The 66,567-nt window shown below is 45.5% G+C and overlaps 1 protein-coding gene across 4 annotated transcripts; it reads left to right on the top strand.

Annotated features, from left to right (window-relative positions):
* The first annotated feature begins 6,985 nt into the window (after positions 1-6,985).
* Positions 6,986-57,151, top strand: LOC147626075 (uncharacterized). 4 transcript variants are annotated; one of them, XM_086817634.1, is made up of 11 exons: positions 6,986-7,360; positions 8,183-8,266; positions 8,413-8,598; positions 51,154-51,239; positions 54,685-54,773; positions 54,887-54,990; positions 55,078-55,192; positions 55,275-55,350; positions 55,510-55,624; positions 55,722-56,253; positions 56,421-57,151. In XM_086817634.1, the coding sequence occupies exons 1-11, from the start codon at positions 7,042-7,044 to the stop codon at positions 56,800-56,802; spliced, it is 2,088 nt and encodes a 695-aa protein (XP_086673760.1). In that variant the 5' UTR covers positions 6,986-7,041; the 3' UTR covers positions 56,803-57,151. The 4 variants fall into 4 exon arrangements, with proteins under 4 accessions (XP_086673760.1, XP_086673761.1, XP_086673762.1 ...); XM_086817635.1 differs by having other exon boundaries at positions 6,987-7,360; positions 8,192-8,266; XM_086817636.1 differs by having other exon boundaries at positions 6,987-7,360; positions 8,413-8,571.
* Positions 57,152-66,567: the final 9,416 nt, after the last annotated feature.

Genomic DNA, 66,567 nt, shown 5'->3' with positions numbered 1-66,567 from the left:
GGCTTTCTACATTTCAGCCATTCGGCTTGAGCATTCAACCTTCGGCTTTAGGCTTTTAGCAATCAACTTTACAGGGCCTGGCATTTAGCCATTCAGCCTTTGACTTTAGACTTTTAGCAATTAGCTTACAATGCTTAGCATTCAACATTTAGCTTACAGTCATCAAGGTTTAGCATTTGATTGCGGCTTCCACGTCAACTTCTCTTTCAGTCTTTAGCTCTCCACATTCAGCAGTTGGCTGGGTTTACATTCTTGACCAAGTTTACTTCCTTGTCCAGGTTTACTGGTTGGGTTTACCCATTAGCAGTCACCTTTCCACTTTGGCACTCTGCTTTTGGAATCCAGATTTCGAACTTCTACTTCGGCATTCAACGTTTGGCTTTCAATTTCCATCAAACAACTGATTCAGTCAACCGATTAAACGCCCGTCTACCAATTTAGATTCTATCTGTTAGCTGGTTCAATGTTTGTTCATCAACTAGTTCCATGTTCATCAGTCAACTGATTCTGACTTGACAACTCTGCCTTTATCTTTTGACCTGTTTTGCTGATTCCAAGTCAGTCTTCGACCTGCTGATTCCACGTCAACCTCCGACTTGCTGACTTGTTGATTCTATGTTAGCTTTCGACTTGCTACTAATTCCACATCAGCCTCCATCCTGCTACTACTGCCATGTTAGATTCCGACCCACTAACATGTTGATTCCACGTTAGCTTTTGACCTTCTAACACCACGTTAGCCTCCGACCTACTAATTCCTCACCAGCAAATTTTGAACCACATCCGCCAACTCTGCCTACAGCTTCCAACCTATAGATTGGTGATTTGGTGAGTTTGCATATGCATTGCACATATGTTTGAGGTAAGCTAAGTCACTTGAAGCTACTTCTTGTGTCATATCTTCAGTTTGCACATTCCTCTACTATGTAAAATGTCAGGAAACACTAGTGATCTATTTGGCATGCTGTCCCCATTGATGATAAGTTGGATGACACCAACTATCCCATGTGGGCATACATCATGAGGCATGTAATGGTGGCAAAGAACTTGTGGGTGTATGTATATGGTGCTGATTTAAGGCCTGTTGGCCCTGCATCTACTGTCAGCATGTCCAGTGTATCCACTGCCAAAACCTGTGAGTCTGATTCCAGTGGCATTGCTCCGCTTACACCCTTTCCTTCTAGAGCAGAACAACTCAGATGGGATGCTAAAGATGCACAAGCGCATGCCTTGATTGCTCTTTCTTGCCAAATGGTAAGTCATTCCTCACATCCGTTCATGTACGTCTGCTAAAGGTGCATGGGATATCCTTGCCTCTCTGTATCCACAATAAAGCTTAAGTTGCCTATCTTCAAAAAAATCTTGATTTGGAGCATCTGACTGAGGTGAAATCTATGGATGCATTTTTGACCCATGTCAAGGATCTGAGAGAGCAGCTGATCAATATTGATGAGGTTATTCTTAACAATTCTCTTGTCTCTTCAGTTCTCAATGGCATGCTTGAATCCTACCAGGGATTTGCGACCACTCTTCGCCTTGTGTGACAAGGAGGAATACATAATTGTACACGTTTGATAAGTTGGTAGCTTACTGGAAGAGTAGTCTCGTTCTAATCGAAAAAATATGCTTGCTTCCAATTAGGCTTTTGCTACCTCCCACTATAGCAAAGGAAAATCTGGGACTCCTTCTCATGCTAAACCTCAGGGTATGGCACCAGTCCATTCAGATTCTTCTAAGCTGCCAGAAGGGGAGAAATCTGAGAAGAAGAGATGTAACTATTGTCGGAAACCTGGTCATAACATTGAGGATTGTTGGAAGCAAAAAAAGAGTGAGGATAAAAAGAAGTAGCAAGATCTTACTGCCACTATAGCTGATAGTGTAGAGGAAGCTAATTTTGCACATGATGGCTACGCATTAACAGTCACATGCAATGATTTACCTCCTTGGCCTTTAGTAGATCTTGATTGGTATCTTCCATTTGAATCAAGATTGTTAGTTGTTTCTATCCTGACATTGATCCTGGTGATGATCAGTCCCTTAGCTGACTATGATTTATAGCAATTGTTCACCAAAGTTCTCTATGCATTTGAGGGGGCACAAGCTGTGCATTGATGTTGGTGATGTATGTGGTTACTTATGAATTTGACCCCTCAGTTGTGCTATGTCTTGGAGAAATACCTGTATATACAGTGATGTTTTACTTACTGAGATGTATTACTTATGTTGAACCAACTCCTTGTTTGAGTTGCCTCACCTTTGCAACTCATTGACATGGATGCGAACGGAGTCCAGACTGTTATATTGTCTTCAAATTGGTTGTCTTGTCACTATGCATAATTCAGGGTTTCTTTGCATCAATCTATGTGGGATTACACATTCCTTTGAGGTTGCTTTATACTCTCATGGTCTGGTTGGATGTATGCCCTTCTTCACCCAATTGACAAATTTTTATATCAACATTTTTTGTCGGGTTTACTAAAACAGTCCATTTGCATTGCTGATTAAAGCTTGTCAGCTTGTCCATTAACACATGTTATTTTTCAGATGTAATGGCATTCAGTGGGCCTTGACAACTTATACATTGTTGTTGGTCACAGTGCTCACATCCTCCACTTATGGTTGACTCAGTTGAGCCTATTTTGGCTCTAAATCAATCTTCTGCTAGCTGACAATTAGTCAGATTGTGCAGCCCAACTTTCCCTTATTGCTCCAGGTCACCCATACTTTATCAGGATGCCATGGATGATGCATTAATTAAGGAGAAATCAAGCCATCGTGATTCCCTATAAACAATAGTTGAGACATGCGTTGCCTCTAGACATGCCTCTTATTATGCTAACATCGTCATCATTTCTTCCACATTAAGTGAGGAGTTATTTTCTCCTTTTTCTGCTTTAAAAGATGATAATAGGGTTACAGCTTATGACTCAGCCTTCTGCTGCTCTACTGATATTGAGTAGGTTATGATTTGCTTATGCTAACAACATGCATTTATAGCCAGTTTATACCAATTGAGGGGGGCCTCCAGCTATCTTATAAACGCTTTTTCACGCTGTCCCTTATCATCAGTAAACTATCGGATGTCTTATTATGTATGCAGTGTCACAATTGAGCAAATTTCAATATTGCCCCAACACTTGGCATTGGCAAATGAGCAATGAAACATTAGGTCTTCTTTATGCTTGTTGGCCTAGTAGGCATGATGTTCTAACACTAAGGTGTCGAATAGTGGTCACTGTTTTTTATAGTAGCCACTTGATGTTATGGAACTGAATACAATAGCATTCACACAACTATTAAGAAATGTGTACGGCTCCGCCATCTATTGGCAGCTCTTGATATTATACAGACGTCTTCTACCACCATTTTCCCTAGCAGTCAAAATGGATATGCAGTCACATGGATTCTGGAATTTTATGCATGGACATAGCACATTCAAGTGCATTTCATAATGTCAATAAGAGGCTCCATGCAGGAGAGATGGCCTTGATTTTATGCACGGACAACACATTCAGGTGCATTTCATAATGTCAGGAAGAGGCTCCATGCAAGAGAGATTGCCTTGATTTATGTGCCTACACATGACAATGTGGAAGATGGGTTTGCCCAGTTTTTGCTACACTCTTTACACATTCACACCATTCACTTCAGGGGGTTTGTTAGCCTAGAAGTCCCTAGTGTGAAGAGGCTACACATGGGCACTTTTTCCCTTGTGCTGGGGCAAGGGTTTTTTCCCCTATGTGAACACACTCTTGTGTGTTAGCCACATCAGCCCTAGGAGTAGGGCTATTTGTACTCTTGTACTCCATTCATTCCTTATCATCATTTTCGAGTACTTTCTAGCATCGAGCTTTGTCTCTCTCACTCTTTGAGCTTCTCTGTCATATCACTGTGTGTGCGTGTGTTTGTGTCATATCACTGTGTGTGCGTGTGTGTCTGTGTGAGAGTGCAGAGCATTCTCTCCCTCATCCAACACAATGTAAAATACAAGACCTTGCACAATGCATGTGCAAGGGACCTAACATCAACATTGCTACAAATAGTTTCTTATGAGGCATTTTTGAAGGGGCAACACCTAGGAGAGGGGCCAAGTGTTCGAAAGCTAGAGAGTAAGCATTCTAGGAGAACCTCACACTCATTTTAGCCAATAGTTTTTCATTGACCTTACTAAATGAAGTGGCACGAGAAATGAATGTGTCCAAGAACCAAGCAATTACTGTTGGCCAAATGAGGACTACTAAAAGGAAACGACCTAAGTCACTCTCCAAACCTGTGCATCAAGATGATTCTCATAGGCTAGGGTTTAAAAATGTGAGCCAACCAATTTGAAGACAATGCTCAGTGGCAGCCATGGGTGGTGCAGTGGAAGCATTGCAAAGGGTGCAATGCATCAATAAGGTCAATGTCCACCAAACTGTGTGGGCCATTTGAAGGATGAATCTAGGGAGCACTATTATAAGTGCCAAGGCTACAACCACTAAAGTAGGGCAAGTGTAGTATGCCAATTGATCCAAAGTGCTGGAGAGGTAAAAGGGAGTTCTTGCACCATCGTTTTATGGATGCATGAGCACACAAGCATGAGTGTTCCAATAGATGGTTTGGTTTTTCCTGACTAGTGTACACCATACTTGGAGACCATCAAAAGCTTCTATTGTGGAATTACAACAAGTGGCACCTGTGAAGTGGGTGGTGGCAAAAGGGACAAATATTGATGTAGAGGAGCTCACAAACTTACGGGTTGTTGGCTTTGTTTTTGAGACAAAGCAGTGCAACATGCCACTGCCAAGGCCAATTGTTGGGGGCGAGTCTGACCCAAAGAGATATGAACGGCCCTAAATGCGAGAGGGCGAGAAGGTGGTTGTTAGAAGGGCAGTGACAAATGAAATGCAGAAATGTCTCAACACAGTGGTAGTACATAGTCACTATCTCTGTGTTCCATGCATGTACATGTGAGGATTTTGTTAGAAGATCAGCTTGCATGGAGAAGTACATGCCTTGTAAACACATATACTACATTTTTAAGCAGTCCTTGGGAGTGGACCAAGAGAAACCTAGCTTCATCACTCACGAGGTAGCTCTAACAATGAACGAACTCAGCGAGGCATTCTCAACCTTGTTATGAGGGGTTTGTTATGTCATTGCGAGAGTTTAGAATCTTCATTTTGGGGATTTTGTGTACGTGGCAAGGGAGGAATGCCATGTTTCAATCTACGAGGCATATTGTATTTTGGTTTCATGCCTACTTACTTTCTATATGCTTCAGTTGACACTCTATCTTTTTCTAGTTCTTGCACATTATGCTTGCCCCTTCGAATACTGTTTGGACCTTGTTTTTCTTGATCATTTTCACATGTTCCTCGGCATTTATGGAATTTCAATGTGCTCTTATCTTGGTCACTTTTGTGAAATATGGCAGGGGTTTAATTGTAGTCCTTTAACGTTTGGAAAATAACAAAAAACACAAGAGTACAACATTGTATTGAGACTTCCGTTATTTGGTGCAATAGTGCATGGGTTGTAGGTGAATAATCAAACATTTTATACCATTGTTTTAACGGTAAGTTAAAAAACATAGAACTGCCTTAGCAAAATTTGTTTGTAAACTTGTGCTTCTGACGCATGTTAATGATGCCTCCTCACATACCACACACTCTCCTTGTATGATTGCTTCTATGAAATATGGCAAAAGTTTAATTGCGGTGGTCTAATGTGGTTATGTTTTGTGAAATAATAGGGCCATTTGATTATGTTTTGTGAAATAATAGGGCCATTTGATTATGTTTGCTAGCCCTTGTTCGGGCATTGCTTTATGTGTGGTCTATGGGAATTCTATCAAAGTTGAGAGTGGTGACATGTGGTGTTTCATGTGAAACGTCTCCAAATTGTCATTCAATCTATTGGAGTTTCTGTGCTTACAAGTATTTCAGGGTGTTTTCCAAGGGAATACCCTTGCCAACATCAACTATTAGAGCAGTTTGTTATAAATTGGGGGTCTAATGGGGAAGCTTGACTCGTAGCTCGGGGGTTTCTTCATGGAGAATGGTGATCCCCCTCGCTTGGCAAGCTTAAGATACATTGCCAACTTCTTTGGTAGGTTGTTAGGATCAATTTTCACCTCTTTGGGTTTAGTGGGTAGGCTCGAGTATCATATGGATTTCTTCACCCTTTGAGAAGAGGTGCACCACCTCTCACCCTTAAGCTTATGTGGTTTTTTGAATTGACTTCATGCTCGAGGACATATCACTCCAAACATGCATTTACCAAAACAAGCAAAGAGTGGTTACATCTCTATGTTCAGGCCCTGATTTTGTAAGCGGACTTTGCTCTATAACATATCAACAAATATAGGAAAATGCTTTACAAGAATATGTGGAAAAGGTTGCTCAAGCTGATACCAAGAAGCTCCGCAGATTCAGGGTTTCGCTTGGTGTACATGAGATGGAGTTGAGCTCGAGGGGGAGTGTTGAGATATCGAGCTCATCTAGTGAGGCGGTGGACCACATCACACACCACGCCACATGACACCTTTCTCGTCTTTCCCATTTGAGAGCGAAAACATTTCCTCGCACCGTGTGTAAAGGAGTTGACTATGAAGACATTTCATAAAGCCTCCCATGTCTAAAAGCGTCTTCTACACCCATGTTAATTGGGCCTTTCCAACTTCCAAGGAACTAGGCCAAGCTTTCCCAACTATGCCAAAATCGGCACAACATGATTTTTCCTTCTCAAACTTGACCATTGCGTCAACATCATCGAAATATAAACGCATTTACATGCAATGTTTTTTTCCAAAGTTTGGCGAGAATCACCCGTTTTTATACCGTTTACATGCATTTTTTGCTTTGCAACTTGCTCGGCCTAGTTAATAGGGCCGTGGGAAAACGTTGTAAGAGCCATGAGCTTGCCTTGGTTGCAGAATGTGACACCGTCCATATACTCACAAACTTTTGTCCGCTGTACGAGTGTGAAAACACTCTGAAAAACACACAGGGTGGATCTTTCTTCTAACTGGTGTTGGCTGCAGCAAGCTCAGATCGCATCATGGTCTCCCAAATCCACGCAGTGCTATCACCGCCATTGTCATTCTCATTGAACGCAGGCCTTCTGAATCGAAGAAGACCTAATGAAGCTTTTCTGTGTTCCCGCATGCTTTCTTCTCCACCGCGAGAGGTAGGCAGACTTAATAGAGCCTTTGTGTCCACGCAAGACGGGCATGCTCTCTTGGATGAAGAAGGCATGGCATTCAACGTTGAGCCTGCCTACTTCTCTTGGATTGCTCACAGGCCTATGGAACCAAACGATCTTGGCGGATGGTCTGACATTGTTGGTTTTAGTTCTTCAGAGAGTCCCTCTCTCAAAGGTACATTCTTCTCACTGCTTTCATTTCGCATACAGGCTAGGTTTTTTCTGTCCAGCGTGACACGGTCAGGGTTCTCTTGAATAGTAGGGGGCTTTCTGCGCAAAACATTTGCACAGCATGGGTTTTGTGTGTGGTCCTGTTCAGCGAGATCTGATTGAAAATTCTGAGAGGCGAAATAGCAAGGGTTTCCTGTCCAAATTGTTGTTATGATTTCTTGCGAGAAGGTTTGAAATGACACGGCTTAGGGTTTTCTTCCTCATAATTAAGAAATGACATACCTACACTGTTACAAATGCATGTAGTTGCAACTTGCACATCCTATACTGTATGTACCAAAGGTTCAACTGACACAGCTAGGTGAGACATGACACGTCATGGTTGTGGGCCGTTTGATGACGGATACAAACCGTACAATCAGGTTGGTTAAATACAGCCACACTGCAGCTACCTGCTTATTCCATGGGCTGGAGTTGGCAACTCTACACCTGTGATGAAAGGTGGAGTGGGTTGGGCACTCTCTCTACACACACATTTGAGAGCCTCATGAAAATTTGGCATGTAAAACCTTTTGGTGTAAAGCTGACTCGTCAGCATCATCTTCACCTTGACAATGCTGCCTTTCGTCCATCCCCTGGTGGAAAATGGGTTGCTTCTGCCACAGCTCCCCATTTTCCAGCACGGGGCAGCCATTCCCTAGTAATTCTGCTACATAGCCTGAAATCTGCTTAGGTAATGCTCAGAAGTCTCTACAAAATGACATACTTTAGTTCAGGGCTTACTTGCAAGGAAAAGATAGCATAAAATTTGGTTAATTGACTACAGGTTTTGCAGGTTACGTGCATTTAGGAGCTGGGCTACTTCTGATTAGCCTCCTGCTGGTGTCGCTCAAAGCTTTTCCCAAACCAGGTCAAAGATCAATGTCTTTTCTTTGCATTGAGATTGTTGTCACTGCTTGTTACTCTTGTCTGAATGTGCTTATATTTTGAACTTAATTGAGCATTTACTAACACTACTTATGTCCACTTAAGCTTGATTTACTGTACTCTTTGAAGGTGGCTTGGCGTTGTTGATTAAAGGAGAGCAATATAGCAAATCCCTTGCTCCAAAAGAAGAGTTGACAAGGCAGAGGCTTGCGCCGATTACCATCAAAGAAGATGATATTAAGGGGATTGCCAACGCCAAGGCTGTAAGCAGGGGCACGAACAGAAAAGGTGATCACCTTCATCCACCGAAGAAAGGTGTGACAATAATTGATTGTATAGATTATGCATTTCAAGGGATGTCTGTGTAGATCAATTGGGAATTTGTAGATCAATTGGGAATTTGTAGTTGTGCTGTCTTTATTAGAGCTTGCTAAGAGCTTGTTAGTGTTTTTAAGAGCTTGTAAGTCAATTTGAGAGCTTATTAGTCTTTTTTAGAGCAGCCAAAGATGGCAAGAAAACCATCATGCCATGAGTATATAGTGTTTGTGTCTGATAAATGGGCAGTTATCATTGCCTATCTGTTTTGAAATGCATGCTAACCGGAGATTTTGACGCGAAGATTTAGCACCTATGATGCAGTGCAGATCATTCAACCCCAAGGCCCAGGCTGGGCAGCCTCTGTTTGGGATGGGCTGTCCTGGGTGTTGGACAGGTGGACAGCAGTGGGCAGGCGCCCACTTGTGGACGAGTGGGTGGATGGATGCTTGAATATGAATATGTCCATATTTGGACATGGCAGCCTGGTTGGGCAGGTTGGTGTTAGAAGTCATCTCCTGTCTATATATATACACCAAGGCCTCTGTTGTGGGTGTGCCCGCCCTTATTAGGTGTTTTGTCATTTTTCCCCACTCTCTGTATTTTTCCCCCATTTTTCCCTATTTTTCTTATGGCATGGGAGGCAGTCTTGTAGTGGCAAGAGGACCTAGAACTTGGCCGACTGCATGTGTGGAGACACTGGAGGTGGCCGAGACTGCTCTGCACAGGTCGTGGACCTCCTTGATGCTGGCCGACCCCCCCTGCTGGCCGACTGTGCATTTCAGCAGTCGTGGGGTTTTTGTGTCCTGTCGGCTGTCCTACAGCAGGCCGACTGCTGTTGGGGGGCCATATAAAATGGTCCCCAGCCCCCTTGTCACCATTGTATCATTTCCGGGATTCTTTTGTGTATATAGAGCAGAGTTACACGCCTCTACCTCTATATCTCTTGTGCTGTTATTTTCTGCATTGCGTTTTGCTCGTGTTCCCAGATCTGGTCATCATCTCCATTGCGTATTTTGACATGGTATCAGAGCCTAGGCTCTAGATAGTTCTTGGGATTTGTGTGAGCAAGAGGGGGACTATTGTGTTGCTAATTGGTGGACTGTTCGGGACTGTTTGGGAAGAGGAGAAGCAAGAGGACGGCGGGCTGATTTGCTGGACAGCCACTTGCAGGTGTTAGTTCTTCTTTGTTCCCACCCACCCACCCTTTTTCAGAGTACATCCCCGCAATGGTAGATCTATTAGAGATGGCCGAGAGGCATGTGAAGATTCCGACACTCCCCACGTTCCCGGTGGACCGTCAGTTGGACGGGATCAACTACGGCATATGGAAGGTAATGATGGAATCTGTTCTGGAGTCTTATGACCTCGTTGATTTCGTCGTCGTTGGGGTTTCACGGCCGGAAGTAGAGGAAGGGGAGTTACCGTCGATCTGAAAGGACCAGGAGGCACAGGCACAGATGTGGGATCGTGTCAATGCCAGGGTCCGTTCGTTTATCTTTCTCAACTGCACACCGTAGGTAATCAATCATGTAAAGCATATGACGCTGGCCAGAGGTATATGGTAGCATTTGGCCTCTCTTTACAACAGGGTATTGCCCATGAAGAGGATTTCCTTGGAAGTACAGATGCGGGTTATGAGCCCTGCAAAGTCGTTGACGATGCGGGAGCATATTAACAAGCTACAGGCTCTTCAGGAGGAAGTTCTTCAGGCTGCGAAGGAGATATCGTTAGAGGACATGGCCATAACGTTGTTGTCACACTTGCCCTCTGAGCACTCAGCATTTTACTCGTCTCTGATTACCAGGCTCAGCACCATCACGTGGGAGGAGCTTGTGCCCATGGTCTTGGACCAGGAGGAACGATTCACGAATCCTCCTCAGGGTGGAGGTTCGGAGGCCTTAACTGGCCAATGGTCGAAAGGGAGTAACACGGGCGAAGGGAAGGCTTCATCGGATAAGTCTTCTGAGAAGAAGTTCGTTACTGACCGCGAGAAACTAAAGGCAGAGAGGACCTGTAATGATTGTGGCGAGAAAGGTCACTATTGGAGGCAGTGTTCCAAGCGGAAGACCGAGAAGGGTGAAGATTCCTCAGTAGCAATCATGAAGACTTCGGCTTTTGTGCACCTGGAGGTGATGGACACCGATGTTTCATTTTCTTCAGGTAGGGAGGAGATTGGAGGATTCTCCGCAACAGATACTTGGGAGTGGATTCTAGACAGTGGTGCTTCCAGGCACATGACTCCTTCTCGGTCAGATTTATAGGATCTCTCCAAGTGTTCTGGTCACATTCTTACTGGGGATACATCCACTATCCCAGTTCACAGTGAGGACAGGATGTAGATAGTTCCCGATGGCAGAGGAGGGAAGCGTTCCTCCAAGGTGTTGTATGTTTTGTCACTTGGTTTTCATCTGTTGTTAGTGCACCAGGTTTGCAAGACTGCGTACGGGTGGAGTTTGATGAGCATTTTGTTGCTCTCCGGGACAAAGCAACAGGCCAGGTAGTTTGGGAAGACGGAGTGGAGAATGGAGTTTACGAGCTTTCAGCACTCTCTCTCCCAGGTCCTCAGGTTTGTGATAAGTGGCACTCTGGTAATGGCCACTTAAGTGTGGATACGCTGTAGGTGCAGGCTTTCCAGGACCAGATGGTGGATAGCTTGCCAGTAGATGGTAGCAGTTGGCAGGAACTTTTCAGTACTGATGTTGGTGGTTCTTGTGTTCGTCAGTTAGAGGAAACTGAACAGGTAACTTATGCGCTGATGTCTCGTAGTATTCGGGACAAAGAACCTCCTGTAGTTGAGGATGTTCTTTCCACGGGGACCTTTGGGAAAAGTACTGATGTTGGTGGTTCTTGTGTTCGTCAGTTAGAGGAAACTGAACAGGTACCTTATGCGCTGATGTCTCGTAGTATTCGGGACAAAGAACCTCCTGTAGTTGAGGATGTTCTTTCCACGGGGACCTTTGGGAAAGCGAGGCAGGTGGCAGTTGATTACTTGCAAAAGGAGGTGCATTCTCCAGGCTTTGTGGTTCTGGATTCAAAGGGGGTGGTTGACAGGTTTCAGAAGGCCTTGCGTGGTCTTCAGTAGGTTTCCAAGACTAGGCTGTGCACCGTAACAAGTGTTGATCCTTGTGAGCAGTGTGATGCCTCTTTGACTCAGAAGCAGAATGGTTCATTGATCTAGTTGATGGACACCAGATTGGACGGGAGCTTCCTGATGAGGCAGTTGAGCTCATGGATGCAGATGACTCTTTGGGAGACAGGATTGCGTACCTTGTGGTTTCTGCGACATGCGAAGGATCATGGACTCTTTTACACAGGAGGGGGATTGATGGATGGAGTCCTACTCCACGGTTGGAGTGACTCAGTTTGGGGAGGAGATCCGGACATGAGGAGATCTACTTCAGGCCTAGGAGTAGTTTTTTGGAGCAGTAAGAGGCAGTCATCTTTTGCCTTGTCGACGACAGAGGCAGAGTACCGGGCTGCTTGTGATGCTGCTTGTGAGGTGGTGAGGCTACAGAGGTTGCATTGCAGGATTGGGCTTCCACTGGAGGAACCCATGGTCATCCAGAGGCACTTTGTTCTTGAACAGATCGTTGCTGGTGACATCTTGCTAGAGGTCTGTTCGACGGAGGATAGTATGGTGGACCTCTTCACGAAGTCGCCATCTCAGGATTTGCTTAGGTGGCACCCCAGCTCCCTGTGGTTGGTTTCACAGCCAGGAGCTGAGAGGGGGTGTTAGAAGTCATCTCCCGTCTATATATATACACCAGGGCCTCTGTTGTGGGTGTGCCCGCCCTTATTAGGTGTTTTCTCATTTTTCCCCCTCTCCGTATTTTTCCCCCATTTTTTTTTCCTATTTTTCTGTGGCATGGGAGGCAGTCTTGTAGTGGCAGGAGGACCTAGAACTTGGCCGACTGCATCTGTGGAGACACTGGAGGTGGGCGACTGCTCTGCACAGGTCGTGGACCTCCTTGATGCTGGCCGACCCCCCCTGCTGGTCGACTGCATTTCAGTAGTCGTGGGGTTTTTGTGTTGTGTCGGCTGCCCTACAGCAGGCCGACTGCTATTGGGGGGCCATATAAAATGGCCCCCAGCCCCCTTGTCACCATTGTTTCATTTCTGGGATTCTTTTGTGTATATAGAGCAGAGTTACACGCCTCTACCCCGCACTTGGATGCTACATGAACATACTATACAGACAAGTTCAAGGACCTAAGGTCGGATATTGTCCTTGTTCGACAGCGAAAAGTGGTGTAAATGGGCTAGAAAGTGCCTTTGTTATATCGTAGTTGGGTCAAAAGATCGAACCTAAAAAGTGAGCCTAAAGGAGTCTTTCTCCAGGCCAAAAATAGGGAAAAAGTGCAATCGTTTGCAAATAAGTTTGCCCACCAAAAATATTCAACATCTATAAATAGCCCACTTGTTCATATATCCCTTTCTTGAAATTGGAGCTTTCCTTCACCTAAGCCAACCTTTTCCTAGTCCCGATTCCTGAAGCAGTCAAGAGGCGCAGATTTCGGCCCCAAACTTGAGCAGCAATTTTCTTCTTCCATGCCAACGTTTGCTTGTGTAGATCGAGGTTCTCATGCAACTTGGGTCGCTAGGGAGATTTGGTCTTGAGTAGAGATTAGGTTTTCTCTTTATTTTTCAGCCTTGAGTCATTTGACATGCTTGTACACAGAGAATTTGCTCTATTTTGTAATAGAATTTTAGTAGTTGTTAGTTTTTAGTGTGTGCTTGTGTTCTTGTTAAGTCATCTCGTATGCTGAGAATCTCTGTTCAAACCTACTCTCAACCAATAGCCTTACATTTGGTATCAGAGTCTAGGAGTCGTGCAAAATTTTATTTTTCAAGATTCTGCTTTTGTTGGTTGCTTGATTAGGTGAAGTTATCTTTTAGGTATCTTTAGGTAATATCCATTTTTCAGCATTCTTTAATCATGCTTACGGAGGTGCAGATGGAGGTGTTGGCTGTTGGGGTAAAGGCGTTATGCCCACCCTTATAGTGTGTACAAGCCCATAAGTTATAGTACATAGTACACTTAGTACTTTTAATGTACTAAGTGCACTATGTATACTAGTGCAATATACATGTGTGATAGGGGAGTCACACACTCATGCTTTTTGGTGAGTTGACTTATCCCCACAACTCTCTCTCTCTCTCTCCCTTGCTTCTCTGTGTATGTCTCTCACATGAACATAACCCTAATTCTGTTTTCTCCCCATCAACTGGTATCAGAGCACTGGTTTAGGGTTTGTTCTCGAGTGTTGAATCACTGGCCAGATAGTGCCTGTGTGTGAAGAGGCCAGAAACGACCAGCAATTTGGGCGCAGCCTGTGTGTGAAGAGGCGTAGCCACCCAGTCAGCGCAGCAGCAGCCAGCGCACCTACAGGTAGTTGGGCGTTCAACTGGGTACTAGGCGGATGAGTCCTTGTCCGCTAATTCCCCTGTCCGCTAATTCCTCTGCAGCAGGGGCCTCTGCAGACTCCGTAGTAGCCCAAGTAGCGGTGCTGGAGGAGCCTGAAACGTCGGGCGTCACTTCGAAGACTACCAGCTGCGTTGTTTTCCTCAAGCCTTCGCTCTCTACAGACCCAAGCAGCCGTGCGCCACGACAATAGCAAAGTAGCCAAGTCCAGTGGCAACACTAGGCTTCTTGCCTCTTGCGCTACACAGTCTGGTAGATCGGAGCGGAGCGGTGGCACTCGCTATATTGGTGGCAAGAAGCCCATTCAATGCTGATCGCTGCCCAAACTGCAGCGCTAACCAGCCGTAGTGAAGCTTCCACATGAGCCCAGCCATCCGTACATCACCAGCAAGAATTGCCCCCCTCTCCTGCAACAGCCTCTGCTATCAAAATTCAGCTTGCAAATTGAAGAAAAATCAGAAATTTCAAGGTATTTTCCTCAATTTCTTTTTGGGATTTGCAATTGAGCAAGTACAATCAACAATTGAGCAGGTACAAGTGTCGAATTGCTCAATTTTGAGCAAAATTGGCAAAATTGGGTGACATTGGTCACAATCAGGATCAATTTGTAGGAAATTGGTCACAATCAGGATCAATTTGCAGGAAATTGGATGTCGAAATTTGGGGCTTTTGATGTAATCGTGCAATTAAGCACTCATACATGCTGTATGATGTGAGAAATCGCACATTTGGGCAAAATTGCAGCAAATTGCAGCAAATCGCAGTGCAAATCAAGGGGCTTTTGTGCCGATTGAGTTGATTTGCATGCAGGCAATCGCATTTGATGCTGTGGATAATGTGCTGATGCCTTACAAGCACTCAATGTGCCTGTAAATCAAGGGGCTTTCATGTATTTGATGTATATGTGGCTAGGGGGAAGCATAGTGAACACTCTGGATGCCTTCATGTGCGTCAATGTACCATGTATGATCAGCAATTGATCTCAAATCAAGGGGCTTTTCAAGTTTGTATGCTTGTTGAGCTTGGCAAAGCAGCAGGCAAGACATTTATGCCTTGAATCCTCAAAAATCAGCTTGCAGTCAAGGGGCTTTTGCCCAATTTCTGTTCGGGACTGTTGTATGCAGTATACAGGACTGTAAAAGTCTGATTTTCACTCATTTGGACAGCCAGGAGAGCATTTATTGCTACTGTACTTGCTGGTACAGATTTGGCACAGCATTGTGCATGTTTTGGCATGGCTGTACACTGTTTTGAGTGACCAAAAGGTTCAATTTCAGCTGCTGTACTTGCCGGTACAGGTTTGGTACATTACAGGTGAGCACTTAGTACTGCTGTACAGTACTTTTGAAGGGCAAAAGAGCACATTTAAGGTGCTGTCCAAAATCTGCAGCAACCAGATTTTGGTGATTCCATCACATAAAGTGGGAGAAAAGTTGCATTCGTGCTTCCGCAGTGGGAGATAAACCTTGGGAGAAAAACTGTGAGCACTTTGTGTGCTTTTGGTGCAGTGATTGCACATTTTGCAGGGAGTCAGGCATTTACAGGTTGCATTTTGCTATGGCAACCACAGGTGAGAGCTCTTCATTGCTTCACATCAAGAAGCTTGAAGGCTCGCATAATTATGATATTTGGCAAACCCAGTGCTACAATGTGTTGCTCTAGAAAAAGCAGCACAAGCCTATCAAAGAAAGGGGTGTGATGCCCGCTTCTCTTACTGCTGAAGAGTGGGAAGATATGGATGAGCTGGCAAGATCTACTATCATGTTGTCTGTGTCAGACTCTTTACTTTTCAGCATTCGTGAAGAGAAGACAGCTTGGGGAATGTGGCAGAGATTGCAGGACTTGTATGCCCAACAAAGTGCCTCAAGCAAAGTGTATTGGTTGAAGAAACTCATAGGTCTTCAAATGAAGGAAGGGGCGTCTATGACAGCCCATTTAAATGAGTTTAATGGTATTGTCAGCCAGGTCATTAATCAAAAGTTGGCAATGGACGATGAGTTCAAAGCCACTTTTTTGTTATGCACTTTGCCAGAGAGTTGGGACACATTTAGGACAGCCACTAGCAATTCGCATGCTATGCTGTCATATGCAGATGTTGAGGGTGCTCTTCTTCAAGAAGAGATGAACAGGAAAAACAACTGTTGGAAAGTCCAATGCAATGAATGCACGTGGGAGATCCCAGCAAAGGGGAAAAAGCCAAGAACGGGGAAGGAGCAAGTCTCGCTCCAAAAAGGATTTGGAATGCCATTATTGTGGCAAGAAGGGACACATCAAAAAGCAATGCTACAAATGGAAAAATGATCAAAAGGAAAAGGGAAAAGGCAAAGACAAAGAGAAGGATGAAGCCAAAGATGTAAAGCCAAAGGGCAAAAGTGGAGTCAAGATCGAAGAAATCAATGTGTCACATGCAGGTGGCAGTGAGGATGAGGTCCTATTTACTTCTTCACTTGATGCCCATTCACTTCTTACAGGTGGTCATGGTATGCACTCATGGATCATTGATTCAGGTGCCTCCTTTCATGTCACAGGTTGCAGAGACTTGTTTGTCAGGTACACTGCTGGCAATGAAGGAGTGGTTTATTTGGGTGATAACCATGCATGCAAAATTCTTGGCAGAGGTGATGTGAGGCTTGTATTTTCAGATGGCTCACAGCTTATGCTCCATGATGTCAGGCATGTGCCTGAGATCAAGAAGAACCTGCTTTCTACTGGACAGCTTGATGATGCTGATTATGTTACCACATTTGGTAGTGGAAAGTGGAAGATTAGTAAGGGCTCACTGGTTGTTGCCAGAGGCTCTAAGGTGGACACTCTCTACTTTATGCATGCAGGTGTTTGTCACCATGCTAATGTAAATGCAACCGAGCTGCCGGAAATTTCTATGTGGCATAGCCGGTTGGGACACATGAGTGTCAAGGGAATGGAGCAATTGTCTCGTTTGGGTTACTTGCCTTCTCTAAAGTTTTCAAGTTTTCAGTTTTGTGAGCATTGTATATATGGTAGGCAACTACAGTGCCCCCACAAGAAAGCTCTTGGACAGAAAGATGCTCAGTTAGAGCTTGTGCATACAGATGTATGTGAGATGCCTCAGCTTTCTTTGGGAGGGGCAAAATATTTTGTGTCTTTTATAGATGATGCCACACGCAAGGAGTGGGTTTATCCTCTTCGTTTGAAGAGTGATACATTCTCAGTGTTTGAGAAGTTTGTTGCTCTTGTTGAGAATCAAACTGGCAAAACACTGAAGGCTTTGCGTTCCGACAATGGTGGAGAGTACATGTCCAAACAGTTTCAAGACTTTTGTGATGCTAAAGGCATCAAGAGGGAGCTCTCTACTCCTTATGATCCTCCACAAAACGGGACAGCAGAGAGGATGAACAGGACCATTCAGGAGAAGGTCCGTTCTATGTTGTCACATGCTGCATTACCTCATGGTTTTTGGGCTGAAGCTGTTATGACAGCCGTTCACCTTATAAACAGGTCACCTAACACGAGGCTTGGTGGGAAAGTGCCAGAAGAAGTATGGACAGGGAAGCCTCCGTCATACAAGCACTTGAGAGTGTTTGGTTGCGTTGCGTACGTGCACATACGCAGGGAAATGCGCACCAAACTTGATCCTAAGTCTCACAAATGCATATTCCTAGGATATGGTGACAGAGGTGAAATGGGGTATAGACTTTGGGATCCCATGAATAGAAAGATCATACGCAGCAATGATGTCATTTTTGATGAAACATGCATGTATAAGGAGCCTGCAAGGCAACAGGAGCCTGGCAGAGTCATCTTTGATGATGATGGACATCATGGACAACAACAAAGGGCTGTAAATCAGCCATTACAGCAGGAAAACCAGCCCTTAAATGGTGCTGAAAATGGTCCAAATGGACACCCAGATATGGCAGAAGATATCCCTATGGATATACCACAGTTAGAGGAGATACCGGGCATGATATTTCAGCCTTATGGCATGGAACAGGAGCCACCAATGGGTGATATGCAGGCTGGACAGCAACCTGCAAATGATGGTCATTGGGTACGGAGGTCCACTAGACCCTCCAGAGCCCCTGACAGGTTTGTTCCAGGGGTTGACTATTTGATGCTTACTGACTGTGGAGAGCCCTCATGTTATAAAGAGGCTTTACAGAGGGCAGACAAGGCTCTTTGGGAGCGTGCCATGAAGTCAGAGATGGATTCTCTGCATAAAAATGGAACTTGGAAGTTGGTGCATTTGCCTGCAGGCAAGAAGGTTTTGCCATGCAAGTGGGTATACAGGCTCAAAGTTGCATCAGATGCTAAGCCAAGATACAAAGCCAGGTTAGTGGCTAAGGGCTTCAAGCAGGAATATGGTGTGGACTTTGAGGAGATCTTCTCTCCAGTGGTCAAAATGACCACACTTAGAGCTGTGTTAGCTTTGGTTGCGCATGATGATCTGGACTTGATTCAGATGGATGTGAAGACTGCTTTTCTTCACGGTGATCTCCATGAGGAGATATATATGCAGCAGCCAGAGGGTTATGCAGTGAGTGGAAAGGAGAAGCTTGTATGCAAGCTGAAAAAGAGTCTTTATGGGCTCAAACAGGCACCAAGGGAATGGTATCATAAATTTGATACATTCATGAAATCTCAGAATTTCAGGAGAAGTGACATAGATCACTGCTTGTACACCAAGAAAGCTTTGGATGGCAGTCTATTGATTCTCATTTTGTATGTTGATGATATGTTGATTGCCGGGAAATCTCGTAAAGAGATGGATGCTTTGAAGAAGAGGCTGCATGAAACCTTTGATATGAAGGATTTGGGTGATGCAAATCACATCTTGGGTATGCGGATACTTCGGGACAGAAATCAGCATGTGTTGTATTTGTCTCAGAAGGAATACATTGGCAAAGTCTTGGAGAGGTTCAATATGGACGGGGGGAAGAAGGCTAGTACTCCTTTGCCTCCATATGTGAAACTCAGTGCTATGGATAGCCCACAGTCAGATAGAGACAGGGCTGATATGGCCAAGATTCCGTATGCTTCAGCTTGTGGCAGTCTCATGTATGCCATGGTTGCTACTAGGCCGGACATTGCATTTGCAGTGGGAGTGGTTTCTAGATACATGGCCAACCCTGGCAAGAAGCATTGGGAAGCAGTGAAAGGTGTCATGAGATACCTGAAGGGCACACAAGATTTGTGCATTTGCTTTGGCAAACAGGATGCATTAGTGCATGGTTACACGGATTCGGATTATGCCGGTCATCCAGATAACCGGAAGTCTACTACCGGTTATGTATTTACATTCACAGGAGGTGCTGTGTCATGGATATCCAGGATGCAGAAGTGCACAGCCTTATCTACTACAGAGGCCGAGTATATTGCAGCCACAGAGGCTTGCAAGGAGGCATTATGGCTATCTCAGTTAGTGGTTGATTTGGGCTATACAGGGGATATTCCATTGTTGCATTGTGACAGTCAGAGTGCCATTCAGTTGGCAAAGAACCCTGTTTTTCATGCAAAGACAAAGCATGTGGATGTGAAGTATCACTTCATCAGAGAGGTGATAGAGAACAAGCAAATTCAGCTTGTTAAGATTCATACGGATGACAACCCGGCTGATCTGTTGACAAAGAGTTTGCCTCCGGAGCGGTTTGCTCATTGCAGACACTTGATGGGCATTGGATGAGGCCATTTTCAGCCTTGATATGGCCTTGTATATTATCATGTACATGCTGATTTTTTCTTTTCCTTTACTTAAGGGCACTTTGCCTTTAAGTGGGAGGTTGTTGGGGTAAAGGCGTTATGCCCACCCTTATAGTGTGTACAAGCCCATAAGTTATAGTACATAGTACACTTAGTACTTTTAATGTACTAAGTGCACTATGTGTACTAGTGCAATATACATGTGTGATAGGGGAGTCACACACTCATGCTTTTTGGTGAGTTGACTTATCCCCACAACTCTCTCTCTCTCTCTCCCTTGCTTCTCTGTGTATGTCTCTCACATGAACATAACCCTAATTCTGTTTTCTCCCCATCATTGGCCAATATATGTAACAAGATGGTTGTCTTCAACGTCCAATCGGTAGTTTCGGGGAAGTCCCAGGCGAGGGGCACCACCCTAGTAGAGCAGGAGAACAAGGATAGTTCCATTAGCAGAGAATATTCATAAACTGAAATTATGCATATGAGAGAGAGAGAGAGAGAGAGAGAGAGAGAGAGAGAGAGAGAGAGAGATTAACGTCTACGAGAGGCCAAAGTCGGCCTATGAGACAAAAAAAATAATACAACTGTGTTCTTCCGGTCATCGGAAGAAAAGAAACAAACGAAAAAGTGTGCATGTATCTGGATACAACTGTGAATCATCATGGATCGGTGGAGCCCATATACAAACAATATAAGGGGGGTGGGGATGTGGATGGAGTGCTAAGGCAAGATGCATCTCTATATGCTGAAGGGGTAGTACAAGCGTGCTATGGAGATCTATGTCTAACTCCATCCAGTGCCATAAGAGGGATATAAGATATCATACATCGCTGATGCTGAGGCTGTGAATGGCATGAACATGTACCCTGAGTCTGAATGAAAGCGAGCTAGCCTCTCCTGTGTCTCCATCTGGTGTCTCATTCGGATAGCTGATATTTCTCGGTGACGGAGTCGGGGTGCTCTATGTCCAGTCTGTCTAGGTCTCCTCCTGGCTCTCAATTCCTTTGCTCTCTATGCGGTCACCCCACGTGGTACATCAGCTGGCAGTGGCATAGCTCTCTGGAAGAAATCTGTGAGCTGGGACTGTCTCCCACCCCTAGTGGGAGCGGGTGTCTGGAGGAGTCTCTCTCGAGAACTATGAAGCTCTAGTAGTAGTCTGCCAAGCTGTCGTTGGTCCGAGGCCTCCATCAACTGATGTAGTGAAGAGTGCTCCTCAAACAATCCTGCATATCTATCTCTGACCCCTTGGTGGGCTCTACATCTACATACAAAGTGATCCTCAGTCTCCACCTCCTCATGGCACAATCTGCATATCCGCTCCGCTCTAGGAACCCGTGCCGCTCTCCCAGCCTCTATCTCTAGCTGATGTGATGAGACTCGTAGCTGTCCAATAGCAACGCGAGAGCTGTGTGGCATGTATACATCCATGTACCGCGGTCGATGTATAAACCCATCCCCTGAGATGCTCATAAAGTGGTCTCTGTAATACAGCATCTTCGGTGGTAGTGGGCTTTCTGGTGCTGTCCATGTCTCCTGTATGTAGTGCTGCCATATGTCCTGTCTCATCACTCTGTTCCTCTCATTGAGAGAGAGGTAACCCCGTGGAGCAGACTGATCATACTGAAAAGTTGGCAACCGCTCAATGTCTATACCATGATGTGAGAACCACTGTAGCATCTGTGCATACCAAGATCCAGTGTGTCCAGCCTCGGCCAGCTGTCTGGATGCCTCAAAAGCTCGGCGGGATAATCTCTCCATGGGCATCTCCCTCATCCTGTATATAAAGGAGATCGTCTGGAACAATGCTTCCACTGCCATAGGTGGTGCAGCAAACTCAGCTCGAACAATGTCGTGCGGGACGGATGGTTTGCTGCGTATCATCCTCGAGAGCATCAAGATTTGTGGTCTCTCGAGCTGTACCCATGTGGAGGCTGCAAGCCCTGGTGCCCAAACCGCTGCTGCATACATCAAGGCTGGTGTCACTAATGTATCAAAGAGCCACTTCTTCGTGCGGGGTTCCTGAAAATGTGCCTGATGACACTGACGCTCAAGGCCAGCAAGAGCTGCATACCCCCGGGTCACTCTGTCTCGGACTGCCTGAGCCATGGAGAAGCGTCCGGCTGAGCTAGTAAATGTGATGCCAAGGTAAACATAAGAGCTCACCACCTCGACCCGCCCTCTTGCTAATGTGAGAGTAGTGTGGCTCTTGACTGCGGGTGAAGTGTGGAAAATCATAACCTTGGTTTTCCCAAGGTTCACTGTGAGCCCCTGCTGTGCGCAGAAGTCATCAAGAGCCACAAGGTGTCTTTGAAGCCCAACCTGCGTGTCGGATACCAAGACGATGTCATCAGCATAAAGCATAACATGGACAGTAATACCTGATAGCTCAACCCCAGAGCCGCCTCCTTGTGTGATGTAATCGACCACCTCATCAATATAGAGCCCAAAGAGCGTGGGGGAGAGCGGGCACCCCTGCTTCACACCAATGGTGCTAGCAACTGTGTCGGACAAGCCTCCTGGGCATCGGACTCTCCCAAAGACCTGCTCATATAGCCTGTATATGCCCCACATCATGTCTGAAGGTATGCCTAGTGTCTGTAGTCGCCGAAAGAGGCGCTCTCTGGGCACAGTATCAAATGCCTTGCGGAAATCCACAAAGCAACAATAGAGCCGTTGCCTCCGTGCCTTGGCCTGATCAATCAGGCACCTCAATGTAAAAATGTGGTCGATGGTCGAGAAGGCTCGATGGAAGCCTGCCTGGCTTGCTGCTCTCAATCCCCTAACCTCTGCATGAGTGCTCAGCTCTGCCTCCAAAACTGCCCCGTATAGTTTGGCCAATATATGGCCAATCATGATGGTCCTGTAGTTCCCGGGGTCTAGTACATCTCCCGCTTTATGGATCGGCACAATAGTGTGCATCGTCCACTCAGCCGGAAACCCCTATGACAGAGCTCTGTTGAAGAGATGAGCAAGAAATGGTGCCAATGTATCAATAGCATAGATGAGATGCTCTCCCTGTAATCCTGTATGATCTGTCGCCCGTCCATGTTGGAGTCTGCATATGGCCCTCCTAACCATAGGTGGGGTGAAGAAGGTGGAGACTGTGGAGCATGGCTCTGTGGGCTGTGGTATAAGGGGCTGTGCAGGCACATCATAAAGTCTCTCTGCATATGTCTGCCAGGTCTGAGGATCGGCAATAGGTGTGGGAGGACGGGGCTCTCTGAGTCTCCTCCAAGCAGCAGCAGCATCTCTGCTCATGAGCATGTGATATGTGTCCCAGTACTGAGCCTCCTCATAAGCTCGCCGCTTACGGCGGGTGAGAGTATGCATCCTCTTGCCTGCCTGCCTCCGGGTGATCTCCCCGCGAGCCCTCTGCACTCGGAGACTGCGGTAAAGGTTTCTGCACTCATCATCATACCATCGGTTCTGGGGCATGCTCCCAGATGTAGGTGGCCGTCCTGTCTGTATGTGGTATGGGAAACTCCTCACGGCGGCGGAGTGCAGTACATGTGAGAGTTGGGAGGTGAGCATGGCCATGGGTGCCGATGGATCTAAGGCAAATAGCTGATCATGAACATGATAGTCGTACACCTCGGCTAGGTCCTGAGTGAAGTGAAAAATAGTGCGTGGTGGCTGTATGATGGGTGGGTGGGTCTCCAATAAGCTCCTGAAAGTGAGGGATAGGTATGTATGATCCGCCCCAATGGGGCATGGTGGTACGGTGAAGTGAGACACCATATCTGCTGCCTCCCGGGATCCCATCACATAATCCACTGTACTACTACCGCCTCCCACTGGAAAGCAAGTCAACCCACCTGAATCTGGCCACTGAGTCATCCCGTTATAAATAACGAGATGGTGTCGGGCCCCAAGCTCCAGCAAATGTTGCCCATATCCAGTGCTGTCAGCTCCTCCATTAGCGGAGATCCGAGTGGTCCCTGTATCCTCTGTAGCTAGCGGCTCTAGTCTCAGGGGATCCTCAAAGTCATAGATCTCGCACTGTCTGCTCTGACTCCGTGCATTGAAGTCCCATGTAAGATCTCCTCAGATAAGACAGAGTATGGAGACTCACTAGCCTCTCCTCCACCCGGCTCCTCGGTGGTGGCAAACTGCGACCCCTTCGGAGGAAAGTAGCAAAGGGCGATATAAATCCATCTGGTCTCCGAGAGGCGTAAGCTAATCCACATGTATCTCGCCTTCGAGTCTCGTGCTACGACTCGAACATGCTCATGTAACCCTTGCCTGAAAAGCACTGCAATACCTCCTGAACCTCGGGAGGTGGCCTGTCTCATCCCCTGTCGGTGAGTTGACTCCCACTGATAACCCTCAACCCGCGGTAAGCCCCTCTCCGGGCTCTCATGTGTCTCTGTCATCAAGATGATATGCAGGCCCTCCATCACCTCCTCAAGTCTCCCTGGATGTGTCCGTAGGACTCCATTACAGTTCCAGATTGCTATGTGTATCTCTTTGTCTTCATGTTGTTTCCTCCGTGTCTCGTAGGCCAGATGGCGCTATTCGACCCTCTTCCCATCAATGTAGATGTGACCATCCCTATAATGTGCCTTCTTCCCTTCTTTGCGTGCCGCCTTGATCTTCGGCATGCATAATCTTTTGTGCTCCAGTTGCATCCATGTGAGGTCATCATCGAAGTAGATGGGGTCCCCTGGCAAGCTCCTCAAGATAGCCCATCTTCTCATAAAGCTCATCCTACTCTCCTCGTCCGGGAACTGTAGCACTAAGGCCTTGCCTTTGGTGGAGTCCTTTGGGGTTGTCCTCCATACTCTAGTGAATGGGAGTGGCTCATCCTCCTTTAGTCCTACCTTGGTACATAGGTTCCGCCCGTCAATCTCGGGCGTGGAGGTAGTGCTCTCTGGTATCCCTGTGACTCGGATGTTGAGGCGCCGGATCCGTTGCATCTTCTCTTCATCAAGAGTAGACTGCATCATGTGTACATCTTCTTGTACCTCCTCCTTGATGTTCTTCTTCATCACTTGTACATCTTCTTGCACCTCCTTTTTGATGTTCTTCTTCATCACTTCTACCCATCCTTCGCGGGCCGCCTCCATTTTCCCCTCGATTGTGTGGGTGAGGGTTTTGGTGATCTCTTCTTTGATTGCCTCTTTGTCCACCTCAAGAGTCTCTCCTTCCTCCCGTGGACGATCGCGTAAGGATGCCACTTCGCCCTTCAAAAGGTTGATTTCCTCTTGCATGGCGAGCTTTTCCTTCTCCCACTCCTCTTGCGTGGTAAGCTTCTCTTCCTTCCATATTTCGGCTTCGGCCTCCAGCTTCCCCATGCGCGTCAATAAGTCGTCCTTGATGGCGGTGATGGTGCTGTCCAATGTCTTCTTCTGGTCCTTAATAAGATCCCTAAGGATATGATCAAGCTGGCTGATTTTGTCATCTACAGACCCTCCCATTGTAGAGGGAGGGAATGTTTGAAAGGAGCAGGTAAATATGTGGGAGAGAGAGAGAGAAGAAATGGATGAAATTCAAGTCCCCATTATGTTGCTGCCTTGGGGGCCTGAGCAAGGGTGGGTGGCTGGGTGGGTGGGTGCGTGGGTGGGAAAACAGCGCAGACAGAGGGGGCGAACAGTGACAGATAGGCCTGGCGAAAGAGACGGGCTGAGAAGGGCGAATGCAGGCGAACAGTGACAGAGAGGCCTGACGAAAGAGACGGGCTGCACACAGAGGGGGCGAATGCAGGCGAACAGTGAAAGAGGCGCAGGCAGGCAGCGGGAGGGGTGGGCGCAGAGCGAAACGGAAGGGGTGGGCGCAGCGGGGGGGGGGGGTGCAGGCAAGCAGCGGGAGGGGAGAGCGAAGAGCGGGAGGGGTGGGCGCAGAGCGGAGCAAGAGAGAGAGAGAGAGAGAAATGAAATGAAATGTTATATTAACGTCTTGAGAGAGAGAGAGAGAGAGAGAGAGAGAGAGAGAGAGAGAGAGAGAGAGAGGGGGGGGGGGGGGGGGGGGGCGAATGTAGGCGAACAGTGAAAGAGGCGCAGGCAGGCAGCGGGAGGGGTGGGCGCAGAGCGAAACGGAAGGGGTGGGCGCAGCGGGAGGGGGGGGGGTGCAGGCAAGCAGCGGGAGGGGAGAGCGAAGAGCGGGAGGGGTGGGCGCAGAGCGGAGCAAGAGAGAGAGAGAGAGAGAGAGAGAGAGAGAGAGAGAGAGAGAGAGAGTTGTATTAACGTCTTCAAAAGGCCAAAATGACCTATGAGACCAAAAGGTTACATCATATCCATGAGGTACATCATCTTGGGTACAAAATAGTAATAAAGAAAGATAACAAAAATATACAACTATAAAATCTGATCTAGGTACATGAGCAGAGAGCTCTCATATCACCCTAATACATCCCTCATGGGCCGCTGTGACATGGTGCTCAAGGTGGTAAAACTGAGCTGGCACGAGAAGGTCCTGCGATGATGCCCGGATCCTCCTGTGATGGCGTGGCGGTGGGTGAGGGCTATGGGGTCTGGGGCATCGAGCTTTGCATAACTCAGTGGCTGTATCAAGTGTCACACCTCTCGGCTGAGCTCCTGCACTAGCTTGTGGTCCGGGTATGATGGTGGATCGGCCCTCGGAGTGCTGGTATGGAAGAAGTCAATGAGAGCTCTCTGTGCTGGTCCTCGAGCAAGTACAGCTGATCTGGATCTCACTAAGGACTCCCTGTGTCTACGGAGCTGTAGAAGAAAAAGTCCCAGGCATCTCGGATCCGGGAAGTCCATGATCCTGGAAAGTGGTCCGAACCCAGCTTGGAAGAGGCAGTGGAACCTCCCCCAAATCTCATAGTATATAGGGCATCGGCATATGTAATGATCCTCTGTCTCGGGCTTTGTGTGACAGAGCTGGCATATCCTGTCCTTTGTCCTCTGTCCTCTGGTGTGGTTGCCCTGGGTCCATATCTGGTAGTCTCCACTCTTAGCTGGTGGGACGAGGTGCGGATCTGGCCGATCGCACATCTCATCCCAAAATATAGGTGTGTGTCCATGTAGCATGGGCGGATGATGAAACCATCCTCTCAGGCATAGGAGATGATCTCTGTAGAAGGCCATCTTCGTCCCCAGTGGACGACTAGGTGAACTCCATGTCCTTTGAGTATCCAATCTAACAATGTCCTTGCTGATAACCCTATTCCGCTCTGTGCGGCTGAGAGCAAATGACGGGGCCTCTATGCTGTATTGGAACGGGGGGAGTGCCTCCATCTGCATACCGAGCATGCCAAACCAAGTGCCTACCTGTGCACACCAACACTCTGTATCTCCCTCGAGTGTTAGTTGTCTCGAGGACTCCAGGGCTAGCCGGGGGTATCTATCTAGTGGAAGCTCCCATAGCCTGTGCCAGTATGTCACTGTCTGGAATAGAGCCTTTGTAACTGTCGGTGCAGCCCCCATCTCAACCCACACTGTAATATGCGGAAGCTTCGGAGAAGGATCGGTACTTCAAAACTCAGAAATCAGCACTCTTTTCGCGACGGAATTAACGCACAAACTGAAAGACGATGTGCAGAAAATAGAGAGAGAAGGGGGAGATGGAGAGGACACAGTATTGGGTCCCAATTACCCTCTGTAGGGCCCCCACCACGGATGGTGTATTTGCTTTATTAGAATGATGTAAATCTGAAAACAAATACAAAGTACTTGACCTTTTCTTGCCTGGAAAACCTGCCCTTGACCTTCAGTCCTTCACCCCTTTGCTTTAGCAAGTTCTTGGCTGTCCTGGCCCTTGTTTGCTTGGAGCACTTGGTGAATTATGAGATGGATTCATGGATTATGGGCTGTGGAGTATTTATACTCCCTCTTGCATCCAGTCGGCTGGCTTCAGGAAGCTCCACGACTGGGTCTTTATTAATAAAATGCTTTCACACTTTAATAAAAGCTGTTCAGCCTACGCCTGCCTGCTGGACAGATTCCAGGCTGCTGGGCACCATGCGCATGGGTGTGGGACTGCCCCCTACACCTGGCCGACTGGCTGGGTAGGGTTTCTAACCCTGTGGGCTGCCTGTCCAGCAGCCCTAGGGCTGGCCGACAGCCCTTCCAGCCCATGCCTTGGCTGGTGGGCAAAGCTTGGGCCCTCCTGGCCCCTTGGGGGTGGTTCTACACCTCCCCCATGCCCATACTAAGAGTGCAAGTGCAATTCTTCTCACTGGGGTAGCCCTATGGGCTGGCCCCATCTCTACATGCAAACCTACATGCCTACAGAAGCCTGGCATCCAGTTGCAAACCAGATACACAGAACATCTGACATCATTCCAGAGGGAGACTCACAGCGCGGACTGGCACTGCTTCATGTGCGGGACAGTGCACACCTGACCTTGGACTCATGTGCAGGACAATGCACACCTGACCTCGGACGACTGAGATGGATCCCTGGCTGACTCGTCCCGGACTGGGCTCACATGGGACCAGTTCACCATCCCAGGTCCTGCACCTTCTGTACAGAAATGTCTACGTGGCATCCAAGTGCGGGATGCACGTGACATCCCTTTCTGCTTAACTTGACGGAAGCTGCATAGCCTCCAAATAATCCGTCAATAATGCCGGATAGTCTTCGAAAAATGCTTTGTCGAGCCATACCGCTTCATGAGTTCCTCGGTCCTGAAACTTCGTGAGGAACTGTCGTAGTCTTCGGCCTGAGCCATGCTTGAAACGGTGCAGAAGGATCTGTTCTGGAACCATTACTTCTGCTTCATCAATAATGTCTGGTTCCGCTTTGTCTTTGACCTCTGAAGGGGGTGGACCTGCATATGGCTTTAACCAACTGACATGAAATACATCGTGCATAGTCCAACTCGGAGGTAGCTTTAACTGCATAGACACCTCATTAATCTTTTTCCGGATGGGAAATGGTCCGAAGCTCCTGAAAGACAACTTTGGGCATCGCTTGACCACCTGCTTTAATCTTTGCTTCATAATCCGAAGATACACCCAATCCCCTTCCGAAAACTTCATGTCCCTTCGGTCTTTATTGGCTTGTCAGGTGTAGGCCTCTTGCGCTTTAGCCAATCTGTCTTTAACGGACTCTAGGATCTCCTGGTAAGACTCCGTCACTCTGTTCGCCTCCGGTACTGAAGACGAATTCCTGGTTAGCAATGACTGGAAAGGCCTTCCAAACGCTGCCTCATATGGAGTCCTGCCAATAGCTGAAGAAAAAGAGTCATTCAAAACAGCTTGAACTAAAGGCAAAAACGATTCCCACTTACCTTGCTGATCGTGGACATAACACTTCAGCACATCAAAGGCCAACTGGTTGTATATCTCTGTCTGGCCATCTGTCTGTGGGTGGAATGCACTTGAAAAATTCAACTTAGTACCAAAATTATCAAACAATGCCCTCCAAAAATGACTGGTAAACTTGGCATCTCGGTTTGACACTATGGTCCTAGGAATCCCACCAATCGGGTACCAATGCCGAATGAATAGCTGGGCAACATCCTCGGCGGTCACATTGGCCCTGCAAGGAATAAGCATAACAAATTTGCTGAACGTGTCAACAATAGTTAAACACTGTGTATTACGCTTACTCGGACTGGGAGGCAGATTCGTGACAAAGTCCATCGAAATGTCCTGGAAAGGACCCTCAGGAATTGGCAAAGGCTGTAACAACCCTATCTTCTTTCCACGAGGAGCTTTCACCTTTTGACAGATGTCACAGCGTTGTACATATGTAAACACATCACGCCTCATCTTTGGCCAATAGTATTGCCGTTCTAATTTCTCCAGAGTCGAATTCATGCCCCTATGACCACCTGTAATGGCGTCATGGGCATCATGGAGAAGAGCTGCCCGGAATGATTTCATGACACAGAGTCGGCCTTTGTAGAAAAGCCAACCATCGCGTATCAGAAAATGGCATGGTCCTGTGGCATCCAATGCCTGTTCCCACTGTGTACCGAATTCCTCGGAATCCGCGTACGTGTGCTTCATGTCTTCTAGTCCTGTACCAACAAGGTCAAGTCTAGTGGTCTGAATCGAAGATACTTGTCCCTTCCTGCTCAAAGCATCAGCCACTGGATTGGCCTTTCCTGGAAGGTACTCAATCATGCCACCGAACTGCTGGAATATCTGACTCCAGCGGTGTTGTCGATCACTCCACTGTGCACTTGGCATCGTCTGAATCCAGCGCAATGCCTGATGGTTAGTGCGGACCTCGAAGTCACGGCCATACAGGAAATGTTTCCAATGTTTCAAGGCCTGTATAACTGCTAGGAGTTCACGATCATAGACTGAGTAGTTCTTTTCGGCGGGCAGTAACTTACGAGACATGTAAGCTACTGGATGACCATTCTGTTGCAATACACCTCCAATTGCGATGTTACTCGCATCGGTGATCACTTGAAATGGTTCGTCCCACAAGGCAAGGGCTAAACAAGGCGCTTCTGATAAAGCCACCTTGAGGTTCTGGAATGCCTCCAACGCTCGTGGAGTCATTCGAATCTTTTGCCTCCTTGTTTTCACTCCCTTTAGCAGATCGGTGAGGTCTGCCGAGAGATCAGAAAACTTGTCAATGTGGGTGGAATATGCCTGGCATATACCCACAAATGATCTAATGTCATAAGCAGTCTGAGGTACTTCCCAGTTAACAATCTCGGCCACTTTAGCCGGATCAAGTCGAATGCCTTCAGCACTAATTATATATCCCAAGTAATGTACCTAGAACAGATAAAATTCTGACTTCTTTTCATTGACATAGAGCTCGTTGCTTTCCAGCAACTTAAGGACTTTCTCCACATCAATGTCATGCTGCTCAACTGTAGCTGAAAATATGAGTATGTCGCCCAGGAATATGAACACACACACTCCAATCAACTCTCGGAAAATACGCATCATCATGCGGTTAAATGTAGCTGGGGCGTTCGTCAATCCAAATGGCATAACCACAAATTCATAGTGGGCCCGTTCTGTACGGAAGGCTGTCTTGGGGATGTCCCCCTCTACAATCCGTACCTGGTGGTACCCACTCTTTAAATCCAATTTAGAGAACACCTTAGCTCCATTCAGCCTCTCGAGAATATAGTCAATGCGAGGCATCGGGAATTAGCTCTTGATAGTCAGCTTGTTGAGTGCACGATAATCGACACACAACCGAGAAGACCCATCTTTCTTCTTGACAAACAAGATCGGTGCTGCAAATGGCGACACGCTGGGGCGGATGAAGCCAGCTTGCAACAATTCTTGGAGTTGGTGGTCCAACTCCGATTCCATTGCCTTAGAAAGGCGATACGGAAACTTGCTCGGGGGTTCCGAGCCTGGGAGGAGGTTAATCTTGTGATCCTCCGGTCTGGACGGGGGAAGCTGGGGAGGGAGACTGTCCCGAAGAAAAATCTTCTGGAACTTTTCATGGAGAACCGAGTACTTCTCGGAAGCACTGGCCACCGTCTGGGTTGTCTGGATGTAAATCATCGCACACTGTGCACCTTTCCTGACCACTCGCTTAGCCTGCAAGTGGCTTATAAGCGGAAAGTTTGGAATACCTGGCTCACACTTAATGGTCACCGGGGTGTTTGACACATTCCGATCGATCTGGAACGTGTGCTTGTCCAACCTGACCTCAGGAAGAAACTTGTGAAACCACTGGATACCCAAAATTATGTCTGCTTTTACAAGAGGGGCAACCATAAAGTCACGCACAAACTCTATGCCCTGAATCAGTAATTTAGCACCTAGAGCTTCATACTTGACGCTCGTTGTCATACCTGTGCTAAAACCCTGAACTTGTTTGTCCACCAGAGTCGGCTCGAAACGGGCACGCCTAGCGGCCTCTTCCGTGATCACATCCTCCGTGCTGCCGCTGTCAAACAAGACAACGACTCTCTGGCCACCTATGTAGCCAAAGGACTTGAGCAATTCGTTGCGCTCATACTCCTGGTCATGGGCGTCCTTCTGCTTATCTTCGAGCTCCCGGCTAATAATTGCTCCAACTGAAGCACCGGGGGTTGAAGAACTAGGGGTAGCCGCTGGGGTCTGTGTGGGAGCTGTGCTCACCACGGAAGCTGTGGAGGCGGCGGCGGCCTTTGGGGGCTTCTTCGGACAATCCCGAGAAGTATGTCCTTTTGTGTGACAAAAGTAACATCTACCCTCCTTCCTGTACTGAGAAAGCTCCTCAGCACTCAACTTGCCACCTGTCTTGCCTGCCTCCGCTTTTTGGTCTGGAGTAAGCTTAGACGCATTGTTCGAGTTCTTGGAGCCAGAGGCTCCCGGGCTCTGTCCTGGGGAAGACCCCGTCTGGTTTTGGCTTTTGCCCCCAGAGGCGTTAGCCTTAGGAGAAGCCAGCTGGGAAGTCTTGGGCTTGCCACCATTGTGTTTCATTTCTGCACTCTGCGCAAGCGAGAGTGCGTCCTCAAAGGTGGCTAGCCTAAACATACGCACCTCCCATTGGATTTGCGTGTCCAGGCCATACAAAAACTGCCCTTTCTTGTCCGTATCAGATAAGCCTAATTGCAGACACAAGGTCGAAATTCTATTGGCAAACTGAAGGACTAGTTGCGCGTTCTGACGCGCTCCCCTGAACTCGTCTTCGAGTCGCTCAAGGTAGTGGGGCGGTAGAAACCGCTGCTTAAGGTCATGGACGAACTCGTCCCACACATAAGCTGCCATACCTGCTCTGGTGTGGGCATGAGTCCACTGAGTCCACCAAGGAATGGTCTCACCTTCCAAGTACCAACTAGCTAAGATCACTTTGTCAATATCTGTTTTCCTAACTGCGGCAAAGTAAGCTTCAAATTGATGTAACCATGAATAAAGAGTAGTGGGATCGAGTTTACCATTATACTTACTAAAATTCATTTTCTCGGGAAAATGATTCGGCCGCCGGTGTCAATCTGGCGTCCAAAGCTCTGAGGTAACGCTCGTGTTTCACTCGTCGCATGGCGTCGTCTTCTCGTTGTCGAATCTCCAATGCACGCATCTGCATCTCAAGCAAGGAGCTTGGCTGCGGCTGTGACCCTGCGAGAGGGTCCCTGTGACGAGGATCTGGTATCTGGGATACGGAAGGAGAGGGAGGAGGAGATGGAAAACGCGACGCTGGAGAGCGAGAACGCTCCTCCAGAGCCAAAATCCGCGCCTTCTGCTCATCCAACTTGGTTGTCTGGTCTGCGATTGCTCGCATCATCTGCTGGAACATGTCTGTTACACTCAAGCTGGGTGCCCTAGCTGGGCTGCCTGGTGCACTCTGGTCCCATGGTTCTGGTTCTCTCTCGTCGCCAAAGTTCGCCATAGCGGGAAAATGCAATTCCTTTCCGGACCGCAATCTGACCATCCACTATCTGTGTGGGAGACTTCCGGAGGCTTCCGGAGGCTAAAAACCAACCGTCCTTCGAGGGACAGGAGTCACTCCGAAAGGGGTAGTCCACCGGTGTCTAAAAACCAACCACACGAGCGAAAAAATTTTCTGGTTTTCTTTGCTGAATCTTCGTCCTTGAAGTGAGCTCTCATACCACTGTAATATGCGGAAGCTTTGGAGAAGGATCGGTACTTCAAAACTCAGAAATCAGCACTCTTTTCGCGACGGAATTAACGCACAAACTGAAAGACGGTGTGCAGAAAATAGAGAGAGAAGGGGGAGATGGAGAGGACACAGTATTGGGTCCCAATTACCCTCTGTAGGGCCCCCACCACGGATGGTGTATTTGCTTTATTAGAATGATGTAAATCTGAAAACAAATACAAAGTACTTGACCTTTTCTTGGCTGGAAAACCTGCCCTTGACCTTCAGTCCTTCACCCCTTTGCTTTAGCAAGTTCTTGGCTGTCCTGGCCCTTGTTTGCTTGGAGCACTTGGTGAATTATGAGATGGATTCATGGATTATGGGCTGGAGTATTTATACTCCCTCTTGCATCCAGTCGGCTGGCTTCAGGAAGCTCCACGACTGGGTCTTTATTAATAAAATGCTTTCACACTTTAATAAAAGCTGTTCAGCCTACGCCTGCCTGCTGGACAGATTCCAGGCTGCTGGGCACCATGCGCATGGGTGTGGGACTGCCCCCTACACCTGGCCGACTGGCTGGGTAGGGTTTCTAACCCTGTGGGCTGCCTGTCCAGCAGCCCTAGGGCTGGCCGACAGCCCTTCCAGCCCATGCCTTGGCTGGTGGGCAAAGCTTGGGCCCTCCTGGCCCCTTGGGGGTGGTTCTACACCTCCCCCATGCCCATACTAAGAGTGCAAGTGCAATTCTTCTCACTGGGGTAGCCCTATGGGCTGGCCCCATCTCTACATGCAAACCTACATGCCTACAGAAGCCTGGCATCCAGTTGCAAACCAGATACACAGAACATCTGACATCATTCCAGAGGGAGACTCACAGCGCGGACTGGCACTGCTTCATGTGCAGGACAGTGCACACCTGACCTTGGACTCATGTGCAGGACAATGCACACCTGACCTCGGACGACTGAGATGGATCCCTGGCTGACTCGTCCCGGACTGGGCTCACATGGGACCAGTTCACCATCCCAGGTCCTGCACCTTCTGTACAGAAATGTCTACGTGGCATCCAAGTGCGGGATGCACGTGACACACACAATCTCATGTGGTACCGATGGCTTACTCCTAATCATGCGCGAGATCATCGCCACTAGGGGCCTCTCCATCGGCTTCCACCCATCATATACCTCCTCTGTATTTGTCTCGGCCGGCTCTCTCCTGTGTCTCCTCCTGTGGTATAAGCTGGGACCCCAGATGAGGGCACCTTACAGTAGTGCAGGTGTAACTAGAGTATCAAATAGCCAAAGCTTCGTCCTCGGCTCTTGAAATTGTATCTGTGAGCATTGCCTCTCTAGCGAGCCAAGGGCTGCATATCCCCTCATCAATCTAGCTTCGGCCGCCTTCCGCATCGAGAACTGAGGTCTAGCAAAAGTGATCCCAAGGTATACATACGAGGTAACATACTCCACAAGCTCTCCACTGTATGTAAACTGTGCTGCAGATCTACTTATCCACTGTGAGGAGGTGTTAAAGATCATGACCTTGGTCTTTCCAAGGTTCACAGTGAGGTCCTGGTCTTAGCAGAAGGCCCATAATGCATCCAAATGCCTCTGCAGCCCCTTTGGTGAATCAGAAATAAGAACAATATCATTTGCATACAAGAGTATCGGTGTCAGGACTCCTCGTAAATGTGCTCCTGGTCCTCCCTGTCTGTCTATGTAATCGGAGATCTTGTCAATGTATAGACCAAATAGAGTAGGAGAGAAGGGGCAGCCCTGCTTCACCTTGATAGTGCTGTGTATGATGTATGAGTCACCTCCTGGAGCCCGTACTCTACCTGTGACTGACTCATAGAGTGTAATAATCCCCCAAAGCATCTCTGAGAGAGAGAGAGAGAGAGAGAGAGAGAGAGAGAGAGAGAGCTAAACACGTGCTTTTGACCTGTAGGTGTATTTGCTTGTATTGCTGTACGAATGTAGGACTGAAATCCGTGATGTAGACTGATCTTGTGGACCTATAGATGTCTAGGGCAAAGCTGATGTGCTCGAATTGTTGCAATTTAGCCCAGATCAAAGAGCTTGAAAGAAGAGGGGGTTTATGCAAAGGTTAAAAAACTTAAAACACAATTAAGACTTAATCACCAATAAAGCACATTCAAGTTCCAAGACAAAAAAGTTTTGCTACTATGGGAGGGGAATGCCGTTTTATTTACAGACATCAAGCCAAAATTGGCTAGGGCATGCACAGCTCTCTAATTTTGCCTTGCCTTGAGTATTAAACTACCTTATCTACATCTTTTCTATTTTCTATTTTTGTTCTAGCCTATCCTTACACCTCAAGCTTTGTACTTATCTTAGTAATATCTTAACATGGATCGGGAGCCCATTGTCCTGTCAAAATCCTTTGGCAGCAGTGTTTGGTATGTGTGAACCGTTGCAAAAGGCACTAGCAACATCATAGATTAAGGGACATGGATATAAAGGTCATATGGGCCTTCGGACAGTCCATTGGCCACCCAAAAAGGGGGCCATGGGTGGGAAAGGTGTCCAAGCCCTTGGGCAAGGACCACATGTGAAGGCGCCCAACATTGCACACCTTCTAAGGTGCTGTCTAGCCTACGACCTACCTTACATTCCAAGTCAGCCAGTTTCCATGGCTTCTACCCCTACCTCTAAACCTCATTCTGGACATCTTAGAGACTTGCAAACATCTTGTGGTTGATACAGCTGCCTAGAAGGCAGTCCTCAGCCAAACCCAAGCATCAAAGAGGTCTCACATCTGCTCCACCTATGTGTTGGAGAAAAATGTAAGCATCTTGTTACTTACCTAGCACTATTCCCTTGGGGTCAGGGACTAATCCAGCAAGGTTAGGGGAGCCTTGGGATTAGGGATCTAAGGTTTAACCGAAAGATCTGTTCACACATAGCCTTCTAAAGCACCAAAAGCTCGTGACCTCTGAGTACTATTTGTAATGCTGGTGGCTTAGATATCTATAGGTTTTGTCATTTTGTAAGTTCCTAGATAACTAGTGGTAGTGCAATGCATTGATCATTTGTAATTCTTAAGTCAAAACACCACTTTGCTTTGAGGGTGGTTTTGTTAGAGATTGTGTCACGTGCATCCCGCACTTGGATGCCACGTAGACATATCTGAACAGAAGGTGCAGGACCTGGGATGGTACACTGGTCCTATGTGAACCCCAATCCGGGAAGAGTCAACAAGGGATCCATCCCAGTTGTCCGAGGTCAGGTGTGCATTGTCCTGCACAGGAGTCCAAGGTGAGGTGTGCATTGTCCTGCGCATGAAACAGTACCAATCTGCGCTGTGAGTCTCCCTTTGGAATGATGTCAGTGATTCTGTGTATCTGGTATAGTACCGGATGTCAGATCATTGTGTAGATAGTTAGGGTTTGCTTTTAGGAAAAGAGGCCAGCCCATAGGGCTACCCCAAGTTATTGTGTGGGCATGGGGATAGGGTAAAACCACCCCCATGGGGGCCAGGAAGGCCCTAGCTGAACCCCAGTCCTCCCAGGCTCGGAATCCCCGAGCAAGTTTCCATATCGCCTTTCCAAGGCAATGGAATCGGAGTTGGATTGCCAACTCCAAGAATTGTTGCAATCTGGCTTCATCCGCTCCAGCGTGTTGCCATTTGCAGCACCGATCTTATTTGTCAAGAAAAAAGATGGGTCTTCTCGATTGTGTGTTGATTATCATGCACTCAATAAGCTGACTATCAAGTGTAGATTCTCGATGCCTCGAATAAATTATATTCTCGACAGGCTGAATGGAGCAAAGGTGTTCTCGAAACTTGATTTAAAGAGTGGGTACCACAAGGTGAGGATTGTGGAGGGGGACATCCCCAAGACAGCCTTCCGTACTGAAGGGGTCCACTATGAATTTGTGGTCATGCCATTTGGCTTGACGAACGTCCCAGCTACATTTAACTGCATGATGATGCGTGTTTTTCGGGATTTGATTGGAAAGTGTGTGTTCATATTTTTGGACCACATACTGGTATTTTTAGCTATGGTTGAGCAGCATGACATTGATGTGGAGAAAGTTCTTAAGTTGCTGGAAAGCAACGAGCTCTGTGTCAATGAGAAGAAGTCGAAATTTTATCTGTTTCAGGTGCATTACTTGGGATACATAATTAGTGCCGAAGGCATTCGACTTGATCCGGCTAAAGTGGCCGAGATTGTCAATTGGGAAATACCTCAGATAGCCTATGACATTAGATCCTTTGTGGGTATATGCCAGGCATACTCCAGCCACATAGATAAGTTTTCTGATCTGTCGGCGGATCTCACTGATCTGCTAAAGGGTGTGAAGACAAGAAGGCAAAAGATTCGAATGACTCCACGAGCGTTGAGGCATTCAAGAACCTCAAGGTGGCTTTATCAGAAGTGCCTTGTTTAGCACTTGTCTCGTGGGACGACCCATTTCAGGTGATCACCGATGCGAGTAATATTGCAATTGGAGGTGTGTTACAACAGAATGGTCATCGTGTAGCTTACATGTCTCGTAAGTTACTGCCCGCAGAGAAAAACTACTCAGTCTACGATTGTGAACTCCTAGCAGTTATACAGGCCTTGAAACATTGGAAACATTTTCTTTATGGCTGTGACTTTGAGGTTCGCACTGACCATCAGGCATTACGCTGGATTCAGACAATGCCAAGTGCACAGTGGAGTGATCGACAACACCGTTGGAGTCAGATATTCCAGCAATTCGGTGGTATGATTGAGTACCTTCCAAGAAAGGCCAATCTAGTGGTTGATGCTTTGAGCAGGAAGGGACAAGTGACTTGGATTCAGAGTACTAGACTCGATCTTGTTGGTACAAGACTAGATGACATGAAGCACACGTATGCGGATTTTGAGAAATTCGGTACATAGTGGGAACATGCATTGGATGCCACAGGACCATGCCACTTTCTGATACGCGATGGTTGGCTTTTCTACAAAGGCCGAATGTGTGTCATGAAGTCGTTCAAGGCAGCTCTTCTCCATGATGCCCATGACACCATTACTGGTGGTTATAGGGGCATGAATTCGACTTTGGAGAAATTGGAACGGCAATATTATTGGCCAAAGATGAGGCGGGATGTGTTTACATATGTGTTTAAATATCTTGGAAAGCTCCTCGTGGAAAGAAGATAGGGTTGTTACAGCCTTTGCCGATTCCTGAGGGTCCTTTCCAAGATATTTCAATGGACTTTGTTGCCCAGTTGTTCATTTGGCATTGGTACCCGATTGGTGGGATTCCTAGGACCATAGTGTTAGATCGAGATGCCAAGTTTACCAGTCATTTTTGGAGGGCATTGTTTGATAACTTTAGTACTTTAGTTCAAGCTGTTTTGAATGATTCTTTTTCTTCAGCTACTGGTAGGACTCCATATGAGGCAACATTTGGAAGACCTTTCCAGTCATTGTTGACCAGGACCTCGTCTTCAGGACCTGAAGCGAATAGAGTGACGGAGTCTTACCAGGAGATTTTAGAGTCAGTAAAAGACAGATTGGCTAAAGCGCAAGAGGCCTACACTCGACAGGCCAATAAAGACAGAAGGAAAATGAAGTTTTCGGAAAGGGATTGGGTTTATCTTCGGATTATGAAGCAAAGGTTGAAGCAGGTGGGCAAGCAATGCCCAAAGTTGTCTTTCAGAAGCTTCGGACCTTTTCCCATCAGGAAGTAGTTTAATGAGGTGTCTATGCAGTTAAAGTTACCTCCGAGTTGGACTATGCACGATGTGTTTCACGTCAGTTGGTTAAAGCCATATGCAGGTACTATCCCTTCAGAAGTTAAAGACGAGGTGGAACCAGATATTGTTGATGAAGCAGAAGTTATGGTTCCAGAACGGATCCTTTTGCACCGTTTCGAGCATGGCTCAGGCCGAAGACACAGACAGTTCCTCATGAAGTTTCAGGACCGAGGGACCCACGAAGCGGTATGGCTAGACAAAGAGTTTTTCGAAGACTATTCGGCGTTATTGAGACGGATTATTTGGAGGCTATGCAGCTTCCGTCAAGTTAAGCAGAAGGGGATGTCACGTGCATCCCGCACACTTGGATGCCACGTAGACATATCTGTATAGAAGGTGGAGGACCTGGGATGGTAAACTGGTCCCTTGTGAGCCCCAGTTCGGGACGAGTCAGCAAGGGATCCATCCCAGTCGTCTGAGGTCAGGTGTGCATTGTCCTGCACAGGAGTCCAAGGTTAGGTGTGCACTGTCCTGCACATGAAATAGTGCCAATCCGCGCTGTGAGTCTCCCTCTGGAATGATGTCAGTGATTTTGTGTATCTGGTATGGTACCGGTTGCCAGATCATTGTGTAGATAGTTAGGGTTTGCTTTTAGGAAAAGGGGCCAGCCCATAGGGCTACCCCAAGTCATTGTGTGGGCATGGGGACAGGGTAAAACCACCCCCATGATGGCCAGGAAGGCCCTGGGTGAACCCACCAGCCATGGAGAGGCTGTAGGACAGCCCTAGGGGCATGCCAGGGGCAGCCGACAGTACATCTAGTGTAATGACGGCTGTAGGGCAAGTGTGGGGCAGCCCACACAGGCTGCCCAGCCTTCAAAATAGAGGGGATTCAGTGCCACCCCCTAGAGATTCAAGCGCATGATGCCCAGCAAGCCATGAAGAAAAGCGCATCTTTTTATGTAAAATTTTTATAGCATTAAATGCTGATTTACAGTCGTGGGCAGAAAAGTGAACTGGCCGCTTGGATAAGAGCTGGCCGATTGCTGTTTAGAAGTAGTATAAATAGGTGAGCTATAAACCATTTGTGTTATCTCATAATTCACCAAGTGCTCGAGCAAATCAAGGGCCAAGGACAGCCAAGGAGTGCTAAAGCAAAGGGGTGAAGGACTGCAGGTTAAGGGCAGAGATTTCTCAGCCAAAGAAAGGTCAAGATTTCTGTATTTTCTTTTTAGATTTACATCATTCTAATAAACCAAATACACCATTCGTGGTGGGGGCCCTACAGAGGGTATTTGGGACCCAATACTGTGTCCTCTCCTCTCTCCCTCTCTCTATTTTCTGCACATCTTCATTCAGTTTGTGCGATAGTTCCGTCGCGAAAAGTGTGCTGATTTTTGAGCATTGAAGTTACCGATCTCCCTCGAAGCACCTCCTACCTCCAAGCTACATAATCTGCTCCACGTTGGATAATGAATTAACGCTTTAGTCTTTGTTACAAGTCTGCAACGTTGCTGATTGTACGAGCGTGAGCTGCAAGCATCCCCCCCCCCCCCCCCCCCCCAAACCCGCCTTGCGAACTCAAGCTGTCTCTTCCTGCGCCCCTCCCTTCAACCTGCGCTTTTCTCCAGCCCCTTCTGCCTGCGCACTCCCTCTCCCTTTTGACCTATGTTCCCATCTGTGTCACGTGCATCCTGCACTTGGATGCCACGTGGACATATTTGAACAAGAAGGTGGGGGACCTGGAGTGGAAACTGGTCCCATGTGAGCCCAGTGCGGGACGAGTTAGCTAAGGTTCCACTCTATCCGTCCGAGGTCAAGTGTGCATTGTCCTGCACATGAGGCTGTGCTGCGAGTCTCCCTCTGGAATGATGTCAGGTGATCTAAGTATCTGGTCTGCGACCAAGTGCCGGACATCTGTGTAGGCATGTAGTTTGCATGTAAAGAAGGGGCCAGCCCATAGGGACTACCCCAAATCAGATGTTTAGAGCTTTAGCAGTGGGCAAGAGGCAGCTTAGAGCCACCCCAAGGGGACAGGAAGGCCCCACACTGTGCCCACCAGCCCTTGCTTGGGCTGGGCAGGCTGTCGGCCAGCTCTGTGGGCCCTAGCCAGGTAGCTGCCAGGACTGTAAGTCCTACCTAGCAGGTCGGCCAGGTGTGGGGGGCAGTCCCACACCCATGCGTAGGGCTGCCCACCAGCCTGTGCACTGTCCCAGTCATGCGCAGATTTGGCCAAGTCATTTACATAGTGTGAAACAAGTTAAATGCATATTTTAGATATTTTTGCTAGTCGTGAGCATTATAGATGCTAGCCGACTGGATGCATGAAGGGGTATAAATAGCTCAGTCCTGTATTCAGTCCATCATCTCATAATTCACAAGAGGTGACACTTCCAAGGGCCAGGACAGCCAAGGGGAAGACTTAACCAAGGTGGAAAGTGCAGGTCAAGACTTTTTCTCTTAATTTTTTTGATTTACATCATTCTAATAAAGCAAATACACCATTTGTGGTGGGGGCCCTACAGAGGGTATCTGGGACCCAATACTCTGTCCTCTTCTCCCCCCCCCCCCCCCCCCCCTCTTCTCTCTCTCTCTCTCTCTCTCTCTCTCTCTCTCTCTCTCTCGCTACACTTACCCGTTTTCTCTCTCATAGCTGTTTGTCTCATTTCCGTTGTGCATTCCGACATGGTATCAGAGCCCCAGGTGGTTTGAAGCTTGGAGACAGTGAGAGCTTGAGGGTTTGCTGGTTTTTGGTGCCGATTGGAGACTTTCTGGGCTGTTCGGGACATGGAGAAACATGTAGAAGGTGGCCATCATTGTTGGACAACCACCTTGCGTAGTGTTTGTAGCCCCTTCTTCATTTTTTTCCCACCCACCCTTCCTTCACAAGACCTTGTGAACCCTTGAGATGGCAGATTTGCTTGAGATGGCTGAGAAGCTGTTAGAAGTCATCTCCTGTCCAGTTTTATACACTAGGGCCTTTCTTGTGGGTGTGCCTGCCCTTATGAGGTGTTTTATCATTTTTCCCCACTCTCCGCATTTTTCCCCTATTTTTTCCATTTTTTCTGTGGCTTGGGAGGCAGTTCTGAGTTGGCAGGAGCACCGAGTGGCTGGCCGACTGACCCATCAGCAGACAGGTGACTGGCCGACTGCCCAACAGCAGTCGTGGACCTCTGTACTGCTGGCCCACTGGATGTATGCAGTCGTGGGCTTCATTTAGTGCTGGCCGACTGATGATGCAGTCGTGGAGGGCCTTTTCAGCAGGCCGACTGCTCATGTTGGGGCATATAAATAGGCCCCCAACCCCCATACCACTTGTGTATCATACCTCGGGATCTTCTTGTGTATTTAGAGCAGAGTTACACACCTACATCTCTCTCTCTCTTGTGCTGTAATTTTCTGCATGCGTTTTTGCTCTCGTGTTCCCAGATCTGGTCATCATCTCCGCTGCGTATTCTGACATGTTATCAGAGCCCTAGGCTCTAGATAGTTCTTGGGATTTGTGTGAGCAAGAGGGGGATTGTTGTGTGGCTGATTGGTGGACTGTTTTGGACTGTTCAGGAAGAGGAGAAGCAAGAGGATGGCGGGCTGATTTGCTGGATAGCCACTTGCAGGTATTAGTTCTTCTTTGTTGCCACCCACCCACCCTTTTCAGAGTACATCCTCGCAATGGCAGATCTGTTTGAGATGGCCGAGAGGCATGTGAAGATCCCGACACTCCCCACGTTCCCGGTGGACCGTCAGTTGGACGGGAGCAACTACGACATATGGAAGGTTATGATGGAATCTGTTCAGGAGTCTTACGACCTCGCTGATTTCGTCGTTGTTGGTGTTCCACGGCCGGAAGTAGAAGAAGGGGAGTCACCGTCGATCCGAAAGGACCGGGAGGCCCAGACACAGATGTGGGATCGTGTCAACGCCAGGGTCCGTTCGTTGATCTTTCTCAACTGCACACCGCAGGTAATCAATCATGTAAAGCATATGACGCTGGCTAGAGGTATATGGCAGCATTTGCCCTCTCTTTACAACAGGGTATCGTCCATTAAGAGGATTTCCTTGGAAGTACAGATGCGGGTTATGAGCTCTGCAAAGTCGTCGACGATGCGGGAGCATATTAACAAGCTGCAGGCTCTTCAGCAGGAAGTTTTCAGGCTGGGAAGGAGATATCGTCAGTGATGGGAGAATTAGGGTTTAGAGTTCATTCATGGGAGACATACACAGAGAAGCAAGGGAGAGAGAGAGAGAGTTGTGGGGATAAGTCAACTCATGAGGCATGAGTGTGTGACTCCCCTATCACACATGTATATTGCACTAGTACACATAGTGCACTTAGTACATTAAAAGTACTAAGTGTACTATGTACTATAACTTATGGGCTTGTACACACTATAAGGGTGGGCATAACGCCTTTACCCCAACAACCTCCCACTTAAAGGCAAAGTGCCCTTAAGTAAAGGAAAAGAAAAAATCAGCATGTACATGATAATATACAAGGCCATATCAAGGCTGAAACTGGCCTCATCCAATGCCCATCAAGTGTCTGCAATGAGCAAACCGCTCCGGAGGCAAACTCTTCGTCAACAGATCAGCCGGGTTGTCATCCGTATGAATCTTAACAAGCTGAATTTGCTTGTTCTCTATCACCTCTCTGATGAAGTGATACTTCACATCCACATGCTTCGTCTTTGCATGAAAGACAGGGTTCTTTGCCAACTGGATGGCACTCTGACTATCACAATGCAACAATGGAATATCCCCTGCATAACCCAAATCAACCACTAACCGAGATAGCCATAATGCCTCCTTGCAAGCCTCTGTGGCTGCAATATACTCGGCCTCTGTAGTAGATAAGGCTGTGCACTTCTGCATCCTGGATATCCATGACACAGCACCTCCTGTGAATGTAAACACATAACCGGTAGTAGACTTCCGGTTATTTGGATGACCGGCATAATCCGAATCCGTGTAACCATGCACTAATGCATCCTGTTTGCCAAAGCAAATGCACAAATCCTGTGTGCCCTTCAGGTATCTCATGACACCTTTCACTGCTTCCCAATGCTTCTTGCCAGGGTTGGCCATGTATCTAGAAACCACTCCCACTGCAAATGCAATGTCCGGCCTAGTAGCAACCATGGCATACATGAGACTGCCACAAGCTGAAGCATACGGAATCTTGGCCATATCAGCCCTGTCTCTATCTGACTGTGGGCTGTCCATAGCACTGAGTTTCACATATGGAGGCAAAGGAGTACTAGTCTTCTTCCCCCCGTCCATATTGAACCTCTGCAAAACTTTGCCAATGTATTCCTTCTGAGACAAATACAACACATGCTGATTTCTGTCCCGAAGTATCCGCATACCCAAGATGTGATTTGCATCACCCAAATCCTTCATATCAAAGGTTTGATGCAGCCTCTGCTTCAAGGCATCCATCTCATTACGAGATTTTCCGACAATCAACATATCATCAACATGCAAGATGAGGATCAATAGACTGCCATCCAAAGCTTTCTTGGTGTACAAGCAGTGATCTATGTCACTTCTCCTGAATTTCTGTGATTTCATGAATGTATCAAATTTATGATACCATTCCCTTGGTGCCTGTTTGAGCCCATAAAGACTCTTTTTCAGCTTGCATACAAGCTTCTCCTTTCCACTCACTGCATAACCCTCTGGCTGCTGCATATATATCTCCTCATGGAGATCACCGTGAAGAAAAGCAGTCTTCACATCCATCTGAATCAAGTCCAGATCATCATGCGCAACCAAAGCCAACACAGCTCTAAGTGTGGTCATTTTGACCACTGGAGAGAAGATCTCCTCAAAGTCCACACCATATTCCTGCTTGAAGCCCTTAGCCACTAACCTGGCTTTGTATCTTGGCTTAGCATCTGATGCAACTTTGAGCCTGTATACCCACTTGCATGGTTAAGCTTCCAAGAGTGTTTCCGGATGCTAATCACTCTCCTACACACTATCAATGATTGAAATTCAGCAAAACAGCTCTCTTTATTGCTGTAATTTTTGGTCTTTTTGCTGAAAACCCTAATTTCAGCCCTCCTTTCTCAAGTTGAACCATAGGGTAAGCTTTCCCAAGGTTTCCTTCATCCTTTTGAAGACCTTTGTCGCGAAGAAATGCGACAAATTGAAGATCTCAATACTCCCAAGGACTTCCATCTCGCGAAGACTTTCGTTGTCACCGACTCTACTTGTATTTGGTAAGCTTTTATGCTTAAATATGGAAGCAAGTAGCAGGAAGGAGGAACCGGATTACAAGATGCATGCACAACACATGCAACATGGTCTTCAATTTTCTGTTGGTGCAAGTATTCCGTGTATCTCTCATGCTGCTCATGCCTTCGAGTGTGCTCGTGGTGAGGGAGAAGCTATGGCTGAAAATGTACCAATGCATGTTGAGGGGCCAGCCATGCCTCATGCTTACAGGGCACATGTATCTATGCCTTATGCATCACCTTTTGGTCCTAAAATGATGCCAGTCACAGGGGCTGTCCCAATGGACAAAAATGGGGGAAAACATGTTAAGATGCAAGCACATGCATCAAAGTCTCGTGACTTCAAAGCCGGAGACAAATCTGTGAAGTTTGACGCATATCATGGGGAATATGATGCATCAAAGGCACTTGCTTTTATTGCCCAGTTTGATATTGCTTTTAGTGATGAGGATTTCACTCAGAAATCCATGATCTGGCTTGTAAGCATGTTTATGAAAGGCATTGCTTCCCATTGGTGGCTCACGGAGAAGCTCTCACCGAATCCTGTTAGATCATGGGAAGAGTTCAAGGAGAGGTTCTATGCTCAATTCTTGCCTCCCAATGCATTGAATAAGATAACAATGAAGTGGGATTGGGTGAAGCAAAATGAGGGGGAATCAGTGAATGCATATGTACAAAAGTTTTGGAAAGTGCTTTTGGAGGTGTCTCCATTTATGCATGTCACCGAGGCGGAAAGGAAGAGAAGGTTTCAATCGGGATTGCAACCCGTGTACAAAGCGGGACTACAAATGTATCCTGGTCACACCTTACACCAACTAATCGCAGCCGCCCCCACTGCCACCGAGCAATTGGAACTCAAATTGAGTCGATCCAATAAGGCTAAACCCTCATTTCAAGGCAAAGAGAGGGCTGTCCAAAACCTGCAAAATAATGGACAGCCACCTAAAAAGGACCAAAACCAAGATAAAAATGGTCCAAAGGCTGAAAATAACACTACCAAGAAGTGTCCCTTCAAAGTGAGAGACTATGGTCTCACTCCGGAGGAGCAGCAATATATGAGCGAGGGGAAATGCTTTACTTGTGGTAGCACCGAGCATATTGCAAAGGCATGCCCAAATAAGAAGCAACGTGATAATGCAAATGCACCAAAGCCTAATGTGCATATGGTTCCGGATGTGCAGGGCAACACTTCACATGATAGCAAAGACTTCACATGATAGCAAAGACAGGATTGTATGTAAAGCTTGGGGACAGCTTAAGGATCAGCCCGCTTTGTTCATGTTTGATGATCGTGCAACTGAGAACTTCATATCTACACAGATGGCAGTTGCTTTGGGTATAGAAGTGGAGGACATGGGTCCTCAAATTGAAGCAGGGATTGTCTTTATTGGTAGAGAAGTGCAGGTCATGCCTATTATTGGCAAGTTGCGCATACACATTCAAGGCTATGTGGATCATGAGGATTTTCTTGTGGCACCTTTGAATGGCTATGATGTATTGCTTGGAAAGCCTTGGCATACACTTACTGATCTGTGCAAGGCTTACAAGACCAACAGGATCACCTTCATGCATAAAGGCCGAGAGCATGTAATTGATGCTGGTGAAGAGGGTGATACCATTCTCCTTGTATCTCATATACAAATTAAGAAAGTAACGAAAAAGAGTGTTTTTGCGTACTTGATTTTCGTACGAGATTATGTTGAGGAAAATAATGTACATGTAAACACTCTTAGTAATGATAGGCTGAAATTCTTGCAAGAGCACAATGATTGTTTTGCTGATGAGTTACCAAATGAGTTGCCACCCGTACGATCGGAAGATCATCGCATTGATTTGATAGCTCACCACCTAATAGGCCAGCCTATCGTGTAAGTGCATTCCAAAAAGAGGAGATCATGAAGCAGGTGAATGAGCCTCTTGAGAAGGGTTTGGTTCAGTCAAGCTCTTCCCCATATTGTTCACCTGATCTCTTGGTTTAAAAGAAGGATGGATCCTTTCGTATGTGTGGATTATAGAGCTTTGAATAAGCTTATCATTAAGAATCGGTTTCCGATTCCACCCATAGACGATATCCTTGACAAGTTGGATGGATCGGCATGCTTCAGCCGAATTGATCTCAAGAGTGGGTATCATCAAGTGCATGTAGTGCTTGAGGATGTACACAAAACTGCTTTCAGGATAGCATTTAGGCTTTATGAGTATCTTGTTATGCCTTTTGGTCTTACGAATGCTCCGGCTACATTCAATAGAATGATGGATCGCATATTCTGCGGGTACAGGAAATTTACAGGTGTCTTCTTTGATGACATCCTAGTCTTCTCGAAGACCGAAGAAGAGCATAGAGCTCATTTGGCCATTGTTTTTGAAGAACTCCATAAGCATAAACTCTTCATAAATGCAAAGAAGAGTGAGTTCTTCTTGTCAGAGATACATTATCTTGGGCATATTGTACCCAAAGATGGAGTGCGGATGGATCCTGTAAAGATTGATGCAATTCGGAATTGGCTTGAATTGAGTTCGGTGCATGAGATCCGTAGTTTTCTTGGATTATGCTCTTACTACCGCAGGTTCATTCGGCACTTTGCGTGGATTGCTTCTCCTTTGCATGAATTGACAAAGAAGGCGGCCACATTCAAATGGACTAATGTAGAGGGATGCATTCTTTAAATTGAAAGATGCAACTACTCATGGTCCAATGTTCATCATTCTAGATTTGCAAAAGCCTTTTAGTGCGGAATGTGATGCATCTGGAAATTGCATAGGAGCTGTCCTAAATCAAGAGGGACATGCCGTGGCTTATGAGAGCAGTAGATTGCATGATGTAGAGCTATCTCTTGGCATTTATGAGAAAGAGCTCTTGGCTGCAATTCATGCACTTACTATATAGAAACATTACCTTCTTGGGACTGATTTCACTGTGAAGACAGATCACCAAAGTTTGAGGTATTTTCTTACCTAAACTAAGCTGTCAGAGAAGCATATGAGGATGGCCAATTTTCTCTCTATGTTTTATTTTCAGATCTTGCACATCCCAGGAAAGAAGAATGTAGTGGCCGATGCTTTGTCATGAAAGCTGTATGTAGCAGCTATCTCGGTTGCCTCTCATGGGGACTTGTCTGCCATGCGTGATTTGTATCATATGGATGCTGATTTTGCCACTATTTGGGCTGATTTGATGGCTGGTCATGCACATGCCTCATATGTGATCAAAGAGGTTTATCTCATGAAAGATAATTGCCTATGTGTGGTATTTGACTTGAGGCAAAAGGTTTTGGATGAGTGCCATGCTCCTCCATATGCTGGTCATAGAGGCATAATGCCTACTACGCACATGATTGAGTGGTATTTCTTTTGGCCAGGTATGCGGAAGAACATAGAGGCACATGTGCGTGCATGTATCACCTGTCAAAAGGTGAAATTTGATAGGCAAAAGGTACCAGGTTTGCTTCAGCCATTGCGTATTCCCACGGAGCTATGGGAAAGTATTACAATGGATTTCATTATGGACTTACCACGGACCCAACAGGGTAATGATGCAATTTGGACAATTGTGGACAGGTTTAGCAAGCAAGCTCACTTCTTACCGGTCAAAAAGACCATCAAAGCTGAGCATATGGTTAAAATATATCTTGCACAAGTGTTCAAGCATCATGGAATGCCGAAGTTCATTGTGGGGGATAGAGATCCCAGGACTACAAGTCTCTTTTGGTGGGCCTTATTTGATAATATGGGCACCAAATTGGACTTTTCATCAGCTTATCACCCTCAAACGGATGGGCAAAGTGAGGTTGCAAATTGAGCCGTGTTGGATCTCTTGAAATGTTATATGGCTGATCAGAAGTCTTCTTGGGAGAAGTACTTACCGCTTGTGGAATTTGCATACAACAACACGGTGCATGCATCTACGAGAAAGGCCCCGTTTGAGATTGTTTATGGTAAGGTAGTTTTGCCACCCATCCTTCGCACAAAGGATGAGATATTTGCAGTTGATGAGTATGTAAGACGACAAGCATAGAAGGCAATTGGATGTTAAAGAGAATGATTGGGTATTGCTGAAATTTGAGAAAGCAAGACTTGCAAAGAGACCTGGCAAAGAGGGTGCATATCCTAAGCTTGCAACCAGGTACTATGGGCCTTTTCAAGTGATCGAGAAGATCAATGAAGTGGCTTTCAGATTGGCATTTCCTAGTCATTGGCACATACACAATGCTTTTCATGTGTGTCTCCTTCACAAGTATGTAGGGCCGGAGCCCAGTGAGACGGTCATTGAGGATCCACCAAAATTGGATGAGCTTGAGGAGATCTTGCAGCCAAAGCAGATTGTGTATCACAAGGAATGCAAGCTTGCTGCAGGCAAAGTTATGAAGCGTTACCTTGTGAAGTTTAAGAACTATCTTCCCCGTGATGCTAAATGGGTAGATGAAGAGTTTTTCAAAGATTTCCCGCATGTGCTTCAGACATATTTGGATGCTTTTCAATTGCGGGCAACTGTTTAGAAGCGGGGGGAAATGTCACCATTTGGCCACCCAATTGGTCCACCCGTGCTTTCTCATCATGTATGTACATTGGACTGGTGTCCATGGCAGTTGTATATGCCAGGGATTGATGCCACTCATGTGATGATGTGGACTTGGCTTTCCGTTGGGACTTGTGCCTCTGTGTACATGTCTGGAAATGCCTGGTGGATTGGTGTTCCATTGGGTCTGGTACTTTGTGTACTTGCCTGGAGCACGTCTATTTTGGCAGTCTCATGAACGGGGATTGTCCATACCAAATGTTGCATTGCATAGTATCTTTATGTGCTTGCTTGTAATTGAAATTGCATGCTGTTTTCATGCTTGCTTGACCAATGTGTAGTTCTGGGTAAGGGACGTGCGCCCGCGAACTGTGCGTGTGAAACTGTCTGTTGACATGGTTATGTGGCATGTGACAAGTAGTAAGTATAACCTAGCCTTAGGAGTTAGCACTAATTTATAAGTGAGTGTGTACACACTTCATTAAGTGTTGGGCGACCAAAACTCACTTATAAATTATGACCAGCCCGGTGTTCACACACACTAATGTCCTGAGGTAGACATAATCCAATGTCCACTGTCCAAACCTTATCCCCTGTACAAAGGGAGTAACCAGCTATGTGTCCACTCTAGCTTGCTCCACAAAGCACCTGCCTGCCACCTACACTCGACAACTCACCACCTCACACTTCCTCCTCTCTCTAGAGATGGGCGCCTCCTTCATGAGGGTTGTTGGGCTGCATTTTTTGCATTTTCTTCTTCCCAACTCCATTTCCAAACTTGCTAAGGTGTTTGTTAAGCTTCCAAGAGTGTTTCCGGATGCTAATCACTCTCCTACACACTATCAATGATTGAAATTCAGCAAAACAGCTCTCTTTATTGCTGTAATTTTTGGTCTTTTTGCTGAAAACCCTAATTTCAGCCCTCCTTTCTCAAGTTGAACCATAGGGTAAGCTTTCCCAAGGTTCCCTTCATCCTTTTGAAGACCTTTGTCGTGAAGAAATGCGACAAATTGAAGATCTCAACACTCCAAAGGACTTCCATCGCGAAGACTTTTGCTGTCATCGACTCTCCTTGCATTTGGTAAGCTTTTATGCTTAAATATGGAAGCAAGTAGCAGGAAGGAGGAACCGGATTACAAGATCACCTACCCTGTGTAGTTTTCTCTTGTCTTACGTGCTCTCTTGCATATTGTTGCTGCCCCACTTGTTTGCAATACTGTATTCATATGCATTGGTATGGAAATCTGGTCAGAAATGCCCCTGACACTATGTACTTGAGTCTCCCAAGATCAATATACTTTATTTGAGGGAGGGGTCGGCCGTTCCGGCTCATTGTGTGTCTCTTGTCAATTCAGCAAATTGCTTCTTGTATTTGAGCAAGTGTCCATCAAATCTTAGTGTATTTAAGTGTATTGATTAGCATTGTGTTCAACCAAGTTACAGTGATCAACAAAATGTTTTAGTGTCAATTTTAAAATACCATTTTTATAGGAGCAATCAAGGTGTAGTAATAATTTTATTGCAAATATTATTTTGAAGCTGCATTGTGTTTACCTAACTTTTCCTTCTTTGAATGGCGTGAAGCAGTACTGGGGAGTGCACCAAGGTTAATTCGTCCAGCTTGTGAAGATCCTATGCATGATCAAGCATTATCAAAACTTCAGATTTTGAAGGTTAGAGCAGTCCAAGGCCTATGACCTTTTTGATACTTTTGAGTGAACAGAAGAGAACTATGCTATTAGGAGTCTAACCCAATGGTGAGGTGATCGGTTTCCTTCTTCAACTCTGTGCAATGTGCATGGAAATACAATTTTTTTTTCACGCCAAATCATCATTTTTGGCGTGACTGACTTAAGAAAGACTTGTGTCCCCAGAAGGTAGTCTTTGATAGGTTGCAGTCCAGCTGGGAGCTTATGTAACCTGGTTACTTGATTAGCAGAGAACATTCACAAACCGAAAATATGCAAGAGAGAGAGAGAGAGAGCGAGAGAGAGAGAGAGAGCAATACACAGGATTGGGTTTCAATAACCCTCAGAAGGGCCACCACCACACCCATAGGTGTATTTGCTTGTATTGCTGTATGTGTAAATAGACTGACCTGTAGTGTTGTGAAAACCCTAATATACCATGACGGTGTGCAGAAGGCTGAAGGCTTGGGCTGAATGCTGGCCGCCTACTGTAGCCTGTGGTGGACAGCAATCTGATGTGTGCTTTCCCTCGCACAGGTTGGCTGACCTGCGCTTTTCTGTAAATGCTGACTGGGGACTAATTGGGACCTCCTACTGCTTGCGTTTAAGGGCTGAAGACTTCATGTGACAATTGCATTCAACTTGTATGTGTGCAAGAATGCTGAGATGGCTGCTATGACAGGCTGCACATGCTTATATAGTGTTTATGGGGGACCGGGGTTTGCCGACTGGTGATTTAGTAGGCAGACTTGTGTTTGGATAAGTTGTGTGCCAGAGATAATGCAAGCAGGCCCTTCCTCCTTGGTGCCTACCCATATGCGTGTCTAGGCATTGTAGATGTTGAGATTTCTAGATATTTCTCTCATTGTCTCTTTTTCTCTAAAAACAAATTGCTCTGCTGAAGTTGTACGAGGATTTGTTGGCATCAAGGTTGCTTGTTTGCTGTGTAAGAGAGATGGGAAAGAAACGCTGTTTTGCATGTGTGTTGGGTTTGGAGCGGGCACTTGGCATATGGTTTGAGAGGGGGAACCCTAAGAGTAGGGTGGCTGAAGGTTCAAAGGGTTGGGCAGGCCTAGGCTGTCTCGGCCAGCTTCCAAGAGTGGGACTTGTACTAAAGTTCGTGCAAGAACGGGATTTTACAGCACTTCATCTCTACACTCGACACGTGAGATTTTCCTTGAGCTACAACAGGTGAGCTTGGAATTATTATGGCTGATGAAGTGTGCTGAGCTTAGACTCAAGTATAGATCCATAGAGCTTGGCTAAGATATGGCCAATCATGGTGGTTCTGTAGTTATTAGGACCCATGGGGTCTCCCGCCTTATGGATAGGCACAATAATGTGTGATGACCAGGTGGGGGGAAAGCACTCTGAGAGGGGCCTATGAAACATATGGGCTAGGAGGGGTGCCATGGTGTCGCTGCAGAAGAGAGGTGCTCAGCCATAAGCCCCTCGGGAGCCTGTGTGATCGGATATTCTGAAGACTACGTATAGCCTTCACCTGTGAAGAAGGTGGATGTGGGGGGGGGGGGGGGGTTGGTGTGGTATGTGGTATAATGAGTGTGCATATGAGTGCGAGATGTGTGGGTCTATGATGGGGGTGGGTAAGCGTCGTTCCAGGATCCTACGCCAAGCCTCCTGAGAATTCCCGCTTAGGAAGAGCTGGTATAAGTCCTCGTGCTGTTCACGACAACGTGCTTGTTTCTTGCAATGACTAAGGTATCGGTTAATCCGTTCAGCTTCATGCTTTTGGATTTGGCTTGTAGCTAACTCACACAAAAGACGTGGGCGTGTGATACAGCATTTGTCATCATACCAACAATTTTGAGGCATGGTACCTGTGCGGGCTTTGGCGGTTGACCGGTGGGGGTGTGGAAAACTGTCGATGGCAGATAGAAAGAAAGATATTTAAGCGTATACTAAAGACCCAATGGGCCTATGAGACCAAAGTGATACAAAAATGTCCATGGCATATCTCATGATGGAATAGAAAATAAAATAGAAACAAGACAAAACTCTCTCTCACTGGAGTAGGAACATGAAACATGAGAGGAGCATCAGCCCCCAATAGATGGTATACCACTCTCCAAAATATCAAGCATGGGGCTAATGAATATGACCGAGAGGTATCCCTCAGCTATGTCACGTGGAAAGGTAGCTCAATGGTGATGTAGCATGTCGGGGATCTGGAGCTGATGAAGGATCGTGGCCGATGTCTGCGGGGCCGGGGGCGTTGGGCATGCTGGAAGAGTATATACAGGATTGGGTTCCAATAACTCTCAGAAAGGCCATCACCCGTAGGTGTATTTGCTTGTATTGCTGTATGTGTAAATAGACGGACCTGTAGGGTTGTGAAAACCCTAATATACTGACCAAGATGGTGTGCAGAAGGCTGAAGGCTTGATTTGAGTGCTGGCCATCTATTGTAACCTTTGCTAGACAGCAATCTGATGTGCGTTTTCCCACATAGGTGGGGTGACCTCGGTTTTTCTGTAAACACTGATTGGGGACCACCTTTGCTACTTGTGATAAAGGCTGAAGACTGCATGTGACAGTTGTATTCTCCCTGTATGTGTGCAAGAATGCTGAGATGGCTGCTACGATAGGATGCACATGCTTATATAGTGCTTCTCGGGGTTGGCTTATTGCTGGTTTAGCGAGCCAACTTGTGTTTGTTCATGTTGGACAAGTCGTGGGCTGAAGGTAATGCAAAATGGCCCTTTATCCTCGGTGCCTACCCATTTGGCCTTGTGCCTATGGGTGTGGGCACCCAGTATGCCCATGGCTCCCAATTTGGGTGACCACAAGGCTATCCACAAGCTCCTACATGAATATTTCATGTTCTCCAAAAGCCAAGGTGTTGCTAGTAGGTTTGCACACCCCCGGAGGACACGTTTGACTAATGGTATGATGATGGCCACCCAAACAATGGCCCAATAAGTGCTCGAGACAACACGACATATTACAGCATACAAGAGGGTTAAATGTGTGTGGGCTGGCATAATGCTGACGTGTGCAGGACGTGCACAACACTGACCTTGACTACCCCTGGCGGTAGACTGGCGACTCGTTCCTGTACAAGAGCTCACAAAATGCATGGTGTCTGTCCTTAGGGCCTTGCACTTGGGTTGGTGTAGTATGTTCATGGCATCCAATTGTGGGATGCACTTGACAGCTTGTGGTGCAAGCCATGTCCTTAGAAGAGGTTTGCATGTTTTGAAAAAGAGGGAAGGGGGAGGAGGAGGGGGGGGGGGGTGGGAGGGCTGATGGTGCTTTTATGCCTTGAAATGGGGAGTGACATGGAACAGTTTTTATGTTTAGATCAGGGTAGTAGTGGCATGGGAAAGACTCGTTTAGGATGAATTTCATACGTTGGATGAATGAGTAAAATATGCATGGGTTTCGTCTGACTAAGGTTTTTATTGATTAGATCGTGGAAACCCGCTATCAATCTAGTGAATTATGCACTCGCAGGGAGTATGCTCGATGGTTGGTCTTGGCTAGTAATATATTTTCAAGGTATGCTAGCTTTTTAAGCAGTCTTTTGGTTCTAGGTAATCTGGTATTCAAATGGTATTCCTGCAGCCATGTTTTATGTTTCACGAATCACAAAGACAAAGAAGCTGTGACAGGAAACCTTCAGAGAGAGTTTTGCCAGCAATGGACGCCGAAGGTGGGACAAGTCTGGCATTTGATGACGTTCTACCGGAGGATCCCGACTTTCCTTACATTCAAGGTTCGGAGCCATACATTAAAAATGTGAGATGGAAGTTCTTCAGCCTCGATTTCTTATAGCAGGTTGATAACACAGTTTCTTAATCAGGCTTGGCAGAGGCAGGGCTTATTGCTAGCAAGTTGGATTCAAATAGCTTAAATGATGACGTTGAGGCTCTGGCATCTACAGATATTAAGACTACTGTTTTATTTTTGCCCGATAGGTGGGTATGTAGTAAATCTGTAAGTTATGCTCGTCTTATTTAAAACCTGTCACTAACTTTGAAACATGTTGTCACTAATCAGTTGCATCTCTCGCCAAGAGGTAGTCAGTTGGAAAGCTGCACTGGAGCACCCATCTTACTGGAAATCTGAAGAAAAGGTACGGAAGAAGAGTGCCAGTATCAAAGTAGCAAACCTTCTTCCATGTTTCTGTTTTCAGCAGTAACAGGCTGTTGCTTTACAGCAGTAGATGAAAGCTATCTTGTGTCAACCAATACGTTTCGTTTGTATACGCACATGTGCATGGTTTGCAGTCCAGGTAGTTGAGGCAAAGGTTGGGTACATTGACATGAAAGGCATCCATGCAGCAGCAAGGCCTGCACTTGTGATGGATCTGCTCAGTGAAGAGAAGAGTATTGCAGCTTCAGCTTTTGGTGCGCATCTTTCTCAAATTTAAGTGCAGGTGAGAGTGTTGTTCTTCAGGTAAGTTCATCTATTTTGATTTTTCCAGTGACGTGGGTTGATGAACAGGATACTCACGGCGGTTTCAACCCGATTATCCAGTCACAAAAGGTCAAGCTGCAATGGCGATCATCAGCGGTAGGATGGCAGAGGCTCTTTCAGAAGAGATAACCAAGGTGGAAGCTGAAAAGTTAATAAATAAGCAACATTTAAAAGAGCTGGTGTCTGAAGCCCATGCAGAAATGGAAAAAGATGATGGATTTAAAGAATTGTTGGCTTCATCAAAGGAAGCTAGCAGTGTAGCTGAGAAGCTGGCTGAAGCAAAGATACTAGAAGCTGGCCTTTCCAAGGCTGCGTGTTTGAATGAAACCCTCCAGTGTCAGAAGCAAAGGGCAGCAATAGAATCTGAAAGGAAGCTACTCTCAAGATTGAGGCAGGGCCTGGTTGAACAAGGTCGAATGTTGTCTATGGACATAAGAAGCATGCAGCTGGAAAAGCCTAGGCTTGAGAAATTGAAAGACTATGCAGAGAAGCAGAAACATGATTTGCAGGGAGTAAGGTTAAAGCTTGAATCTGAAATGAGAGCTGTTGCATCTGCCAGGTACTCAAGGCTGAAGCACGCTTCTCTCTACACTCAAAAAAAGGGAATATAATAATTTATGCTTATCCTTTCGTGAGTAGTTGAGATTGTAGCATGTTTTAATCCCTCAATGGGGTTTTGTAGGAACCGTACTACCTGAACTAAATTTTGTTGTCTTTGGTTGGTAGGATGTGGACTGAAGACCAGGCGAGAAGAGCTTTATCTTTTGGGAACATTCTTATGGAGTCAAAAAAACATTGGGGAATAAGAGAGAGCTCTGATTGCCAACCAGCAGAGAGAGAAGCTCAAAGAGGTCTTGTCAAGAGTACAGTACAGAGCATTGAAAGCAATTTGTTTGAGCTCCTGCAATTCAGTAAACAAGCATATGGTGTTGCCAATCAGAGAAGTATGTCAATATTGGCAGACCTAGGTGTAAAAATCCTGGAATTGCAGCTGATTTTGACATCTGCTTTCAGAAAGGTTCATCATCAAATTACTGCAAAGGTTTCATGTGTAATTTGTGACCTCACGAGGAGTCTACTTGCAGACGGCAGAAAATTGAAAGGTTAAAAATTGGCAGCCTGTTTGAAGCTTCTAAGCTGCCAGTCATACAGAGCTTCTTGGCGAACCATACAAGGATAGTAACCTTTTTCTTTACAGATAAGGGGTTTGAAACCTCAATGGTGCTCCTAAGCTACCATCATATAGGTTACTTGAACTCGGCCCTAAGGCCTATATAGTCATAAAACTATGAAATGTGTCTTACTGGCTTACAAATCTATACCTAAAGAAATCTACTTTGTCTTTCTCGAGTCAGGCCTTGTGCAGTTGATTGAAGATGTCATGGCTTGAAGGTGACCTATGTGGTGGTGGTGGTTTTTTTTAATAATAATTTTTATTTGGGAGACAACTTTATTTTTAATGTTTCCAAATTCCTGAAAAACACCTTTTGCCTAGCTGTTTTATGTGGGAGCGTGTACCAAGATATGGATAAACAAGGCACCAAATCATTCTTTTCAAGTGGATTCAAGAAACCAGTAAGACACATGCCAACATCTTTCAAAACTATGTCAAACCTTCAGTCTCGGAAATAGAACATATATTCTAGGAAAGCTGAGAGAATCAGAGGTTCTCATAACCAAAAGCCTTCAAAAATTTGATCTCTTGGCATTAACCAAAGTCTTGAATTTATTTCTGTAAAGTCAATTGGAGAAACACGATAGTTATGTCAAGTTCCTCCAGGCATGGCATATTACTCTATAGCTAGCAACAGAAACATATAACAGGCCTAGATGGTGTTTAAAACTGGCACAAGCTTTAATAGACTGGCAGTTATGATTGCCCCAGATGATGCTCGAAGTGGGCAACCCGCATCACTTGCCATAATAGTGTAAATGTGCTTGATGTTTTGCGTCTGCTAGCAAGGCACAGTGGTAATCATCTATTAAGTACTGATGCCTCAATCCCCTCCGATGTAAATACGTGACAAACATCAGCTAATTGTGGCTGGTATGGGACATGGTAAAAACCTCTAGCTTCTACAGCTGGAGTAAATCTAGATTGCTACCCTGGGGTGTTACATATGTAATTCTTGCAGTAGGCTCACGATTTTCTTTTATACTACCATGAGGTATTACATACGTAATTCTTGCAGTTTAGTGTTGTTTCACGATGTATTCACCAATCTAAAGCTCTTATACCATCACTTACAAGTTAAACACCTCAAATTTGGCCGTTAACTTAGTTTGAGCAGAAGATATATGGTAATAAGCATTGCCTCGTATAGCAAGCAGCGCTTGTGAAGAATGCATACCCAATCGTTTATCTAGGTTCTAACGATAGCTTTGCTTATGGTAATAAGCATTGCTATATGTAAGCATTGCCTCATATAGCAGAAACGCTTGTGAAGAAGACTGCATACCCATTTGTTTGTCTAGGTTCTAACCATAGCTTTCTATTGGATAGATGAAGGTGAGTACCTATCCTTGGGACATGTTCTACTTCCTTTCACCATATACTTTGGGGTTTGTTTATATTTCAGTAGTATCTCCATGTGTGCTTTACTTGTTTCTTTCATTTCAGTAGTATTTCCATGTGTGTTTTACTTGTTTGTGGTGTGATGTGGCCTACCCTTGTTGAAAAATATGTAATGTAACAATCTGCAGGACTTTACACCTGCATTAGTGGCGATAGTGGAAGTTCTATTTCCTGCTTTTGTCTTTAACCAAGGCACAAACAAAATAAATCAAATGCCTATGTTCTCCAAATCGCCACTAAAGTTGAGAGCTCTCATTTTCATCATAGAGGGCATACACTTTTATATGCCAGAACTCTATTAGTTTAATGATGACATGAGATCAAAAAACTCATAATTACATATGGCTATAGTGTACATGATATATTAACCAAGACAAGGGACCCATCCGCCCTTTTGCTCCCCATTTTGGGACATATATCAACACCACTTCATATGAAATGACTCTATGTGTGTGTCAAAGATCAACACTCTCATAATGCAATAGGAAAACGTACTACCAAAAGGTTTCAAAGAGCCCTTTATATTGTGAATTCTTGCCCTCTTGCTCCCTGTCCTTTTACGCGTCGCTGGCAACTTCATGCCTTGTAGCTCTTGGAGAGGCTTGCGTCTTCTCAAGGTTTGGGCATCTAAGAGCTTTTGCTGCTTTTGTCTCTTGGACTCCTCCTGGTTACATTGCATCATTTTTTTCTCCTCTTCCTCCTCATCGAACTCCTCTGGGCTTCGAAGTTGTGAAATTGCCTTCATATGTCCACCCATCTTGGAGTGTCCTCCCAAAGATGCTATTTTCTTGGCTTGTGTCACTGTATTCCTTGAGAGTATTGCTATGGTCACCTTCTGTCCTATTTATGCTACCTTCAAGAAGTTGTTGTGGTTTGGTTTTCTCATGTTGCAATTCTTTGCCAGCGGTCATATCATATCTCATCTATTTTTGGCGAGTCTGGTTCTCTGTTGTGGAGACAGAGTACTCCCTGCCTACATTTTTTAGCTCTATGCTTGGAGATAGAAGACTCCTTGCCTATCTCATGTTGGCATTCTTTGCTAGTAGCCATACCATATCTCATCTATTTTTGGCGAGTCTGTCTCTCTGTTGTGGAGACAAAGTACTCCCTGCCTACATTTCTCAGGTCTGTGCTTGGAGATAGAGTACTCCTTGCCTATCTTTTTCAACTCCAAGGCAATATGTGCTTCAGATGCATTTGGATCTCCTCTGTCATGGGCACAACCTTCTTTCTAGCAATTTCTACGTCACTATTCTTGGCCATCACTACCAATTGTTCTTCTACTTCCAAATTATCGTGTAGACTTTTCTAATATAATTGAACCAAGTCGATGAGTCTAGTCCTGTCCAGCCCCCATGGCTGACAGTTAGGTTCCAGTAGTTAGTTTGATGGTTCAATCTAAACTCTATGAGCTTGCATGCCCCTATAGAAGGGGATGAAATCTTGAGCAAGAGAAGGAGTGCAAAAGCACAAGCAAAGTGAGCTATTGTGAGTCTGCGCTTGCTTGATCCCACGTCTATCTATTTCCTTCATGATAGCAAGGTGGAAAGGTAGGTGGTTGAGATTTTGAGATACATTAAATACGTAAAGGTCCTATATTATATAGTGTACATATAGTTACGTACTTTAAAAACTTAAAGGTTTGTAAAAACATAAAAAGTTTTTGATTTTTTCTAAGACTCAAACAGAGGAACGCTTTTGTCATAATATATATTATATTATATATAATATATGAAGGTCTTTAAAAACATAAAAAATATATTATATAGTGGACATATATGTACATAAAAATTAATGAAAAAACAATTCATTTTTGAACATTTAACAACAACACAATTACCAAATGAGAGTTCCATCTATCAACATGTTTCTTTCGCTATCATACTCTCAGCTCTAGCTCTGCAATAGCAATAAGCGCAGCGGCTTGCACCACATTATCATTATCACTCGTTGCAATGTATGTATCAATGAGAGGAATGGCTATGTTCGCACTTTGCATAAGCTGACTAAAATCGGTGCGGCGGTTGGCCTAGGGTTTTTTTTGGCCCAAAATGTTTTTAAAAACTACCACGTACTTGCCAATGAGGTGATAGCTCAACTGGTGAAGGTGTTAGGACCAAGAGGTCTTGGGTTCAAAATCCCCCTTGGTGCTTCCTCAGCGGCATCGCCTACAAGTAGATAAATAAGTGGCTACAGGCGGAAATAGAAAACATCTTTTCACATCATCACTTTTGGTCATTCAATTTTTTAACTGCACTCTGTGCCTATATGTGCTCTCTACCCTTGAATAGTATGTGAGAATACACAATAGTGGAAGCTGAATCAAACCGACAACATCATCCGATTAGGGCCTTATTAGACTATAGCCAACTCCCACGTTCATTTGAGAATGTATGGACTCTCAAACAAGCCCCACAAACCGAGAACAATGCGGCCTTGGTTTGTTGTTCAACACTCACTAATGTGGTCACATGCTCACACAAGCATGCATCCTACTTGGTAGAGTACCAAGTCTACATAAACCGTCTAGCCACACTTGGCCACCATCAAATGTCTAAATTTGGGTGCCGGTTTGGGTGCTCACCTAACAACTGCTCATCATAAGGGGGGCCTTACAAAATAGAGCACATTCGTCACTCCTAGAAACAACATGAGGGTGGAGCATTGGGCAAATGCTTTTCCAAAATCCCCTCTCAATGTCCACCCATAGGTGAACTACCTCTTCGGTCCAATGCCAAGTCGATGAAGATGGCGATTTTTGCAGCTTGTAGGATGCCTTAAAAATTTGGTTATGTTTGACAAGCTTCACTCTATGACGCTTGTGCCGAGGAGTGGTGGGTAGGTAGAGGCAGAGGGAGATCATCATCTAGAGGCCGAGGTGGATGCCGTTTTGGAAATAGAAATCATGGGTAGTAACAACAACAAGATTTTAATGTATGAACAGGTGAAAGAGGCCATTCAAGAGGTAGGGGGAGCCAGAGGGGCCAAGGTGGTTAGAATCAGAGTGAAAATAGCATAGAGTGTTATTAGTATGGCCAACCAGGACACATGGCAAAGGACTGCTATAAAAAGTAGAATGATGTTAAAAGTGAAAAGTTGAAGTAAGGTAACTTTGCATCATTAAGTAAAACAGGGTGGTGAAGCGAGTAGCTATTTATGATGTAGCATCAGCATATGCTCAGTTCCATAATAGGAGATTTGTCAAGATCTAAAGATGTGTGCTATGTGGAGTTTGGTGCCTCTAACCACATGACTAGTCATGGTGAGTGGTTTAGATACATGCAGAAAAATATAATTATCTTGTGATGAGCTAAAAAGGTGCCGCTTGCTTAATAAGCTCCCATGCTTTATTTTTGGTTACTTGTGGATCCAAGGGAAATCCATTAGGTCACAAAATTGACAATGTCCAGGCTACATTATGGAACAATATCAACTTAGGAAGATCGTCATCTACTCCAATTAGAGGTTCACCATGAATCCTTTACAAATGGTCCGCATGCAAACGTGGAACCTTTTTTCATTGTTGTAAAATCAAAATTAAGAGTCATCTAGTGATGTGACTTGTCGTACATGGTTTGTTTACCGAATAAAGAAGTACTTTTGATGGTGGTCAACAAAGAACACATGTTTATGTGGCTAACACATGGTTTGCTTACTAAGTAAAGAAGGACTTTTGATGATAGACAAAGAACACACATTTGTTGGCTAACAAATAGTGTTGAAGCTTTTTTGAAACATTATCATAGCAATTCCTTCTCTCTCTATAGTGGTATAGTTCTGCTAGCGTCATTGATTTGTGTAATGGCAAAATAAAAAAATCCGTATTGTGTCAGGTTGTGCCAACTCAAACCCAATTGCAAAAGCAAAAGCATTGATATGGACATGGAAGATGACACTCCAAGGAAGAACACATATTTGTGTGGCTAACACATGGTTTGTTTACTAAGTAAAGAAGGACTTTCGATGGTAGACAAAGAACACACATTTGTTGGCTAACAAATAGTGTTGAAGATTTTTTGAAACATTATCATAGCAATTCCTTCTCTCTCTATAGTGGTATAGTTCTGCTAGCGTCATTGATTTGTGTAATGGCAGAATAAAAAAAATCCGTATTGTGTCAGGTTGTGCCAACTCAAACCCAATTGCAAAAGCAAAAGCATTGATATGGACATGGAAGATGACACTCCAAGGAGGAGGTCTTAGTATCTGTTTTAGCACTTGTTCAGTATCGTTTTAAAACTTGTTCACTAAGTTGTGCTAACTCACACCCAATTGCAAAAGAAGCATTGATATGGACATGGAAAAGATGACACTCCAATCAAGAGGTCCTAGTATCTGTGCTCTCTTTAATTTGTCATAAGACTCTTTGCACACTTCTGTCCACACAAAGGCAATCTCTTGGAACTCTTATGTCCACATAAAGATAATCAAAAGTTTACACAAAAGATGGGAAATATTTACATACATGGAGATGAATCTTATGCAATAACCAATTTCATTAGTCATAGCAATTCCATTATAACCTTAATCACAATTTGCCAATGAGATCTGGGTTCTCTTTCCTCTCTTTCACCTTTCATCCTCTTGATCTATCACTTTTAGGATCCATTTTGAATGATGCCTCAAAGCCATACACTTCCTTGGGACGTCCCACGAAATTGTCATCGTTATCTAATGATATTAATTAAAGGTCATGTGACATATTGAAACCTCACTGCCATGCATGTGGTCATCACAAATATTCACAACAATTATCCAATAAATTTGAACTAAAATTCACTACAAACTATTGTAGCACCACCATAGGCATAGTATAAACGAAAATGTTTGTTTTCAAAATTATACAACTCATGATGAATAAGAAGTTGTAATCACATATAATACTCTTCACACTCATCATCTATAAAGCCACTCATTTTTCGATGCCGGTCACCCTTCCATGCGTTATATATCCTGTCTGTGGCCATTTCATTAGCCATGGATTCTGCATAGATTGGCAGGTAGCTACATGAAAACATGAATTTGATAATTTAATGAGTGATCATTCCTTACACCATTCCAAAAAGATTCTAATTTACAAGCCATACTCTGATCAACTCAATGACATAAAAAATGTGTAGCCCCCAATGGTACTCCCAATGCTCAATGTTTGTGTAAACAAACACACAAACTGAAATAGAATATGTTCAAAATACTCTAAGCAACTAAATGACATGCAAAATCTGTAGCCCCCAATGGCTCTACCAATACTCAAAATGTAAACAAACACACAAACTGAAATAGAATATGTCCAAAATGTAAACAAACACACAAACTTAAATAGAATATGTTCATAAACATAGTTTCCAAAAAAGTAAGTATAACGAAGATGTATCTCACTAGTCAAAAGGGCTCATAGTTGGCCTCTTCTTGAAGTCTTCATCCCCCCTCATCCACTTGCCTATCCTCGACTCTTGCCCTCTTGTTGCTAGCTGTTGCAGCCTATACAAGAGGGACAACCAAGGCATGTGCTCTCAAGACATCCAAGTCAAAGGATAAACATGGCCTTCAAGAGGCCTGAAAAGCTTGCATGAGGGGAGCCGTCCCACACCCATCTCTAGCACAAAACCACCTACCACACATAATAACTCCAGGATGCAAGAAACAAAACTAGTAGAGCGCTCCAAGATGTCTTGAATAGGCTGTGAAATGACGTAGAAGTCATGTGGACATTTGTAATATAATGTGTCCAGACATTATACACCAAAAGTCATGTGGACATCTTGTATATACTGTGCATCATCTGAAGGGATGATCTCATGCATGTCAAATAGATGCTGACTGGAGTGCCTCCCTTCACAATGCTTCACAAATAACAACTGTGAAGCAGGCAACTTCACAGAGTGATCATGAAAATATCTTAGGGTCCCCATATATTCTTAAAAATGACAATATCTTAGGGTGCCATATATTCTTAAAAAAGACACTTGCTTCAACATATTCTTCTACAATACATTGCTTCATACACACAAAATTTATTTCAAACAAATCAATGTTTATTGGTAGGGTGCTCACTACTAAAAGCGATCTATGATGCATGTGGCATATCCATAAGGGAGCTTGTCGTGCATGACAACACACCTAGCCATCTCAAGGTCCTCCACTCTAATTTAACGATCCACCCAAGTAAGGCAAGGACCTACAATGCCACATAATTTATGATTGGCATGCTCCAACATTTTCAAACTTAACAAAGAGATAATGCATGTTCATTGCTCACCAAATAAAGGACATAAAAGAACCAACCACCCACTATCTGTCACACTTGCTGCTCCTGGGATAGCAGTCATGCCATGTTTGACATGCTCCTCACTCAATCTATTCGAGGGTTTAGGCCCATTTGTCTCCTCTCTTGTTATTAGCACCTGTCTTGGGGAAAAGTCTACCCAACAAGGGAAATTGGCCAACTCCCATTGGGAGAGGATACATACAAGTCAAAGGGCTGAGATATTTCTTTCCACCTATGCGTTGCTTTGGCATCTCAAGCATCCTTCTTTCTTTCATTCAACAAGTAAGAGAGATGTCTAACTCCAACAAAAAAAGAATTCAACCATAGTTTCATTCATATATATTGGAGCCACAATTCAAAGTAAAACCCATCAACGGTAGTGCTGACAATAATTTTGTGTACCTATATACAACTCGACTGGTAGCCTGTATAAGCTCAGAATTTGGCTTCATAGTTGACATCAATGGCAATGCTAACAATGCAAGGTGATGTAATGTAATACATCACATTGCATTGCATTCTTTGACTCCAATTAGTATCATTAATTCTCAAAGTAGTGAACATGTGCTTTCTTCCCTCTAGCTTTATTTCATCCATGTCATGCAAAAGGGAGTAATCCCGTGGGATCACCAATGGGTGCACATCTACAAGAACTCCACATCATTAGGAATTTTTTGAGGTCATTTTTGGGCCTTGTAAGAAAGCTTGACCGGAATATTCCCTCCAAAAAGGGGCACCGGATAAAATTTTTGCAAACGAACTCCAAATTTGTCGGACCTCACATATTTAGATTCTACTCTTCAAAAGCTATCCATTGATATATAACACGATAGGGTTCGGAGAAGGGACAAGATAGATACCTAGAAGATTCCTTTTTTGCCTGGGGAAGATTCACGTAACTCCCCAGGCAAAAAGGAATCTTCTAGGTATCTATCTTGTCCCTTCTCCGAACCCTATCGTGTTATATATCAATGGATAGCTTTTGAAGAGTAGAATCTAAATATGTGAGGTCCGACAAATTTCGAGTTCGTTTGCAATATTCCGGTCAAGCTTCCTTACAAGGCCCAAAAATGACCTCAAAAAATTCCTAATGAGGTTTTCCAAAAAGCCAATGGCATTCCTCTCAATCTTATCCAAGAACACTTCCCATGCTAACCATCTTTATCACAACACAAAAACACAATGTACTACAAAATCTCGTATACATAAGCATACACACATTCATGCATGCATGTATATACAAATCACCAAAAGATTAGGCTATCAAAACCTCCCAAAATATTTTATGAATTTTAGTATATGTATGTACACATCAACAAGAGTCAGTGATAGAAACCAACCCTCAGTATCTTCATCTTGCTTGGGCATGTGATACATGTTTTGCATCATGGGATTACTCTCTGGCAAAGAAAGTAGAAATACGCTCCTCTCTCTTTGGAGAGGTGTCAAGGTAATCCATTTCAACTTTTCAAGGGTCACTATGGAGTCTTTATCATCATACTGTAATGCAAATAACCTTTTCTTTCAAACATCTCCTAGGTCGGAATCAATACAATTCAAGACCTCTAATATCATGATAGTGAAAAAATGTTGCAAATTACTACACACAACAATATGCCCGTCCTAGACAATAGAAAGCTTAACATAGACTACACAAGTCAAGAATACCTTCCCCATTTGGTTTGATATTCATCTTTAGATATGATCTTTGGTTTGCTTCTCTGTAGCACCTCTTTTTTTTATTGGCACTTTACTTCTGAATATGCCATGTTTCAATAATCCTCTTTACTTCAGCATTATATTCAATGATCCTCCTTACTTCGGCATTATATTCAACCTAATTTAAACCAAAAGTTTCATATCATTAGAAATTTGGATATTAGACCAATCATATATCTTCAATCTATAAAATAGTCATTGCTAAGATTTGAACAACTTGAAATAGAAGTTGTGCCAATTATGCTCGTGTCAAAGAATACCAAGGCCTTACACCTTTTAGCTCTTTTAACCTGATATGCTCAATAATCTTG

Source organism: Cibotium barometz, chromosome 23, assembly GCF_041138505.1.
Source record: "Cibotium barometz isolate CiBa-2024 chromosome 23, ASM4113850v1, whole genome shotgun sequence".
In the NCBI taxonomy this organism is placed as follows: Eukaryota; Viridiplantae; Streptophyta; class Polypodiopsida; order Cyatheales; family Cibotiaceae; genus Cibotium; species Cibotium barometz.
The sequence above is the reverse complement of the archived record's forward strand: the minus strand, read 5'-3'. Positions and strand labels throughout refer to the sequence as shown.

Excerpts from the sequence above, each read along its gene's own strand:
- LOC147626075 (XM_086817634.1), top strand. The coding sequence starts at position 7,042 with ATGGTCTCCCAAATCCACGCAGTGCTATCACCGCCATTGTCATTCTCA. Across the intron at positions 8,267-8,412 it reads CAAAGCTTTTCCCAAACCAG|GTGGCTTGGCGTTGTTGATT; the intron begins GTCAAAGATCAA and ends TACTCTTTGAAG. Across the intron at positions 55,351-55,509 it reads ACTGGAAATCTGAAGAAAAG|GTAGTTGAGGCAAAGGTTGG; the intron begins GTACGGAAGAAG and ends TTTGCAGTCCAG.